The following is a 54,166-nucleotide window of genomic DNA, read 5'->3' as shown; positions in this document are numbered from 1 at the left end:
TGTGTATGTTACATTCGTAATCATCGCCGGTGATCTCTAGACTTGATCCTCGTGCACTAAAGTGTATGCTTGTGAGGTACTCCTCGCACTCAAAAGGGATATCGTTGTTATTCTTCTGACTTACGAAGATATTTTGTTACTGCAGATGTGTCATTTTTTGAGTCCACTCCTTTTTCTACTGAATCTCATAGTTTAACTGACCTAAATGATGATCTATGTATTCTTCAAAGTGTGTTTCCACAAGGTACAATTCCTTCACCTCCACCTCCGCCAGACATCACCAAAGTGTACACACGTCATCCAAAACCACCGGCTCCCCCCTTTGCACCTACGGTCTCTACCTCTGTGCCGACTTCGTTTGCTGATCTTGCGGACGTCCCTACCAAATCTAACCTTGATATTCCCATTGCTCTTCGAAAAGGTACTCGTTCTTGTGTTCAGTATCCCATCTCTAACTTTATTTCATATTCTACTTTATCATCTGGGTTCTCTACTGCTTTATCTACTATAGAGACTTATCCTATTCCTAAGAATGTTCTTGAAGCCTTGTCTAGTCCTGGGTGGGCCAGTGCAATGAACGAAGAATTACAAGCCTTAAAAGACAATCAGACTTGGGATCTTGTGCCTTTACCCTCGGGAAAGACAGCTATTGGTTGTAGGTGGATATTCATTGTGAAAGTAATCTCTCTTGCCGCTACCTACCGGTGGTCCTTGTTTCAGTTGGATGTGAAGAATGCCTTCCTTCATGGAGATCTGCATGAGGAAGTGTATATGGAGCAACCACTTGGGTTTGTTGCTCAGGGGGAGAAGAATAAGGTTTGTCGCCTCCGCAAATCATTATATGGTCTCAAGCAGTCACCTCGAGCATGGTTTGGACGATTCACTACTGTTGTAATAGAATTTGGGATGACTTATTGTGAAAGTGATCACTCTGTATTCTTTAAAAACTCTGGTGCAGGCAAAATCTTTCTTGTAGTTTATGTTGATGATATTGTCATTACAGGAGATGACACTTCAAGAATTGATAGGTTAAAGACCTATTTACAAGAGAAATTTCAGACCAAAGACTTGGACAAGTTAAAGTATTTTCTAGGAGTTGAAGTTGCCCAATCAACAAAGGGCATCTTCTTATCTCAACTGAAGTATGTACTGGATTTGAAATCTGAAACAGGAATGTTGGGATCAAAACCCATAGACACTCCAATGGATTGTAACTTAAAGTTAATGCCAGAAGATGGAACCATTCTTGATTATCCAGAGAAGTACAGAAGGCTTGTTGGGAAGCTGAATTATCTGACTGTGACTAGACCAGACATTGCCTTTCCTGTCAGTGTTGTGAGTCAATTTTTGTTTGCCCCACGAACATCACACTGGGATGCAGTTATACGAATTCTGAGGTATCTTAAGAAAGCACCAGGACGCGGACTTCTTTACACTAATCATGGACATAGAACTGTTGAAGGATTCTCTGATGCTGATTGGGCTGGATCACCTATTGATAAAAGATGGACTACAGGCTACTGCACATTCGTTGGAGGAAATCTTGTATCATGGAAGAGTAAGAAACAAACTGTGGTAGCAAGATCAAGCGCAGAATCTGTGTATCGTGCTATGGCACAGGTAACATGCAAGATGGTATGGATAAAACAATTACTCCAGGAATTAGGAATTATTGATGACACACCAATGAAGTTATGGTGTGATAATCAAGTTGCGGTTCATATAGCATCAAATCCTGTTTTTCATGAATGTACCAAGCATATTGAAGTTGATTGCCACTTTGTTCGTGAGAAGTTACTACAAGGCATAATATCCCCCAAGCATGTGAGGACTGGAGAACAACTCGCAGATTTGTTCACCAAAGTTCTAGCTAATACAAGGGTTACCCATACTTGTAACAAGTTGGGCATGAGTAATATATATGCTCCAGCTTGAGGGGGAGTTTTAGGAAAGGGCAATTTGGGAAAGGACAGATCCATCGAGAGTTAGTGCCTTGCGCTAACTCTCGATAGGAAAAAGAGGCGGTAATTAAGTGTTTTATACCAATCGAAATTGGTTGATGCTTTCCTATATAGAATAGACTTGTAAATTAGCCTATATATAGTGAAGTTATTTTGAGGTGTGCTTATGAGTTCAATACGAGCCTCCACAACAAAGTCACTACTTCCATCTTCTCCTCTCTCTCATTATTCACCTTATTCTTTCTCAAACTAACACTTCTTAAGTGACTACAGTAGGTTGAACCCAATTCGGCCTCCACCTCTCTCGCCACTTTAGCCCATACAGGTAATGCTGCTCTTACCACATCTACATCCACTCCATGGTTCCTTGATTCTGGTGCTTCCTACCATATGACCGGTAAGTCTCATTCATTTTCGTCGTTGACCAAGTTTACTACTTCCTCTCCTGTTTTTTTGGTTGATGGCTCCTCCACTAATGTACTTGGATGTGGAGCAGTCTCTCCTAGAACCTCCATGCATTTAGCTTTTATCCTATTTGTACCTAAAATGCCTTCAAATTTTCTTTCCATTAGCCAACTCAACAAGACCCTTAATTTCTCTATCGCTTTTTTTCCCTCTTCTTATTGTGTTTTTCAAGATCTAGAGACGAGGAGGATGACTGGTGGAGAGCTTGAATGGAACGATCTGTACTACTTTACACTACAGGACCTTCTACTGTTGCTGCTGCCTCAATACATATCACTCCACTTCAGTGGCATTTCCATTTTGGTCATCCCTCATCCAAATTAAAACTTCTGATTCCGGTTGTCAGTCTACTTGTTCTCTTCAATGTGAAGCATGCAAATTAGGAAAGTGAGGGCACCTCTAGTGCTCCCAAATCCTTGAATACTCCCTTTAGTAGTACACCTTGTGGCTCATCTTTATTTTCCTTAGAACATTTTGATATTTGGGGTCCTTGTGGAGTAAAAAACAGGCTAGGTGTTGTTACTTCGTGAGTTTTGCAGGTGATCATTCTCATTTGACATGGGTGTATTTATTAAATGATCGATCAGAGTTTGTTAATGTTTTTCATAGCTTTTATAATTGAATAAGAACCCAATTTAATGCTTCTATTAAAATCTTCTGATCTGATAATGCCCTAGAATATGTTCAAGCTGATATGTTCAATTTTTGTTCATCTAAGGGCATGATACATCAAACTAGCTATTCTTACACCCCCCCCCGCCCCAACAAAATGGGTAGCTGAACATAAGAACAGACAACTTCGGACATTGCTCATTGTCTTATGTTTCATATGAAAGCAAAGAATTATTAGTGTGATGCAATTCTTACTGCATGTTTTTTGATTAATCACATGCCTTCATTTGTGTTGAGTAATAGAATACCATTTTCTATTTTGCATCCTAACACCCCCTTTTTTTCCCTTCCACCACATGTTTTTAGGTGTGTTTGTTTTGTACATATTTTGCAATTTGGGTTTGATAAACTTTCTCCTCGTGCAACAAAGTTTATATTTCTTGGATATTCTCACACACAAAAAGTTTACCGCTGCTTTGACCCAATTTTAAATCATCATTTTTTGAGTGTTGATGTTACCTTCTTTGAGTATACTCCTTTTTATTCCTCTCCCGGATGATTTGTCTATGGTTCTCCACGATGGAGTGCCTCAAAACTCCTGTGCTTCCTATTGTGCCTACTACTGAAGATAGGCCAGTGTGATTGTGTATCAACAGCGGCAGCAAACTACAAGATCCTCCAATGCCACCAACTACTCTTGTACCATCTCAAGCTCTTCCTGATCTGTACTTTACTTCTACAGATCCTACTGACTTACCAGTCGCTCTTCATGAAGGTAAATGCTCTTGTACTTTGACAACATCCCTTGTTTATCCCATTGTGTTGAGAAACACGAAATTGGTAGAATGGCTTATGGATCAATGATCTCAAGCCCCCTATTTATAATTAAGTGGAAAATACACTATTATAAGGAATAGAATTTTACATGAATAGAAACTCTAATTTAACTCCTATACAAACTCTAATTTAACTCCTAGTAGAATCCAACACTCCCCCTCAAGTTGAGGCATAGATATTAGTCATGCCCAACTTGCTTACAATAGGAAGGAAATTTCTTTCTTTCAAACCCTTAGTGAAAACATCTTCTACTTGGTCTCCAGATCTTACAGAAGGCATGCAGATAAGCCCTTGTTCCAACTTTCCTTTGACAAAAAACCTGTCAATTTCAATGTGCTTAGTTCGATCATGTTGCACCGGATTATTAACAATACTAATAGCAGCCTTGTTGTCACAATATAACATCATAGGGTTTGGAACTTGGACTCCAATATCTTGCAGCAAGCCTTTCAACCATAGTAGCTCACAAACTCCACAAACCATAGCTCTATATTCAGCTTCGGTACTAGATAAAGCTACCACATTCTGTTTCTTACTTCTCCAAGTAACTAGATTACCTCCAACAAAGGTACAGTAACCTGAAATTTACTTCCTCCCTGGAGATCTAGCCCAATCTGCATCAGTGTATGCTTCTACTTTTAGATTATCGGTGGGTGATGAAGTATTCCTTTTCCATGAGTTCCCTTCAAATATTGTAGTAATTCAGTAACGACCTTCATATGAGCTAAATATGGATCATGCATGAATTGGCTCACTATCCCTACAGTATAAGCGATGTCTGGCCTGGTGTGGGACAAGTAAATAAGCTTCCCTACCAGCCTTTGGTATCTTCCTTTGTCCACTGGTTCTCCCTTTTTTTCTTTAAGTTTAGCTCCAGCTTCAATAGGGGTATCAACTGCTTTACACCCCCAACATTCCCACTTCTGATAATAGATCTAGGACATACTTTCTTTGGGATAGAAATATACCTTTCTTTGATCGAGCCACCTCAATCCCTAAGAAATACTGTAACTTCCCTAAATCTTTAATTTCAAATTCTTTGCCAAGAAAGTCCTTCAACTTTTGAATTTCTTCACCATCGTTCCCTATGATGACAATATCATCTACATAGACAATGAGAAGTGTGATGTTAGTACCTGACTTCTTGACAAATAGTGTATGATCAGCATTGCTTTGCTTGTACCCAATAAAAGTCATTGCCTTTAGAAGGCGTCCAAACCAGCATCTAAAGGATTGTTTTAACCCATAAATTGACCTCTTCAATTGACAAACTTTCCCTGCAATATTGTCATTGGAGAAACCATATGGGATTTCCATATAGACTTCTTCTGCTAACTCCCCATGCATGAAGGCATTCTTTACGTCTAGTTGGTGCAAGTTCCAGTCTTTGTTCATAGCTATAGACAACAAGACTCTGACAATGTTTAGTTTTGCAATAGGGGCAAAGGTCTCATGATAATCAATCCCATAGGTCTGGGTAAACCCCTTTGCAACTAGTCTAGCTTTCAACTTCTTGACTGATCCATCCATATTTTGTTTAACCACAAATACCCATTTGCAGCCCACTGGTTTTTTTCCTGGAGGAAGTGTAACCAGCTCCCAAGTGTCATTTTTCTTCATTGCCTGCATTTCTTCTACCATAGTTGCCTTCCATCTCTTATCAGCATAGGCTTCCTGCCAACTTTTAGGAACATATACAGATGACAGAGAGGATATAAAAGCACGGTAGGAGTCAAACAAAGAGTTATAAGAAACATATTTAGCTATGGGATGTTGAGTACAAGATCTGACCCCTTTTCTAACAGCAATAGGAAGATCAGAAAAAGATACCTTAAGGGGAACAACAGAATCTGATTCTGGAGCAGGAGACTGAAGTGCTAACGTATCACCTTTCTCCACTTGCTTTAGCCAGTTGTAATTCTTCCTCTGATAAGTCTGCACCTCCTTATTCTGGTCAATCTGGTTTTGAAAGACCCCAACAGTGTGTCTCACAGGAGTGGTCTCTCCCTGGCTAGGTTCTTCACATGGTTCAAAAAACAAAGGGGGAGGATTAGAGTCCTCAGGTATACTGGCCGAAGTCTCCCCCTGGTCAAGAAACTCTTTTGGGACTCTTAAGTTGTGTTGGTGTGTGATAGGAAGATCTAGAGTCAGAAAAAACACCTCTCCTTTAGGACTCTCCCCCTGGAGAGGTGTATAGTAAGGGCAAGACTCATTAAAAATTACATCCATTGATACAATGGTTTTCCTGGAAGAAGGATGATAAAATTTGTACTCTTTCTAAGTAGCAAAATACCCCAAAAATATGCAACGTAGGCTGTAGGGAGCCAGCTTACTCTAGTGGGCTATGATTCTAGCATAACACACACATCCAAAAACCTTTGGGGGAATAACAAAAGAAGAGGCTCCCTGAAGAACCTCATTAGGACATTTAAAACTAAGTATCCTACTGGGCATCATATTCATAAGGTAAGAAGCAGTGAGTATAGCATCACTCTAGTATTGGTCAGGTACATTCATAACAATCATAATGGAACGGGCTATTTCTAAGAGATGTCGATTCTTCCTTTCGGCAACCCCATTTTGGGCAGCCGTATCAACGCAACTGGTTTGGTGTATTATGCCAGAGTCAAAGAAATATCTCACGAAATTCACCATCAATATACTCTGTGCCATTGTCACCGCGAAGGATCTTCATAATGGCATTGAACTGAGTTTTAATCATATTATGAAAATCATGAAACATCGGAAAACCTCATTTTTGTGTTTTAAAAGATAAATCCATGTTGAACGATAGGTGCAGAAAATTTCAGAGAATTGAAATTTCTGCGCAGAAAATTCCTGCGATGGATTTGAGGAAGAAAAAAAAATAGAAGAAGATTCTAATCGAACTTAGGCTCTAATATCATGTTGAGAAACACGATATTGGTAGAATGGCTTATGGATCAGTGATCTCAAGCCCTATATTTATAATTAAGTGGAAAGTACACTATTACAAGGAATAGAATTTTACATGAATACAAACTCTAATTTATCTCCTATACAAACTCTAATTTAACTCCTAGTAGAATCCAACACATTGCTAACTTTGCTTCTATTGACCATCTCCGTCCTTTGCACCAGTCTTTTGTGTTCTCATTGTCTGCTACCATTGTCCCCAAATCCCATCATGAGGCTCTTCCCCACGATGGGTGGAAAGCTGCTACAAACGCCAAAATGCATGCTTTATTATCAAGAAAACTTTGGTCTTTTGTGGATTTGCCACCTAATAAAGAGGCTGTTCATCGTTGATGGGTATACACAATTAAGTATCTTCTAGATGGATCCATTGAGTGCCTCAAAACACAGTTAGTTGCCAAAGGCTATACCTAGACATTTGGTGTAGATTATTTTGTGTGTGTTGGTTCAGTTCTATTATTGGGTTTGGTTTAGTTATTTAGGTTGTTATTTCTTGTTGCCCAAGTAAGGGTATTTATGTAATATTGTACTTTCCACTTCATTATAAATAAAGGGGCTTGGGATCACATTGATCAATCAAGCCTTTCTACCACATTTGACTTTCTCAACATGGCATCAGAGCCAAAACATCAATTAGGGAAGAAAAGAGAAAAAGCTCTCAATTCTCTCTCTCTCTCTCGCTCTCTCTCTCTCTCCCTCGCTGAGGCTGCCCTCACCATCCTTCTGCCATTGCTGTGACCTCTGCAACTCTGCCACTCTAGCAACCATCGCCTGCAACCATACGTTTCCTCCATTGCAACCTGCAACACCATTCCAAAGAACCATACCACTTCCGAGTTCCGCCACCCTAAAACCATTGCAAAAGCTCATTGCTGCTACCCGAACCCGAACCTCACCATTCCAAAGCAACCATTGCCTGCAACCATACCTCTTCCACCACCTAAAACCATTGCAAAAGCCCATCGCTGCAACATGAACCATCATCCCTTCTTCCATTGCTGCAACCTGAACCTGAACCTCATAATCGCTACCTTTTTTTTTTTTTGTTTTCCATTCCCCGAAACCCGAACTTCATGACCTCCTCTTCTTCTTCAACCTCGCAACCCGGAACTAACCTAAAACACCGGAATATAACCCCATTGCCTCACCCGCATTTTCCATCCTTGTTTTTCCCCTGTCAAAGGAAGAAGAAAGGGAAAATAACCCTTCTCGTAAGACCCTTCACTCCCTACTACTTCAATACCACCTATGCCTAAGTTTCACGATAGAGTTAAAGCAGTTGAGGAGATCCTTGATGAGAGAGTTACAGCTACAAGAGAGGGAGGTTATAGAAAATTCCTAGTTCAGTGCCGGGGACATCTGGAGATCGAAAGCACTTGGATCACGATGGAGGAGCTGCAACGACTTGACCCAGACATGCTTGAGTACTACCGGAGCCTTTATTCACCGGAGGTGAATTTTTCAAAGTCGGGGAGAGTTGATGAGGACATCAGTGGACAATTCAGAGTTTACCAGCAACACCGGTATAGAGATCATCTCACTACAACATCTATATGGATGGATGACGAGTTCGGAGGCTATCGGATTCCAAGGGTCCTATGGTTCGATGAGGTGCACTGCCCATAGGCAGTTTGTTATTTTATTTTCTTGAGTCTTAGTGGTTTGGGTATTAGTTTGCTATTGATTTTTTTATTTTGTTATGTTTGAGTCCTTGTGAGCTAGGCTTAAGGGTATTTTTGGCCCAATTTTGGATTATTTTGGGTTTGGGTTAGATTTGCTACTTTACTTGGGGTTATTTTGGGAATTCAGCGTGTAGGGTTGGGAGGGATTAGCTTCTATTATTTAAATCTTGTATGAGAATTGACGGTCGCATGAATGAATGAAAAGAAGAAGAAGAAAAAACCTCTCTCTTTCGCAAATCTACCTTGTTGTGACTTTCTTCCTCTCTCAGGTAAGTTCTCTTCTCTTCTCCTACTTTCTCTCTTGCATAAGTCAAGTTTCTCTCTTCTTTTTTTCTTCTTTGTCCAGCAAATTTGCTATCTTCTCTCTTCTTTCTTTATATCAATTCTTTCTATTCTTCTCTCAGTTTTCTTTTCTTTCTTTCTTTCTTTTTCTTTCTACCTCTTTCCCTGCTATTCTGTCCGTCAGAATTCTCTTCTTTCTCTACCGTACCATTTCTTTACTTCTTTTCTTTTTCTCCTTCTCTATTCTCACTTCTTGTACAGCAGCCTTCCTTTATGTCTCCTTTCTAACCCTATTGTCCATTCTTGTGTTTCATCATTGCCCAGAAATTCTTTATTTCTACTATTTTAGTTCCTTGGTATTTTTTAACCCCTGTTTGCGCTAGTAACCAGCAGGTAACTTTATTAAATCTCTCCTTAATATTTCTCGTTTTATATCTCTTCCTTTTTGCAGTAGTTTCTGTAAAACAAAACTTCCAAGGTTTCCTTTGCTTGTTAATTGCTGAATTCTTTGTTAGAAATCTGATATTGACTAGTACAACTTTATTTTTCTTTAGGTTTCTTGATACTCTTGCATTCAGTTTAGTGTTACGGTGTCAAGATCCCCATCCCCTTGTTTCCCTGTTGATTCTTGTTTAGTTGTGTTCATTAGCTAGGACTAATTGTTTTTCTTTCTCTACTTTAATTGTCTTTATTTACATGCTTAATCAAATTTCAGTTGCTACAATTTTTTTTTTTTCTAAGAGTCTAGTAGCCCACTTTGTAGGTCCCCTATTTTCTAGGGTTTCCACTACATCTATTATGGTATCAAAGCATGGTTTAAAGTGTTACTACTGATGGACTTTTAGGTTTTCAGTTGTTAGAATTGTTGGTTTTAGTTTTGGTGGAGGAAGAATTACAATTGGCTAAAGCAGGTGGAGATAGTTGACATGTTACCACATCAATCTCTACTCCAGAATCATATTCTACTGTTCTCCCTGACGTATCTTTTTTCTGATCTTCCTATTGCTGTTAGAAAAGGAGTTACATCTTGTACTTAGCATCCCATAGCTAAGTGTGTTTCCTATGACTCTTTGTCTAACTCCTACCATACTTTTATATCCTCTCTATCATTTGTTTCTATTCTTAAGAGTTGGCAGGAAGCCTATGCTAATAAAAGATGGAAGGTAGCCATAGTAGAGGAAATGCAAGCAATGAAAAAAAATGGTTCTTGGAAGCTGGTTACACTTCCTCCCGGTAAAAAAACCCATGGGCTATATGTACTAGTGGGTGTTTGGGGTTAAATAGAATATAGATGGATCGGTCAATCAGTTGAAGGCTAGACTAGTTGCGAAGGAGTTTACCCAAACCTATAGGATTGATTATCAGGAGACCTTTGCCCCTGTTACGAAACTAAATTCTATTAGAGTTTTGTTGTCTGTAGATGTGAATAAAGACTAGAACTTGCACCAACTAGATGTGAAGAATGCCTTTTAACAAAAGAAGTTGGAGGAAGAAGTTTATATAGAGATCCCACATGGCTTCTCTATGACAATGCTGCAGGGAAAGTTTGTTGATTAAAGAGGTTTATTTATGGATTGAAACGATCTCCTATATGTTGGTTTGGACACCTCCAGAAGGCAGTAACCTCTATAGGATACAAGCAAAGTAATGTTGATTATACATTGTTTATTAAGAAGTCAGGTACCAAGTCTCCTTGTTTATGTGGACGATATTGTCATTACAAAGAATGATGGTAAGGAAAAATAGAGGCTAAAGGATTTTCTTGGCAAAGAGCTTGAAATTAAAGACCTAGGGAAGCTACAGTACTTCATAGGAATTGAGGTGGCCCGATCAAAGAAGGGTATATACCTATCTCAGAGGAAGTATGTTTTAGATTTATTATCTGAAGTGGGAATGCTGGGGTGTAAAGCAGTTGATAGGTATATACCATTGGACCAAGGAAGTTATCAAAGGCTAGTATGTCGTGGGACTAGTGAGCCAGTTCATCCATGATCCGTCTCATATGAAGGCCATTACCGAGCAATTGTAGTGTTTAGGGACCTCCTGGAAGAGGGATACTTTAGTCTCCCACAAATAATCTAAAGGTAGACATATACTGATATAGAATGGATTGGGTCTCTTGACAAGAAGTCTATTTTAAGTTATTGTACCTTCGTTGGAGGTAGCCTAGTTACTTAGAGGAGTAAGAAACAAAATGTGGTAGCCTTATCCAGTACAAAAGCTGAATATGGAGATATAGTTCATGGAGTTTGTGAGTTGTTGTGGCTGAAGGGTCTACTAGAAGACATTGGAGTTCAAACCCCAAGCCCCATGATGTTGTATTGTGAAAACAAGGTTGCAATTAATATTGTTAATAATCCTTTGCAACATGATCGACTAAGCACATTGAGATTGACAGATTTTTTGTCAAAGGAAAGCTGGAACAAGGGCTAGTCTGCATGCCTTTTGTGAGATCTAGAGATCAAGTTGTTGATATTTTCACCAAGGGTTTGAAGAAAGGAGACTTCCTCCCTATTGTAGGCAAATTGGGCATGACTAACATCTATACCTCAACTTGAGGGGGACTGTTGGTTAGTTTGGTTCCATTAGTGGGTTGGTCTATTTATTTAGGTTGTTATTTCTTGTTGCCCAAGTAAGGGTTTTGTGTAATATTGTACTTTCCACTTTATTATAAATAAAGGGGCTTGGGAGCACATTGATCAATAAAGCCTTTCTACTACAATCGACTTTCTCAACATTTTGAGACATTTTCCCTAGTCGCTAGACTCAATTCTATCTGCACCATTATCTCTTTAGTTGCAAATCTTGATAGGCCCCTATACCAATTCAATGTGAAGAATGCCTTTCTTTATAGTGATCTTGAAGAATAAGTGTCTATGGAGCAATCTCCTAGATATGTTGCTCAAGGGGGAGGTGTCAAGGAAAGTTTGCAAGCTTCACAAAGCCATATATAGGCTTAAACAATATCCATGGCTGTAGTTTGACAAGTTTGGCTCCATTGTTACTCATTATGGTTTTTCACAATGTTACTTTGACCACTCTATCTTTGTTCGACATGAGGCTTTAAGGTGATAATTTTGGTCGCATATGTGGATGATATAATCATATCTGGCAATGATTCTACTGGTATAGTTGAAGTTAAAACCTATCTGTATCAGCACTTCCGAATGAAGGATTTGGGTTTACTTTGCTATTTTTTGGGAATCGAAGTATTCCAAATCGAGAAAGGTATTAATTTGTCCCATAGGAAACATGTCATTGATTTTCTGGCTGATACAGGGTTTCTTCCAGCTAAACCTATAGATACTTCAGTGGATCCTCATCAGAAATTTGGCTCTACTGATATGAAGATTTTGACAAACCAAATCAGTATAGACAACTTGTGGGCAAGCTTATATATCTTACTGTTACTAGACTAGACATATCCTTTGTTGTGGGAGTTATGAGTCAGTTTATGCATTCTCCCAAGAAGATCCATTGGGAAGCTGTATGTCGCATCTTGTGATATCTTAGATACTCTAGGAAAGGGGCTCATTTATCGTCCTCATCATCATATTGACATCATTAGGTATTTTGATGCTAATTGGGCAGGAGCAGATGGTGATCGACAATCTACTACTGGCTATTGTTCGTGTTGGATTCTATTAGGAGTCTAATAAGAGTTTGTATAGGAGTTAAATTAGAGTTTGCATTCATGTAAACTTCTATTCCTTGTAATAGTCTACTTTCCACTTTATTATAAATAAAGGGCTTGAGATCATGGATCAATAAGCCATTCTACTACAATCGTTTCTTTCAACATGGCATCAGAGCCTAAGTTCAATTGAAGAATTTTTTTCCTTCTGCAAAACCCATCGCAGATTTTTTGCAGATTTTCTCTTTCTTCTGCTACAGTAAAACCATCGCAGGAATTTTCTGCAACTGTAATACCATCGTAGAGCTCTTTCTTCTGCAACAATTGCAGAACTTTTTCTACAACCATCGCAGGATTTTTCTGCAACTATCACAGACATTCAAATTCCTCTTTTTTCTCGCAACTATCGCATATATTCAAATTCAGAAATTTTCTGCACCTATCGATTCTTCAGTTTTGGACAGAAATCTGCCACTGCAAGAACAAGAAAAAGGAGGGAAAGAAGAAGAGAAGAGGAACCCTGCTTATACCATCACCGCTGCATCTCTTATCGAGCCAGAAGCCATCGAAATTCCCTGAATTTTTTTTTCACCCATCGTTTTTTTCTAGCATACCTTCACCGCTGCATCTGCACCCATCGCAAACCCTCGCAACCCATCTCCTTTTTTTCTCTGTTCTTGAGTACCCACTGCACTACAGTAAGTTCGATTAGGGAAGACCTGGAAGAAAAGGAAAGAAGAAGAGAAGAAAGAGAAGAAACACCATCGCTGCTGCTACTTGCTTCATCTCTCCAGCTTTTGGGACTTCAAGAAGAAGAAGAGAAAACGAATAAGACTGAACCAGGTAAACAATAAATCTTGGTCGAACCATATTTTGGTTCTCTCCAACTTTAGACCATATTTTGGTTCTCTATGAATTTAGACCAAACCAGACCATTGCATATTTGGCCAAACCATATTGTTATTTTGTTTATTATAATCTGCTATTCTGAAAAAAAGAAGAAATTTTTTGGCTATTGCATTCTGCGACGTTTTAGTTTTTTTTAAAAGGTGAAGACTGAAGAACTGCAGATAATTTTGTCAACATGACAACTATTGATGATACTACTGCTCACACTGGATCCGAATATTTTTCCACTTTTCATTCTCTTTCGGTAAGATTTGACGGCACAAATTACTTGATCTAGTCTCGATCTGCTTACCTGACTATTGCTGGAAGAGGACTAGTTGGATACATTACGGGCACTACTATCAAACCCACTACCGCAGGTGTTTTACAGGATAAATGGATATCAAACGACTCTCTTATTATGTCATTCCTTTTGAATTCCATGCATCCAAATATTGCCCGGGGTTACCTATTACTTGATAATACAGCCCAAATCTGGAAGGCTACTACTGAAACATATAGACAGTTGGGGAATGATGCACAGGTTTATGAGCTACGAAAGAAGCTTCATGAGACTACCCAAAATGAACTAAGCGTGGCCCACTATTATCTTTGAGTTGCGATCTCTTTGGCAAGAGTTGGATCATTATGGGGATTATCACCCCACTAATCCAGATGATGTGGCGACATATAAGAAGTACATTGATAAGATTCAAGTATATGACTTCTTGGCAGGTTTGAACGTGGAGTACGATCAAATCAAAGTGCAAGTCTTAAGTCGATCTACCTTTCCTACACTAGAACAGTCTTATACTCCTGTTCAGTGTGAGGAAAGTCGTCGATTAGTCATGCTTCATACCCCTATTATGGAGAAATCAGCTTTACAGTCTGTTCGCACTAAATCTGATCCGGCTAAGGAGATTGTCAAGTGTGAGCATTGTCACAAACCATATCATACCAAGGAAAATTGTTGGAAACTGCATGCGAAGCCTGCTGATTTTGAGCAAAAACGAGCACAAAGACAGGGAAAACCAAAGACTAATCTTTCTGAGATAGTTTCCACCACACCCTCTGCAGACGTTGGTTTTTCACAGGAGGAGTTCGCTACTCTGTGACGTATTCTGCAGTCTTCTCTGCCCGGTACAGCCTCGACCATCTGCTTCCTCTACTACCCCTACCAACTCCTACCTAGCTACTTCAGGATCTGGGGAAGGAGATTGGTCGTGGTAAATGGACTTTATTTGCTTGAGCCGATTGGAGGATCTACTTCTGCTTTGACTACATCTTCTAATCCGGTCCATTCGGTAATATCAGACCTTCATTAGTGGTACCGTAGGCTCGGTCAACCCCTTTTCAAATTTTGTCATTTTCTCTAGATTTGTTTTCCTGATACTTTTATCTTACCATTACAATTTCTTCCTTTTCAAGTTTCCCCATTGGAATTTCCTTTGTTATTATCTTCCCACGTGTAACACTACACGTGAGGGGGAGATTGAAGATGTCTACAATTCAAAGCCTTTCATGTAGACTTCCCTATGTAGAATTTGATCTTTGTTACCTTTGAAAGTTTGTCCCTTACCTTCGCAATCTTCCACTTTGGAGATCTAACATTGCTATAGAGCTATCTTTTTGATGTGCGAGAACTTGATCTCTGTTAACCCGGAGATTTGCCCCTTAACTTGACATCTTCCCTTCGGAGATCTAACCTTGCAAAAGACTTGTCGTTTGACCTTTGCAGAACTTGATCTCTATTACCTTTGGAGATTGTCACTTATCTTGACAAATTTTCCCCTACCTTTGGAGATTGTCCCTTGGCAAACTTTCCCTTTAAAGATCTAACATTGCTACAAATCAAAACTTTCACTTTGGCTGTTTTACCCTAGCTATTGTTACCCCAAAAATATTTTTTCCCTCGGATTTGTGCAGAAATTTAGTCTTCTCAACATTTGAAGATTCTACTTTTTTACTTGGGCGTTCTTCCTTGGAGACATAAAGTTGCAGTAAAGATGAGTACAAATCAAATGGAAGTCTATAAGGCAGACGTAATCTATAAGTTTGAAGATCAAATTGCAGATGTTTACCTGGACAGATGTTTTATATACTTTTTTGGTCAAGTTGGACATGTGTGATATCCATGCCTCAACTTGAGGGTTCGTGTTGGATTCTATTAGGAGTCTAATAAGAGTTTGTATAGGAGTTAAATTAGAGTTTGCATTCATGTAAACTTCTATTCCTTGTAATAATCTACTTTCCACTTTATTATAAATAAAGGGCTTGAGATCATGGATCAATAAGCCATTCTACTACAATCGTTTCTTTCAACAGTTCGTTTGTGGATGCGCTAACCCTGTCACTTGGTGAAGCAAAAAGCAAACTAATATCGCACGATCAAGTGCGGAAGCTGAATATAGAGCCATGGCTCAAACTGCTGCTGAATTGTTATGGATCCAATCCTTCCTTCTTGAGTTGGGGCTGCCAATCACTTAACCCATGAATATGTTTTGTGATAATCAAGCTGCAATCTATATTGCTAGCAATCCTATCGAAGTTGATTACCATTTTGTTCGAGATTCTGTTCTCAAAAAGAAGATTGCTACTCCCTTTGTTCATATAAGTGAGCAACTAGGTGACATCTTACCAAGTCATTCTTTGAACCTACATTCAAGAACGGGTGTTGCAAGTTGGGCATGGGTGATTTATATGCTCCAGCTTAAGGGGGAGTGTTAGAAGTTGGGGGTTATTGGATTGGCAAAGATTTCTGCTATTACTTTCCTTTTATAGATTCCCTCTTTTTTCTTTTTTTTCCTTTTTTCTTGGTTAACAAGTAAATCATATGTAGGATAGTTTTCTAATTGAGAACTCTCTATTTTTCATAATATTGTATTTCTATTTTCTGTATTTTAGTTTAGGAAAGATATCCTAAACTAATCCTAAGTATTAATCTATAAAGTAAGCAGGAGAGGAGGAGCCTTGCATACACAAGTCATCTCTTCCCCTTCTCCTCTTTCCTGCCTCTTTTGTATAATCTCTCTTGTTCTCCTCTGGTTCTAACTTCTAAGCTACAGCTTACGTCTGATTTTGATTTCTAAAACTATTGGATTGCTATAGTTTCAACCCTTGGTTTTGGGGCTTGAATGGCCTCCATTTCATCTAATTTCTTGCCTCCTACCTATTTAAAGCATAATAAACACAATAGAACTGGTAGTTTGCCTAAAGACCACTGAAAAGTTATCATTCAAGTATACTAACAAATGACTAGTTTCAAGAAGTACAAATTGAATTACGTACAAGCATAGAATCATATCAGCATACATGAATTGTTTGATAGAATGATTATCATTCAAGTATAGACTAGTTTCGAGAAGTAAAAATTGTATTATGCACAAGCATAGAATCATATCAGCATACATGAATTGTTTGATAGAATGATTATATATACAAGAAGTCAACAAAATGCAATGACCAACTAGATCAAATGACAGCTCATCGAAGGCATGAACAAAACAAAAATAAAAAACTGGGAAGTTTGGAACTGTTAGGTATGGCTCATGCTTCACATTCTATTGCCAACAAACACGAGGGTGTGGGGGTAGGCAGGCATTGCCCCCGGGCCTATGGAGGCCTTAATATTACTTTAGACCTCAGAGTTTCCTTTGTAGCTTGGGCTTAGGCCATGAATAATTGTTGTGGCTTAGTAGATGTTTGAAGGCAAAGGAGAGCAAAAGAGTTGTTTGGACTTTGAAGGCAAAGGAGTTGTGATAATGGGGTGAAATGGGGTTGATATCAACAAATACAAGAGAAATCAGCAAATATAGGTCAACACCTAAACTACAAAACCAGAGCATAAAGGTCGAAACTTGTGATACTTTTGACCGAGATAGAGGATTTTATTAGGAGTAATCGACTGAAACTGGTCCGAAATTTTGATCTATTTTGACCGAAACATTGCAAAGAAATGAAATATTGTAGGTTTGATTTTGGAAAATGCAGATATTTTGGTCGAAATTTTGACCATTTCGGTCTAAATTTGTACCACAATCTCAGCATAGCTTCTTTCTTGTTGCTAGTTTTGGTGATTTCGCCGGATTTTTCACCGGAAAAACTTGGTCGGATCTCTACTTATGTTGCAACAACAATGTATTTAGCTCATCTACAATCTATTGATCTTGAATCAAATCTTGAAGCAAGATGAGTGTTCTTCCCAAACTTACCGCATTGATTTTACTCTTGTAATCTCATGGTGTAAATTATAAGTACACTGATGTTGTGGTGTGAAATTTTGAACAATTGAATATGTTTGATGCATTATTTGACTTTAACCTTTATTTTCATTTATATCAAGTAATGTATGTGTATTTCATGTTTTATAAGTCTGCATGTTCACTCCTTCAGCGTATTGTGGTTTGAAAGCTAGGGTCAAGTTGGAACTCTTAAGTACAATTGTTTGCCACAAACCTAACCACTATGTTCAGAAGGCCTAAAATCGGTAAAATACCTAGTCCCAGCCAAACTGAGCCCTATTACCCACTGCGATGGGCCCGAGTTGGCTCAAGTTGAGGTTGGATTTTTTACCAGATCTCGACCGAGACCTCACGAGATCTCGATTTAAGGGATCGAGATCCCTGTCGAGATCAATATCTCAAACCATGGAAGGGGAAATTGAACTAGACCTCAAAGAAACCAAGGATGGGTACAACACTGCCAAGAACAAGGCAGGGGAGAAATAGAGAATGCCAAGGAAACCATCCTTTCAGATTTCAATACAGAAAAGCAGAAATCGCAGAAGCAAATCAGCTAATCACGGGATAACCACTGTTTAAAACCAGAAAACCAGTAGAATGTGAAGAAACCAGAAGCTAATACCCTATTAAGAGAACTTTCTCATTCGGTCCCCAAGCAACCAGACATTTAGATGGACAATCGCAACCCAGTATCCTCTTGAATGTAAAAGACAATCAGCAGAATCAGCAAAGTAAGGTTGAAAAAGAAAACCCTGAAAGAAGAAGATATGTGGGGCAGATCGGGAACTCAAATAGTCACATCTTCAGTCCTTGACCGATACAGAAACCAGTAGCAGATAAAAAAAGAAAAAAGAAAAGAGTAACTCGATATCAGACATGATTCAATATATAACTCCAACTTTCACCAAAACCCTAGTTCTTCTTATTTGAACTAGGGTTTCACCACAAACAAGAGGACTTTGAGATGACTCTTAAACCAGAAGGTGAAAAATAGCAACTAGTAGTCAACTTATGATTAGAGATCAAATTAGAATTCTAAAACCAAGCAACAGTAGGAAGATCAAAGAAGAAAAAGAAAAAGAGAAGAGAAGTAAGAGAGTCACAGGTTTTTCCAGGAAAAGGAGATCCAGAAATTGTGTATATCTCCCAATCACAGGGATAGCCAATGGCATATTGAAAGAGAAAAAGCTTTTCATATTGGCCAACATTGAAACTTACAAGTATTTGTCTATGTGACTGAAGTTTTCTAATCACCGTAGGGTTTTTCCTCCTTTCTTAAGTCAATGCTCTTGTTTTTATTGACTAATGCAGATATGACAGATCAAATAAGAAGGGTATGTTAAATGGATATTTCCTTTGGGCAACAATTGGCTATGCATTTGGTACGTCTCCTACATCAAATTTTCTTTCTTTATTGTGTCCATTTTGTCGTTGGCATAGCTATTATTCTTCCATGTCATAAAAATTATGGTTGTGCTGGATTTGGTTAAAGGAAGTAGGATTATGATATTACCTTGCATTGTGTATGTCCATTTTTGTTGAAATAACATGGCATGTTCACCTGGCTGAGGTTGTTTTATTTTTGGATGAATAGGCTGAGGTTGTTGTTCCATGCAGTACTTAATACAAGCTTCAACATACTGACGTGCTTTACTTGAGCAGTTAAACCCTGTGAAAAAGCATCTGTAGAATCCAATTTCAAGATGATGTACTGATAATCATATTAGTAGCTTCAACTCATACACAAGAAAACTTGAGAATCCATTTGCAGAAAACTAGAGTCACATCTTGATGGGCCTAGAGCGCACAATCTGGAATACATATGGAACTCACCATATGGACTATGTTGTGCCGTGTGTTCTTCGTTTTCAGGAAGCTTCATTCAAATTTTTTTGGTCACGGCATCTGTTGTGAATAGTATTCAAAGTCTATAACTTGTATCTGGGTTCAGGTTGTATGGTTCCTTTTTGAATTGTTTCAGGAGCTACCAACCTCTATTTCTATCCTTGCTTTCTAAATTGATCACTCATAGGGTTGGTTGAATCCAGAATAATGAGTTGAATATGAGTTTCCATTTGTGAATAATAGAACACAAAGAAGAGAAGAAGGAGAAGGCTGCAACTCTGGAGTCAACCATATGGTTAGAACCATGGTTGTCAAGGGCGACGAGGCGAAGCAAGGCAAGAGAGGGCAACGCCCGGTCACCTTAACCCAAAAATGGGCCTAGGTGCCTAGGTGGATGCTCTAACAACCATGATTAGAACTACCCTATATCTTCAGTAATATAGTAAGACAAAGGAGGCAAACCAAAAAGAAATAAAATGTAATGACAAGATGCCCTGCCAAAGGAGGTCTCGGCATTTCCACTTGACGGTAATTATAGATCTTATATTTCGAACACTCCCCCTCAAGTTGGAGCATAGATATTAATCATGCCCAACTTGTTAGAAATATACTCATTCCTCCCACTTCCCTGGTGAAAATATCTACAAGTTGCTCTCTAGTGTGACGATGCTGCGGAGAAACAAGCCATTGTTGCATCTTCTCTTGAACACAGTGGCAATTAATTGTAATGTGTTTAGTCCTCTCATGGAACACAGGATTAGAGGCCATATAGACAGCTGATTGATTATCACAACACAATCACATCGAAACAATCCCAACAAAACAAAGCTCACTTAAGAGCTGCTTCAGCCATGTTTGCAAAATAAAATAACCGCAAGCGCACAGTATCATGTAGCTAACGGGTCGATCTCAAGGAGATATGCCACCTAGAATTCAACTTCTTAATGGTAATGCGAGAGTGCAATGATTCAAATTTTGTTAACTAATTAATTAAACTAACCAACAATCCTAATCCATACATCTAATGCAATCGAATTGAAACGAAAAATAAAGCAAACATAACCAATGTATAAATAAAAGACAGGAAAAAAAAATGCGAACAATAAAAATAAATAAAGCAATAAAAGGAAAATGGAAACCTTAGCCAAAGAGAGGCACGACTGTAGGCATCATTGATCAAGGACCCAAGGGGAAGGGAGAACAGTAAGTAAATGCTGAAATTTAAATCCTAAATTAAGAATCTGGAGGGGTAGATAGAAGCGGGAATGGAGGGGGGAGAGAAGATTATTGAAGAATCTTACTTACTTGCATCTTCCAAACAAAACTTGAATAAACGATTCGAATCTCAACCAACCCTAACAACCAGATCTAGAATAAACTAGATCTGCAATTGCTAGACCCAAAGAGAAAGCGAATCCTCAAACTTGAAACTTGAATTTGAACTTGAACTTGACATTGATAAAACTAAAGGAATTACACTTGCATAAAAGAAAAATTACACAACTTCAATCTTCCTAAACATTCAATCTAAAAAACTAGAACCCACAAATTAATCAAATAACTAGAGAAAACCTAGAGCAAACTAAAGAGAATAGAAAGTGCAAGACTAAAGTAAACTAAAGAGAAAATCAAGTGTGTCCTAGACCTAAGAGGGAGGTAATAATTTACAAACAAAGAAATAAAATAATAATACCTAATAATAATACTAATAATAATAATAATAACAAAAGAGTAAAATAGAAAAAGAAAACAAATAAAGAAAGAGAAAAATTCGTTAGAAATAAAGAGAGAGAGAGAGAGAGAGAGAGAATGTGGGGAGAAATAAAATAAAATAAAAAAATAGAAATACGTTAAGAGGGGAAGTGGAGAAAAAGAATAAATTAAAAAAATAAAACTTAAGATTGAGTTACATGTAGAGAAGGTGGAGAAGAAAGAGAAAGAGTGGAAGAAGGAATGAAGGAAAAAACATATATACTTTTACAAAAACGATTTTGGGTTAATTAAGGAAAAAGAATAAAATAAAATAGTGAAAATAATAGAAAGTGGGAAGAGAGAGAAAAAACTAATTAGAGAAATAAATAAAATCTAACAAAATAAAATCTTCTAAAAATAATAGAAAATCCTAGTCTTTGACTACTTGTGGGCCCCATACAATTCTCAATTACAATAAAGAAAAATAAAATAAAAATCCTAATCTAATTTTACAAGATATTTTGGAGTTGGCCCATAATTGTATCTCTAGCCCATCATGCTCCAAATCAGGCCCACTTTCGCACTTCAGAATTTGAACGGATCTCTTGACGTGTAAAATTTGCATGTTTAATACCCAAAACTCCAGATATTCGCTCAAGTCCTAAAAATTCATAAAATCTGCAAAAACAACATAAAACCCAAGGTAGCTCCACTCTAAGTGTGTAAAATGCATGCTTTATGCCCTAAGATTTCACACATAAATGTGCTCATCAAGCCACAAGAATTCACAGGTAACATGAGCCATCGCTTGATACTCAAATTCAGCACTCAACCTGGCCACCTCTGTCTGTTCTTGCTTTTCCAATATATAAGATCCCCCTAATGGAAATACTGTAACCAATGATAGACCTCTTGTCAATTGAAGACCAGCCCAATCTACATCAGGAAAAAACATGAGTATGTCCATGGTCAGCCATCAGAATACAAAAGACCGTGCCTTAGAGCATTCTTTTATACTGCAAAGTTCTAATAAGTAATAACAGCATTCCAGTGTGGTGCCCTTGGAGAGGACAAAAGCTGACTCTCTATCCTAGTGGGAAAGGCAACATCTTGTTGCTTAACTGTTAGATTATTCAGCTTACCCACCAACTTCTCAGGATCACTCAATAAATCATCATCAGCCACCAATCTCACAGTTCAATTTGGATTAGACGCATTCAATGGTTTAAAACCCATCCTACCAGTTTCTGTAAGTAAATCGAAAATGTACTTCTTCTGAGAAGGACAAATACCGTCGCTTGACCAAGCAACTTCAATCCCCAAAGTGTATTTCAACTTTCCACGGTCTTTGGTTTCAAATTGCTGTTGCAAATGTTTATTCAACTGTCTTAACACCAACACCATCTCTTGTAACAACTATATCATCTATATACACCACCAAAATATTTCTACCCTTCTTTATAGAAAACAGAATGAACATTTTCACAATATAACAGCCTAAATTTTAGAACTGCTAGTAAACTCACCAACCAAAACCTAGACAGTAGTTGTATACCATACAACCTTCAAGCTAATCCACATTCCCCCTGAGCAACCAGCCTAGGAGGTTGTTCCATATACACCACTTTATTCAGGGTCACCATAAAGAGAAGCATTCTTCACATCCAGCTCATAAACCTGCAAATGATGTGAACTAGCCAATGGTATCAAAACCTGAATAGAAGCAAGCTTCCCAGCATGAGAAGAATTGTCCAGTTGGTCAACCCTATAGACTTGAGCAATGTTCGAAGTATCACGTATCAGTTATGTATCGGTCAGGTGATTGTAAGACGTTTTGGTTTGTAATGTATCATATCTCAGATACGCGATGGGTGCAGAATGGAATGGAAATTATCAAATTACATATGGAAATAGTCTAATCTAAAAAAAAAGCTACAGAAATAGCTAATAAATAATCATTTTATCATACGCCTATTACTTAAACATGTGTATTTTGTAAACACCAAGGAGACATAATACCTCTTAGGATCAGATTTTATTCATGAAACGAATCTTTTGCTGTGATCTAACTCTATAATCTTCTGAGAGATTCAGAGGAACAGTTTGAGAAAGCGGTGTACTTTCCAAGCAAATATGCTATGTGTGCAAGTAGGAGCAACTGCTTGTGTGTAAGCCACAAATACCCTGCTACTCATTACATGATTAAGAGCAGCTTTTGTTGATAAAAACAGCACCAGAAAAGGGGAATTCCAAGATCAACATGGCCATGAGATACCCATATTCTTCCAAGAAACCCATGTCCAATTTGCAGAGATTGAACTTTAGTCTGTAAGGCTTGATAGTGAACTACTGAGCTTAATTAGTAGGCACACTTTTTTTTTTTGGGTACATAAACGGCTCCATAGACCCAAAGGAAAAAAAAAACTACACTATATCAACTGAACATCCAGTAAACTCTGCCCGCAAGACCTCCTCCAACTCCCGAAGGGGGTCCAGGGTAGAAGATCAAAGTGTTACCCACTATTGCAGGTGTCTTTGACATCCAATTAGCAGCAATATTGGCTTTCCTCTGCACTGGCTAAACTGAATTAACCCACCAGCACCTTAGCTTTCCTTGCTGAAATGGACTTCAGCCTTCTTTGAACTGTAGGTTCTATCTCCCAGTTGAAGTCTTCTGCCCATCAACCATACTTTGCTTCCTAAATTTTCTCTTTTTTCACTTTAAGGAACCTTTCAAGCTTCAGTTTTAATTCCAATCCTCTTACTTATTCTTAAGCCCCCAAATCCCAGCTTAACAGCAGAGTACTCTACCGACCACACACACCACACTTGATTCAATTTTACCACTCACAAACTCCAGAACAGAGCAATAGCAGTCATAGAAAAGAGAGAATGGCTTCATTAATGTTCACTCTGTATCAAATCGCAAAGGAACAACAAAGAGCAAAGGAAGAGGATCAGACCTGGGCTTGACCTTGAGATAGATATGAGCCAGAGACTGGATACAGAGGTTTAAATGCAAAAACAGTGGAAGAGGATTGAGCAAAAAATGTGAAACGAGAAACCCTTCTTTGCCCTCTTGCAACTCATGCCTGAAGAAACCCTTTCTTTCCCCTCTTTAGATGTAGTTAGATACATACTGATTGTATCGACATGTATCACTTTGATACATGCAATATTGTCGATACGTATCTTTAAATAAATTTAATCTTTTAAGGAAAATAATAACGGTACGTCTTGCAGTGTCGTATCGTTTCAAACCATATTGTCTGGTACCATATCAACATATATCACTTTATTTGCATTTATATTAAGTTGATTTCTTTAAAAAGAGATGTCCTAATTGTCTCATATCGTCTCTCAGTGTAGCAGCAAACACATTGAGAGACGTAGGAAACACTTAGGAAAAATAAATTTCTAGAGACTTATCGGCCTGTATCATATTGCAAGCCTGCAATGCCGATATGTATTGGCCGATACTTTAAACTCTAGACTTGGGTATACCCCTTTTCAACCAAGCTAGGGAGCCATCAAGGTTCAACTTCACAACAAGCACCCAGTGACAGCCAAAAGCAATCTTACCTTACAGTAAAAACACAAGATCCCAAGTCTAATTATTATCTAAGGCCTTCCTCCTTAACTGTCCTCTAGCCAAGATTAGATAAGGCCTCAATAATGGATTTAGGAACAGAATGAGATGCCATTGGTAACACAACAACAAAAAGAGTTGGACAGTGCAACATATGAAATAAAATTACCTATTGGGTGTTAGGTACAACCATACTACCATAGTATAAAATTTCGCAAAATTTTGAAATTTCACTATCTCAGTGTAGACCGAAACAAAATTGAACCAACATGAGAAGTCTAAATTTCAACCAGCTTTACTTTTTTTAAGACGGAGAGAGGCAACGAGCAAAATTTTGACCCATCTCCTCAGAGTGAGAAATCTCATTCCAACTCTGGTTTTTGCCTGTTTGAGTTGATCTTCATCATCTTTTGTGTGTCTTGCATGGTTCTTGCCGACAAACGCATGCATTGCTTGGATCTAGCGGCATTTTTAGTCAAATCTTGCAGTTTTTCATCTCAGAGGTAACCATTCTTCTTCAAACATGATTTTTTCAAAATGCATGTTAGAACAGATGGGTATAGAAATAAAATATGTCGAACGCCATAAGCCAATCTACAAACTCATGCTATCGAAAAGCTTTTCGCAAAGTGGATTATTTATTTGCGGATGTGAAAAAATGTATTTTCCTATGCATGAAATTTAAAAATTTTACATGATATATGCCTTGTATGGTGATGGAATAAATTTAACATACAAGACATATATCATGTATATTTTTAGAGAATCATACCTATTTTCAAATAACCATACACATACAGGTTGGCGAAGGGATTTTTTTGTCAATCTTCTTCTTCCTTCACCCTGCCAGAAATCACCCACCACCGCCCCACTGTCGAAAACCACCTACAACAACCTACCAACTAAAAAAAAAGGGGGAAAAAATCCATTGGCTCTGCTGGAAAACCTCTGAACAACACAACCTAACCACCTTTCCTATGAACTACCTCGCCCTATTTGTTGAGCTAAAAACTTTGCTGGACTCTTAACCCTTAACTAGGGTTTTTGCTTTCAAGTGATTTGAAAATTCGGAGCATTTTCTCTTGGATCCAAGTTCTGCTTGAGTCCTCTAGAATAGTAGAATCTTAAAATCTTAGGTTTTTGCTTCTAATGTATTTGTATGTATCAGCTTCTGATAACCAAGTGTTTTTGCTTGTCTAAAAGGGGTTGAACTAGTTCACTGAATCAGATTTCCTCAGGGGACAATGCCACTCCCCCTTCTTCTTCCTAACTCCCGATTCATGCTCTATAGATTTGTTTTTGAATGAGCCTCTTCAGCACAATCAAGATGAGAAATTTTCCTTAACCCACAATCAAGAGAGATTAGTCGAGGTTTCAGATAGTTTGCAACGCTATGGTGGAAAAACCTTTTGATTTCCTAGGTAATTGGTGGGTCACGGCGTCGTCATGGCTCCCTCTAGTAAATGAGGTCTCTAACCACAAAAAGGTGGAAGGATACCCTGCCGGTGATGGCATGAATCAAACACAGCTTCAATCTAAGGAGAAGAAGAAGAAAGATTACCAATAGGTGAGATGGCATGAATGCAAAGAGAATGAGAGAGATGAAAAATATTCTAGAAAATCCATAAAGTTTCATAGCGGCTGGGGGTGGGGATTCACAGCAGTCCTTGCCAGTGATGGGAGAATGACTGTTGAAGGGTGAGGGAAGAAGGAAGATTGATTGAGGAAGAAGGGGTAGCATGTAGTTTTTCCTTTCTTCTTCTTCTTCTTCCCCTTTTTTTTTTTTTTTTTTTTTGGGGTGGGAGGTTTCTTGCAGTGGGGTGGTGGTGGGTGATTTCCTTCCCCCTTCACTCACTTGGATGGTTCTCTAAGAATAGGGTATGGGGTTAGAATTGTAATTTCAATGGTACAAGTAAGGGTATACTAGTAATTTCATTTCTTTTTATTTTAGTAGAGGGTATTATGGTCATTCCCCTTCAATGTTAACACCCTTGGAATGGTGTTAGTTTGAGCAGACCCAACTGTAATTTATGGGCTAAAAGGGACCACACACTAGTTTAGCCTCAATCTAAGGGACTGAAAGGTAAAATTCTCTTTCTAAAAAGTTGATTAACTATTTGATGTAGCTTCACTAGGACTGAGACCAGAAAACAATATCTATTTGTTGTTGTTATTGTAGGGAGATGGCAGGGTAACAAGTATTAGCAGTTGGGAGATATTTCCATACTCAAGTTTAGTACTCATGTTTAAGGCCCATAGAATATGCCCATTATCAAATAAACTGTAGGGAGAAAAGGCCCAACACCTATATCTATCAACAATAGATTGATTCACTTGATTCCAATGGAAAGTAATTCAATTCGGTGCTGGATATGTATCAATATGTTTTTGTTTTTGGAGTGACAATCAATTTATCAAACCATTAGAAAAACAACATGCATGGCAGGATAGGAGCCAAATTAGTGAGAAACTGAAGAAACACCACAAAACATTGGTCAAGACAAAAACGGAAATTTGACACAAAGTCCAAATGGTGAGCCACAAGTTAAATTTTCTTCCCTTTGAATGAAGATGGTAAGAATGAAAATCTTATATGGCGACTCAACAAATATAAATGCCGTGGCCACCAAATCATCATTTAAGCATGCCTTTGAATGAAGATAGTAAGAATGAAAATCTTATATAGTGACTCAACAGGTATAAATGCCATGGCCGTCAAATTATCATTTAAGCGTGCTTCAAAAAGGGGGTCATTCAGAAGAGAGGCTGAGGTAGGTTGCCAATCAGGAAGTTGAAGGAAAGGCGATTTCAAAAATTAGATCCCTGATGGTGTCATGTAGCATAGGTTCTGAAGAAGCAACAGATGAACTATCAGCCTCAAAATTCAGTTTACACCAAGGGGCCACTCTAAATTGAAGTTATAGGTTCACATCAAAGCAACAATATTAAGGACCGAAGAAGAGACAGATAATGTGAAAGATGGACTTTCAGCAGCATAAAGTGGAATGAAATCCAAAATAGTGTTGGTTCTAATAGCATCATTCATTTTCCCTACATGCCCAACTTAATAAAAGAATGGAAAGTCTAGGAAATTTTTCAGTTTCTTGATTATATAGATTATAATGTGCCCCACACGATCCACGTGACAAGTTGCCAAGTGAGCAACCATGCAGTTATTTCACTAAAATAACAAATATACCTAAAATGGGAAACTTTGGTGACTGATGAGAGTATCTGGGGAAAAAGAAAAAAATGGTCTCCATCATTGATAAGTTGTATTTTCTTCCCTATTGTTTTAGCTGAGGCAGTCTCATTTTGTGGCCATTGTTGCCATCACTACACTTTTGAATAAAATGTTCATGCATCCAGAGTGTCTATCGTAGACAAGAAATTAAACTTTCCCTATTGCAGGTCTTTTCCTCACATATCTTGGTTTATATTTAATGGATGGGAAAGGTCAACCGGCACTTCTCTACCTCGTCCCATGTACACTAGGTAATGGAATATATGGTTCTGAAGACTTGCATAATAAAGTCTGCTCATGAGAAGATGCACAGCTACTAACGCTACTAACTGTTTTTAATGAGTTCATCATTCAGGGACTGTTGTGACACTGGGCTTGTTGAGGCATGAGATGAAACATATATGGAGCTATGACAGCCCAATGTTTGGTGAATCTTCTGCAGCAGTTTAAAGCATAATGTCAGTTCTATTCAGTGCAAGACAAGAAACACCCCCTTTGATGTCATGAAGCTTCCAGTGTGCCAGAAATTGCATTAGCAGACAAATTATTTCGTAACAAGGCCAACTCTTTGAGACATAAAATACAGGTTGATGAAAATGAAGAAGAATTTTCAGGTTGAAGGTAAGCAGTTAGGTGTCATGTGTTAAGTTTCATTGTTCCTGAAAGCAAGCCGTCCTTCGAAATTGGATTAATGTCTTGTAATTATCTCTGGTAGTTTTAATTGTAAAAAAAAAAAAAATTTAATAATAATAACAATCTATCAATATTTATCAGAATCCTGGGAAGTATAAGTACTGTAAAACCATATCTGTCTTCAGGCAGAACTTGATTACTCTCACACATCCTAATGCAGCAATTTTGAAATTACAGTTCTGTTTATTTGTTGTTCTTGAATGTGAATGACTGGGAACCTCTTTGGCAAAAGAATATAACAGAAAAAAGTTTCTGATAACCACCGCCCAGCCTGACTAGGCTTCTGCCCTCATGATCTCATCACTCATCAATCAAGGAGAGGGAAGATTTCACAAGCTGGAACTTTCTAGTTGGTACTGCAATGTACAAGCAGTAAGAGAAACCTGAAAATTTCCTTTCTTTTGACATGATACTCACTAAACTTATCAGCCCCCCCCCCCCCCATACATGGCTTATTTCTTGCTTCTTCATTGATTGAACAGCTTCATGGTCTTCTCATCCCATAGCTTCTCCGATGATGACTGTTTACTTTGCCTTCATATCATTCTTTTTAACTGCTTTAAACTTGAGGTAGAGTCTCTATAAGCTGGAAGTAGGAGGAAAGAAATTTCAATATGCCCTTCTAATCACATTATAAAAATGAGTTTCTTCTCTCTTTAAATGATATAATCCAGACTGAACGAGTTAGAAGACTTAGAAAACTTTAAAAGAAGTAGTGAAAAAAGATATGCATAGCTTAAGCCTTGTATCTAACATGGCTTTAAAGAAATATAATTGAAGGCAATATTCTATATAGCCAACCCATTTAATTGAACAAAGCTTGATGATGATGATGGCAATGGAGTCTTTTTGCTTTCATTCCTTCAAATAGGAATCACCCATGGTTGTTGGAGTTGGCTGCTTGCCTCTTTTATAATTAATTTCTGTTGACCAAAAAAAATCATTAATTTCGATCCCTTCTATACTTTTCTCTCATATTCTACATGTCAAACATTTCATGATTTTTTTTACTATAGTAGATTTTAAGGCTGTCTTTTTGAACTCCTTGGTATAATTTAACACAAATTACACATAAACTCCTTGAATTTGTAAATAAATTATATCTACTGTCCCTAAAAAGAAATCAATTATAAATACCCTCTCATTGTTGCTATCATAATTTTGCTTTACTACTTAACAATAAGCAAGTATTTTTAATTGATTTTTTTTAGTGATAATAAATATAATTGATTATAGATCTCCAAAGTTTGTATGTAATTTGCCCTAAACTTTATGATAAGTAAATAAAATGCATCAAATAAAGTTGTTTTGTCTCATTAGTTACTGGGTTGGTGTTTTACCTTAAGAATAGTTATGGGGATGAATGTTATGCTTGTGTGATAGAAGTTCTCTTTATTGACGATAAAAGATGTGAATATGAATCGCACAATATGAGGTTAAGGGTCTGAATCTCCTTGGGATCAATGGCCGAATTCTACTGTATATTTAAATTATATAAGGGCTTTTGATTGGAAAGAAAGAAAGAAAGAAAAAAAAACCTTATATGCAAAAATTATACGGCGCCCCCCCCCCCCCCCCCCATGGCATAACTCAGTATTCCAAGTTAACGTTAAGCTTAACCGTCAAATAACGATTGGAAAATACGAATATACCCTCTTGTGTGCATAAAGACAAAAATATCTGTATGTAAAATTGCTCTAACCACCCTAGCCCATCTTCTTCCCTTACTGTTCTGAAACCCACCTTGCCGGCAATCACTACAGCCCCTCCCCGGCGACCAACGCCCTCTCTCTCTCTCTCTCTCCAGCTACCATAAAATCTACTTCCTGGAGAAACACTCTCATGTCATCTAGACTCCAGACCCTTTTCACAGCCAATGGTTGTTCATTTCAGACATACATAAGCGATGCATTCGCCTTAACATCACCCCTAATGGCTGCTTGGCCTAGCCAATATTAAATTCATAACACATACAACCACAACAACGCAAACACCATACAATGGTAAGAGCTACACAAGATTTGGTATTCCTTTCAACTGGGGAAAAATAACAAAGCTAAAACCAAAGAACGGAATATAGGGTGAAGAAAAGTTAAGATTACTTATTTTCTAACCTCATGAAGCTATTGGAAGCCAAAAGAACCACAAAAACGAAATATGAGAAGCAACTCCTCCCCTAGATTCTCCTGGTTGTTTTGTTGCAATATCAAGGTATTTTCATCTCCATGTACACAAGAGGGTATATTTGCCTTTTCCAACCCTCACTTGACTGTCAAGCCGAATATGGGTTATGCCTTGGTGGGGCGTCATGTAATATTTGCATATAAGGGGCATTCAAGAATTTAGCTCCCACTTAAGGGGGCGCCATGAAAAAAATTCAAAAAAAAATTATATATAAAAAACTACCCTAAGAATGTAGTCTAGGTGCCCGTAAACTGAGCCAAATAAACTTCAATTCCAAGGAAGAAAGAAAAAAATCTCTTTTTTTTATTTTCTTTTGGATATGAGGTCCATCCTCTCTACAAAAATGGAAAAGCCAAGGATTGGTTACATGCCAAATAGATCGTTAGCTCAACCGAGGAGGACTAACTGGGAAGAAGAATCAGTCACGAGATTGGAGTTTCTTGAAAAATCAACAAATATCACCAATCAAAAAAGAGTTTAAGTATGAGGATATCCTCACAAATGGTTTCAATATCCATGGAAGGTCTTGAAGAGCCATTGATTTGATTGATCAAATCAAGACTCAACAATTAGATTTTTAATTCCAATTTTTGCTGCTTGCAAGAGACCTACCCTAAGAGCATAAGCTTCCAACACCAAAACAGAAGCACCAAGAATACCACTAGAATACGCTTAAACTGGTTGCCTTGATTATCTCTCATAATCACTCCCAAACCGCCCCTATTAGTCTCGTCATTCCACATTGCATCACAATTGAGTTTGAAGAAATCTTTTGGAGGTGGGTTCCAATAATAGTTGATAAATCTGAAAGGCATGTAAAAATTATAAAAAGTTGAGTGTTACCAAAAAAATATTGGAGGCAGAATTCTTCAAAAGCCCTCATAGCTAACCTTTTCACTTCCATAGTTCCATAGGTGGCAAAGAGCTATTTCTAGAAGAAAAAATTCAATCTTTGCTTTTCCAATGTACCATAAAATAAAGAGTGTTTTTTTCCTTTCTTGTTCCTGCAAAAATTACATGCTGCCCACACTAGCGCTTTTGATAGAGTTATTTTCTGTTAACTTTAAAATTGGAAAACCATTTTACCTATTGAGTGAAGGGAATTATAAATTTTTTTTATTTTGCAAAACCTGAAGAGAGTTGGAGACAAAGAGGAGCAAAATCGAAGTTGAAGAAGGCTGAGACTCAAATTCGAAGAGTGGCGGAAGCGTGTTAAATTTATCATAAACATTCACACACATGAATCCAATAATTAACGTGGTTCGACATTCATTATGAAGCCTACATCCACGAAAAGAAAACCCCAATCAACTGACTTCTGGGGTGACGTTTCATTATCTTTAAATAAAAAGGAGTAAGAGTTCCACAAGAAGTTAAATTCTAATATAACTCCGCCTCTCTACTAGTCTCCTTATAGAGTTGGGAGACTAACAAGTTACATTCATAACCCACATAAGACAGTGGTGGCCGCTGGTTGAGACTAGGAGGTAACCTATGTATCACCTGGATCTCAAAAGCCACTCCATTATGGCACTGTGAGCCATCGAATGCATCGGAGAAGTAGAAATTAGAACCTTCTTAGTCAATAGCACCACCTCTGTCAACAAATTCGCCGACGTATTTCCACCGTCATACTCAAACGCTTCTTCGTCTGGTGCATCATCAAAATCACAGGCTTGGTAGACTGCCTAATAATACGTCTAGATCACCGTTTCATTTCCATTCGTGTTGAAAACTAGAGAGTCATAAGTACCCGAACCTGAAGGTGAAGAAACGTCAATATGTGGTGAAGTAGCAAGCCCAAGGGAAATGATAAAATGGAAGTTTTGTCTCTAAGATGTGCTTATTCCCATCTCCAATTGGCATTTACACATCCGAGTTTCAAGTCCAATGAAACTTTAGAAACTTAGTCGATGAGGCAATGGAGTGAGGAGATACGTACAGAGAAGAAATGCCACAACCTCATTTCTGATGTCTGAGCGTAACCCTGACACAAAGCAATTGACGAGGAATCAGGTAGGTAGCGAGTGGACTCAGTTTGCCAACCTTTCGAACCTTGTTTGGTAATTGGCCACTGTAGTGGATTGAGTCAGCTTGGATAACACTGCCTCCAGATCATCTGTCACACCCCACTCGTCGGTATCGCACTCGCCCAATAACCCGTGGGTGTGATCCATAGTCACAAGATCCACGATTTAGCCATTAATTAGTAATAATAAATGCACACAATATCAAATCATGGGCAAAGAACAATTCAATAATTAAATAAAAAGAATACAAGTGTCCAAAATCCAATAAAAGGTAAGGAATATAATCCAAAGAATGAATAAAAGAAATGTGTCCAAAAAGAGTATTCCAACGGAAGCAGAGAGAATGTCAAAGTTTAATTATTATTTAGGTCTTTCTCAGGGCTGGCACTTTTCTCTTCTAATCTCTCGATAAAAGGAGTCATGAGACCCTCACTCATATATCTATCTAAATGACGAACCACTTGGATCCTCTTGCAATCAGCAGGTTCTATAAGCGCACTCCATGCACCCGCAGGAGGCTTTGTGTTGTACAACACCACTTCCCATGGACGTCTCCAGAGTCTCTTCATGGGGGTTCTCTCAGACATACAAAACTTCTCCCACATCAGTATAGTCATCTAAAGAAAATACAAATAATCCACAAAGGATGAGTTCTGATGAACTCAATAAGGCAACAATCTCATATACATATCAACATCAGAATATGATGAATACAATAAAGAAAAAAATGATGTGCAATAGTATGGATGCATCTAGCAGCTAACCATGCAAGTCTCTAATAAGACAGACATGCTTTAAGATGTAACACCTGTCACATCCACCCAGCCGATACCCCATTTGGAATACCCGGGAATGTGATCCACAGTCCAAGGATCAAGATTCGTAGGTCCATGCCTCCCACATACACAGTGACATAATCATGAACAAAGATAATCAAAGTAAAAACATTTAATACTAAGTATCATGAATAAGATAAGATTAAATAAATCAGAGTGCGGAAGACAATAACAGTAAAGTGTGAACATAATCATAAAGGTGAGAAAAGGTATGATAACCACTCTCTCAGAGCAGCGGAAAAGAAGTGTGATAACGTTAATTACATGTCCAAGTATTAAAGATAATCCCAAAAAGTTAATTAATTACAGGTCCAAGTACTCCAAAAATACACCAGGGGAATGGGGCACTAAGCTAGGGTTTCCTCTACTCTAATAACAGTCTCCTCAATGGTACGGATGAAGTAAACCCAGCTTTGCCGCTCCCTCACAACCGTAGGGCTAACCCTGGTGCGGATAGTAATCCTCCTCGGCACCAACACTCGGATCTTCATAGATGCCACTACCCGAAGGGTAGTATGCAGAATCATAGTCCGTCTCGAAGGGGGTGCCATCGTAGTCTTCGGTACCTATAGGGCCTGTTTGGTTACATGAATCCAGAGATTTCAAATCTCTGAATTCACAAATGGGAGATTTTTACCCGTTTGGTTGTGTGAATCTCTAGAATCATGAAATCTAGAGATTCACCTTTTTACACTAAAAACGTGAATCTATAGATTTATGGGTATGAGGTGAAATCCAGAGATTTCACCCCTATTATAAAATCATTAAACATTTGAACCTTAACTCAATAAATATTTTTTTAGGATAAATCTACAAATTTTATTCCAAAGATTCAGCTAACCAAACAGTTAATTTTTTGAACCATGACTCCAGAGATTTGAAGTCTATAGATTTGAAATCTTTAGATTTTTGAAATCTACAGACTCAAGTAACCAAACAGGCCCTAAAAACATTTGTACAAAAGGAATGAGTTCGAAGAACTCAGCAAGGTAGTTATTCCATATTGAGAAATCATACACATACAGAACATACATAATGCAATGTGATATGGAACATATGATGCAGTATGATTCTAACTCTATAAATGCTAGTCTCTAGGGTAGACATGCTTTAAGTCATAGCACCATACTTCTTTGGGTGGTCAGTCACTCCCCCTCAATCATACAAGATATCTTGGGTCTGCCAGGGAAGTTTGATAAAGTCATCTCAAAAACCATGGTAAGGGAATAGGTCACCACTCTCTCACATCACCATTTGGTATAAGTACTGGTGCATGTCACAGTAAAGCCTAGCCCAATGCAAGTCATCTACTCAGTCGGTCAAGTCAGATCCAGATATGTTCATTCCTCACCCCCGACGATCCTTTCCGGTATCCTTCACACTAGAGTCAGTGAAATCCCGAATTTCGGACTCATCAACCCTATTGGTCATCCACAAATAGTAAACGGGAAGCTCTCACGTCCTCTCATTGATTGGTTACCGGTCTTGAGCACCCGTGAGCTCAAGTCTAGCCATTTGCAACCCTACCAATAAATGGCCCCTTTCGGGTATCCGTAGCATGGTTTATGTCCCCTACCAAATTGGTTACCGGCCTAGAGCGTCCATCCAACCATACACTACCACAGGTTGTTCGGTCTCAATGCCCTTCCGATTCGGGTCTGACACAACAAGGATAAACCTAGCCAACCAACTAGACAGTCCTATGTATGTCCTCCAATAACCCGGGAGAGTGTCGATAGGCACCATCGGAGAACATCCCATACTATTCCCTCCGATGCCTAAGGACAGAAGTGTCAATAGAACACTCCCCAATCCCAAGTCAATACGTAAGCAATCACATATTCAAATTCATCATCTTTCATGCATCCAATGCATCTTATCATAAAATTTAAATCATGATATTGAAATGAATCATCATAGACATAAGTAAACAAGAATAGTAAGGTAACATGACAAAAGTATGAAGATGTCAATACTACTGTTCTAACACATATATAACAGTCTTATAAAGATTTAAAAGAAATCAAAAGGTCCTATTCATAAACAAGAACATAAATCATAAGTTGGTGATCTATATATTTATGGAGATAACCATCCTTACCTTGGGTTGAATTGATGATGAATTGAGAGTACCAAGAAATAGTCCAAAATAATTGTTAAGGCCCTAAACAAACATCAATAATAAGTTAGAGAATAAATTAGGAAGATTGGATATCAATTGGATCAAAACTGGCCAAGGTTGCTGTCAGCAACAACTTTGGTCGATGGTATCGACCAAAAGGATCGACCAAAATTTCCTTCAGGACAGAATGATGGATTTTGGGTGTTTTCATCCTAAATTGGTTTTCCGGTGTTCAGATCAATCTGAAACTTGGAGGAACACTTAACAACAGTAGTAGGACACTATAGGTTAAGAAATTTACCCAATCCAATGGTCCAAACAAAAAGCCCAAATTGAGCTAACAAGTTCAAGTGACAAACATCATGGCATGAGTTGGGATTGATTGCATTGTCATGGAAATGGCATGTAATAGCTAGGGGAACTAATAGAATTTCGATTGGAATCATATAAAAGTGATAAACATGAACATAGCATGCCCTACAACTCAGTTTAGTACAAAATGACCTGATGTTAGTGGAAAAATTAGAGGAATACATATACTAGGCATGAGGTGGAGGCATAGCATCAATGGATGGCTAAGAAACTCATAGGTTAATCATGTGTAGACACTTGGAGTAGTGGTTGCAAGGTTGCAGCACCATCTCCAATGTCTCACCAGCAAGAAAGGAAAAGAAAAGAATAGAAAATGGTAGGATAGAGAGTGGAATGGTGATTCATACCTTAGTGTGGAAGATGTAGACAAGAATCAATAGTAAACAATGAGTTTTTGATGAGATGCCCTTCACATTAGCCAAGGAGGTGCCTTGGGAAGCTCTCCCCCACAATTTCAGGTGAAAAAAATGATTGCACAAGGCTCAAGGCTCGAGGTCATAATAAATAGAATAGGAATATTCCATGGAATCTTTAACTTGGAGGACTGGGAAACTTTGGTCAATGGTTTTGGTCGATGCCATCAACCAAAAGGGTCGACCAAAATGTTTCTCAGCAGAAAAACAGGTTTAGTTCAGCAACTTCAAGTAGGGATTTGAAAGGCTATACAAGGTCAATTTGAGTGAGGTTTTCTTCCACAATTCAATCAAGAAGTCTAGTTTCGGGGAATACCTTCAGATTGTGCACAGGAGGTCATTAGGTATATCAACGAGATTAATCTTCTCCGATGCGCAGACTTTCCTTAAACACTGATAATGCATTTAAGCAAGGGGTATCATCATCAATGTCCATAGGCTCAGTCTCCGAATCATGATCATCAATCAGAATGGTCCATAGGTCTCTTCTACCACTGCTTCGGGTCTTTGGACCTGAATACAACAGTGGATCCGGGTTAGGGTCAGGGTTAGAATAGGGCTGGATATTACAACACCAGTCCTCCTCTAGGTAGGTCTCGTCACTCTGATCCCTCACAAACTAGCTACCTCTATTGGGATCCCAGGCAAGGGGTACGGTCATCGTCAATCAACCATGGCTATGGTTTAGGTCCACACTCTCACCACAACAGTACTGGCGCATGTCGGGGATTCTAATCAAATGCAAGGTCTTACCGTAACATACTACATGTGGTCCAAATACCTCCCCTATGGCACCAACCAACTCGGTTTAGCATCTTTCCCCACCTAGAAATGGGAATCGTCACAGACTGATTACCTCTATTGGACTCCATTCCCTAACCCTATGGTCATCCACATATTGTTGGGGTGGATGCTCTCATGTCCCATCACGACTCCCAAACAGCTTATTGAACGCCCATGAGCCAAACCCTAACATATGCAACCCTACCATTGCATGATCAATAGTGGACCATTGAGTCTCCGCATAAAGTGGCTACCCCTATAGGATGAAACAGAGTCACGTCACTATTATCATGGGTCATTCAGCTTCAATACCCCTACCGAAAGGGTAGTAGCATGTAAGAGTATCTAACCATGCAATCTAAACCTCCTAGGTATGTAATCTAGCAACCATGATAGTGCTAGGGGCATCAAAGAACAGTGTCCCATACCACAATCTCTCATATCCCAAGCTAGGAATATCCAGCAAGGATAACCCTCAAACATAGTCGCACCAACACATCATTCAATATCAAATAATAAATCAAGTACATCTAATCATCATCCACAACATGTCATCATCAAGTAATCAATTTAAACTACTGTTACAGCAAGTTATAAGACTACTTACACTATCAAAGTAATGGACAGTTTATCATATCACATGTCAAATCATATATGTAATTGTAACCTTACCTGACTTAGCGGAAAAACTACTGAGAAAAGTATTTAACCTCACAAGTAACTACTCCAACAAACCTCAAAGATCACCTAGATTAAGGTTAAGAAGTTTCATTAAAGTATGAGATCAAACTGGAGCAAAAATCAAATTGACAAGGCTACTGTCACCAGCCGGTTGCTCAAGGCAGTTGGTTGGGCCAATTGACTGCCCCCCCTTCTTGGGCAGAATCTCAAGTTTGAAAATCAGACTCTTGATCACCCATCCTCGATCTGATTTTTGGATGATTCAAATCCGAATTTCGTCGTTAGTACTCTAGAGAGGTCATCACATTCCATATTATAGAAGAGGAAGATCTAGAATCCACTTCATCTTATTCGACAAAATCAGACATTGATCCAAATATAGAAATTCATCATCGGGCGTGATCTAGTCGAGATCATTGATGGGAAGGATTCTAAACACTCCAATTCACCATTAAAAATTTTAGAGGGAGGCAGCAACACTCTAATAATAAAGAATTCAAGTAAGGAGAGAGTTTTCTTAACTAACCTCTAAGAGATCTGAAAGTCCGAGCGAGATCCAAGCCTTCTCCGTAATTCAAGAGTTCTTCACCACCAACCACATGTACACTATCTCCCAATCGTCCACAATAGCTTCCACAAATAGAAATTAGGTTGTGGATGACTATTTATAAAGGGTTGGGGGCAAAACAGGGTTTAAAACTCGTAAAAAGACCGATCGATCACTTAGGGCGATTGGTTGGGTCAATCAACTGCCTTAAGCAACCACCCCCTAGTATTTTTCAGTACTTGGTTGCTTTGTTCATCTGGTTGATCCTCGACACCAATCTAACTTGTTGGGAAATGCCATGTCAGCATTTGCCACATCAGCCTCTATTGGTTTTGATGATAATAAGCATGAATTACTAATGGCTATATTGAGTTATGATGTTTTAGTTCAAGATGAGAACAAGTGGACCAACTCCAAGTCAAAGCCATATGCAAGTCAAAGCCAAGATCATGCCAAGACAGACATGAAAATGGACATGAAGTCTAAGTCAAGATGACCATGCCAAGATGGACATGAAGACCGTTGCACAAAATCAAGTCGAAGACCAAGTCAAAGATCAAGACTTAGGCTAAATCAGGGCTTGGGACACCTTTGCATACACACACATGTAAATGCATCCATAATATGTAATCCATGTTACTAGAGTGACCTAGGACATGTTATTAAGGTGTACAACGCTTAGGATTGTCAAAACGATCCAAAAATCCAAGCCATATCCCAGTCCAAAGTTGTTTAGAAAAACAGAGCCCAGACGGATGTCCGTCTGAGCAGACGGACGTCCGTCTGTTTTGATAACTCTGTTTCTCGAGAAAACAACGAAGGCCGGACGGAATTTCCGTCGCGGCGACGGATGTCCGTCCGAGCCAGTCCAGGCCAGATGGATGACCGTCTGGGCAGACGGATGTCCGTCTGAGCCAGTCCAGAAGGATGTCCGTCTGAGCCAGTCCAGGCCAGACGGATGTCCGTCTGGCCCAGATTTGACTATAACGGCTAGTTTAAAGAGAATATCCTCTACAGCTGTTTGCAACGGATACTTTTGAGACGGATGACCGTTTGACTAGACGGACGTCCGTCTGGGCTGAAAAACAGGACAAAAAATGTGTCCGTTTTCTATCTGTTGGGGATTGGGTTTTGGCACTCAAAGGTGCTCTATATAAACCCAATTCACCTCATTTGAGAGGCACAACACTCACACTTGATCACCCACTCCCCAAGTGATCCTAAAGCTCTCAAATTGCAAGAAAGCCTTGTGCTTTGCCTTTCACCTTCTCCCCAACCTTGAAGAACATACCAAGGTGGTAAAGTAAGCTTGTGGAAGTCAAGCTTGAGGTGATTGAAGGCTTTGGTGGTGCATGCATTTCATATCTTGAGCATACAACTCTTATTGCATCACACACACACAAGAGGTAAAGTGTCACACCTCTTGTTAAGGTAACATCCTTCTCTTATAACTGTTTTCAATTCTAGTCTAGGTAGATTAGAATTGGTTTTGGGTACTCTTGCCCGTGAACAATGATTGGTTGGGTGCTCTTGCCCATGAACAAAGATTGAAGAGGGTGCTCTTGCCCTAAGATAAACAAAGATTGTAAAGGGTGCTCTTGCCCCGTAACAAAGATTGTAAAGGGTTTGATCTCTACCCATTGTATTGAAAGAGAATCACTAGTGGAATACTCTCTTGAGGCCAAGAGAGGAGTGGACGTAGACTTGCAAAGTCGAACCACTATAAAATACTTGTCTTGTGGTTGATTGTATTGTTTAATTTCATTTGAATTTTCAATTTAGTTTTGTATTTCCGCACAAACCGAAAAATTGGGACAATCCACTAGTTGCAACCTAATCACCCCCCCTCTAGGTTGCACCAACATAACTTAAACCAACACATGGGGGGCCCTCACCTTGATCTCGGACATCTTCAAACTCAACTTGTCTCAAGCTAGAGATCCACCTTCCCACTTCATCAGGGTTACCAATGGACCTTCTTCGGGTTCCTAGTAAGGTAGGTTCTTCATCAGTAGAATCCAAATTGGCTCAGGGTGTGGATCATGGGCTTTAATCCAGAAGCCTACAACTTCTTACAACTGGAACTTTGGGTACTCGGACTTGCAATACAGATCCCGGGTTAGAATAACGGGGGTTATTACATCATCAAACTCGGTAGGGCCAAATATCACCGCCAATGCCCTTGAAAACTCTAGCCAAGTAGTGAACGCCGATGTCTTGTGCATCCATTGGTACCACTGAAGCACAGGCTAGTCCATTTGGACAGAAGAAATGAGGAGGCGTTGTTCTTCCACTGTATTATGGTACTCAAAAAATTGGTTGGCCTTAAAGAGCCACCTATATGGTCTTCGCCTTCAAATCACGGAAAATCAAGGCAAAGCATTCGAGTTTGAATGGGGTTTGGTGGCGGTGGTGTGGGAAGGTGCACACTACTGCCCACTGGCATGTTGAGCTGCACATTGGAAATGTCGGATACTTGCCAAGACTCCGCAGCATTGTTGAGGAGGTAGTGCATCAGTTCCAGTAGCCCATCCATCGCCATGAAGCTAACCGACATCTCAATAATGGAGTTCTGTTGTCCCCTCACAACCGTTTGGAGATTATGTTGTTCCTTGACAACATTTTGGTGCTCGATGGTCACATTTGCAGAGAGTTGAGACGTCCATCGTGGTCATTCAATGCTTCTTTCAACAGTCTCACCGTTTCATCCAATTGTTAGAGTTTTGTATTCTCATCCATTGGGGAGGGGAGTACTCTTAACAAAAACACTGTTAATGTTCAAAGAGAAGATAGCCGACTTTGAGGGTGGCACCTCCAAGGAAGAAGAAAATAGAGAAGAAAGTATTTCATTCATGCTGATTCTTTCACACTTACAACTTATATAGTGCTCCCTTCAAAACCCTACAATGCTTCCAATGCTAACCCTACAATTAATCCCTTACACCCACTCCTATCGCATGATCACAAAACCCCTTCCTACTGTTATCGGTCCATTTACCCCTTTTAGACATAATAATTCAAATTCGTCGATGGTTTCCTCTCACAGTGTGGTCTTGCTGCCATTGCGGTGGTGCTTTGCTCCTGCTCCTGTTCGTCGCCCAACATGGCATTTTGTGGTCCTGGGTGTGGTCCCTTGAATGTCCTTGTCACTTGCTCACGTATCCCCTACACCAGCTGAAGGCACATGCTTCATAAAAGATACGTATAAAGAAGAAGGGGTCCCCTGCAGTCCCTCGCTCCTTCACATTCTTCACCCACTAATTCCTCACTTGATCAACCAATCGCCTAGCCACCTCCGACGACTCTATCACCTTCCCATTCGCGAGTGACTCGTCTCCCTTACACTTATGAAATGCCTTAAGTATAACGTCAAAGAGTGCTTTATCCTCATCACTTAGCCTTAAACTTCTCTGCCACATATTCCTTCACTAAAACCCCTTTACCAACTCCTCCAAAACCTTCACCTTCTTTATGCTTCTTCCTTGCCCCTGTTCCTAGAATCTTTGACACCATTGCAATTTTTGCTCCTGCAACTTTCTCAAACACAGGGGTCACCACTGCACTTCTAGCTTCTGCAACCTTCCTATACACATAAGCTAACTTCTTTGTAATAGTAGCAACAACCTTACGCCCATATTCACCCAATGTGCCTTATTTATTCACTTCTTCACCTTCTCCCCTGTTTTAGGTGACTAGAGTGAACCTAAATGTGAAATCCCCCAAAACCCTAACCCTAAAATCCATATTGTAGGTCCAAAAACCTGGAGTGTGGGTAGAAGGCAACTGTGGGTCATCCAAGTAGAGACCATTGATTTGGTTTCTGAACCAATGGAAGTAGATGGAGATGACGCTGAGTCAAGAGTTTTGTCAGAATGTGGAAGGATATCTAACTTAAACATTGAAGGACTTGGTAGATGGATCAAGAATGCGATGATGACACATGTAAAAGGTCTCGAAAATCAGGTAAGACTCTTCTATAGCATAGAAAAGGACCAAAGGAAGAGATAGGGCATTCAAGGCCTTAAATTCACTCCTGGAACAAAAGTACCAAGGGTGGGTTGCCAACCCTGGTCGCCCCGAAGCAACCCACCCAGCTTTGGGGGAAAAAGTGTTTTTTTGGAAAAGTGATTTTTGAAACCTATTTAATGATTTTTCATTCTAAAACATATCATTATGTTCTAAATCCATCAAAGAACGTCAAAGCTCCTCAAGAGAACATTCCCCAAGGTGAAGGAAGGTGTGGAGAGCATCCATCAAAGTTTTTGAACGCTGGTTCGCTTTCTTAAAGGTTAGTATTCATCTTCATTCTAGTTTTCTTTTTTTGATTGATTCCTCCTACTGCCAAGACCTAGATGAAGGTTTCTACTTGTTGCAACTACCTAATTCTTCTATCATCTTTACTCTAGAGTGAATCCCCATTCACTCTACCTCATTTGTGAATCTTTGGTTCAATTTCGGAGAAAACCTAATATAGGATTCGTCAGATTTTCATTCTGTTAGTTTGTTTGATCTCTAAACTGTGTTAGATCATGTTCTAGTATGATTTCAAAATTTTCTAAATAATTTCGAAGTATTTCATAACCCAAAGGGAAGTTTTCTATCGATCTGAGCCAAATATGTTCGTACACAGAAGGCTAGTTGATTGCTTTGGTTGCCCCGGGCGATCCATCCAAGCTCTGGCAGTTTTCATGGCCGGGTTGACTGCCCGCCACCCACTCCCAAGTTGGTCATTTGTTTCTCTTTACAACACCATACCTTTAGGGTTGTTTTTGACTTTAAACCAACATGTTAATAGGACTTTTTGGGAATTGTGAACATACTCTTTAACCTTATTTACAAGGTCACGAATCGATAGCAAGGTGAGGACGTTCACTTACATATAACCATTGTTACATTTTTTTATTTTATTTTTTGTTTTGTTATGGAACTTGCTTATATTGATAACATGTAGCTGTTTTAGGGTTTAGAAATGATTATTATGACTAAAATTTTAGTATACATGTGATTAATAATGTTCATGATATATGGATCAACAAGTGACTGTATGGTCTTAGATCGAATTGTGACATGAGAGTGTTATTGAATCCATCTTGTAATGTGAATGTAAGTTGTAATCGGGAATTGGGGAATGCCATTCGAGTGTTTCTGTCTTGGGACATTATTGGGGGTGGTATGAGACACAATCCTATGATGCCTCTTGGCGCTTTTCACAGTTACCGGATGACATAACTATGAAGTCTAGTTGAGTTTGGTTAGGAACCCCGTCATATCATCACCCTATCGATGGGGTATTGATGTCGAGTGACCCATAGCAGGGGTATTTGGTTGGTGGGTCCTCAAGAATGCGAGAAGCATGAAGGGACACGAGAGTTTCCCGCCCATTATATGTGAATGACCTATAGTGTCACATCGACCCAGCTGGTACCCAATCTGGCATACCCGAGAATGTGATCCACAGTCCAAGGATCAAGCATCGAGGGACCATGCCTCCCACATACGTGATAACACAATTATGAACAATAATAATCAAGGTAAAAGCAACAGATAATAGATATCATGAATAAGATGAGGTCAACTAATCAGAGTGCGGAAATAGATAATACCAAATGTATAAGTGTAATCAAAAGGGTGAGAGAGTAAGTGAAAGTCACTCTCTCAAGGCAACGGAAAAGTAGTAAAATCAAGTTAGTTACAATCCCATGTTTAAAAAGTAATCCAAAGAAAGCTAATTACATATCCATATGTTCCACAATAAACCAGGGAAATGGGGCACTAGACAAGGGTTTCTTCTATCCTAATGATCGTCTCCTCATGGGTGTGGATGAAGAAAGCCCAACACGGTCGATCCCTCACCAAGGTGGGGCTAACCCTAGAACGCAGAATAATCCTCTTCGGCACCATAACTTTGATCTTCACCGTAGCTACCACCCGGAGGGTAGTATGAGGAATCAAAGTCCGTCTCATAAAGTGTGCCATCAGAGTCTTCAATACCTGCAGGATAATCTAAAAACATTTGCGCAAAAGGAATGAGTTCAAAGAACTCAGCAAGGCAGTTATTCCATAATTTAAAATCATACAAATACAGGTCATAACATAATGCAATGTGATATGAGACATATGATGCAAATATGATTCTAACTCTAGGAATGCTAGTCTCTATGGTAGACATGCTTTAAGCCATAGCACCATACTTCTTTAGGTAAGTCTCAATCACTCAATACCGGGGGGAATTGGGTCCTGCATCCCTCTCGGACAAATCCATGGTTGGGGTTTCGATCACCACTCTCTCACATCTCCATTTGGTCTAAGTATTGGTGCATGTCAAGGTAAAGCCTAGCCCAATGCAAGTCATCTACTTAGTCATATCAAGTCAGATCCGGATACTTCCATTCCTCCCATCCCGAGATCCTTTCCGGTATCCCTCACACTAGAGTCACGGATATTACCCACCGGACTCATCAACCCTATTGGTCATCCACAAATAATAGACGGGAAGCTCTCACGTCCTCTCATGGATATGACCCACCGATCTTCGAGTGCCCATGAGCCCAAGTCTAGCTATTTGCAACCCTACCAATAAATGGCCCCTCTCGGGTATCCATAACATGGTTTATGTCCTCTCCCGGATTGGTTACCGGTCTTGAGCGCCCATCAAACCATACACTACCACGGGTCGTTTGGTCTCAATGCCCTTCCGATTTGGGTCTGACACGACAAGGACAATCCTAGCCACACAACTAGACAATCCTATGTATGTCATCCAATAACCCGGGAAAGTATCGATAGGCACCTTCGGAGAACATCCCATACTATTCCCTTAGATGCCCAAGGACAGAAGCGTCAATAGGACACTTCCCAATCCCAAGTTATACTTAAGCAATCACATACTCAAGTCCATCATATCTCATACATTTGATACATCATCATGATAAAAGTTAAATCATAACATCGAAATGATCCATCATAAATACAAGTAACAAGAATAATAAATCATTATGACAAAAGTATATGAAATCACAATACTATTGTTCTAAAACATGTGTAGCAGTCGTATGATATTCAAAAGCAATTAAGAGGCTATGTTCACTAAGTATAAGCACCAAAACATAAGTACATTGCCTATGTGTTTATGGAGATAACCATCCTTACCTTATGTTGAGTTGATGACGAATCAAGAGTTACCAAGGAATGATCCAAGAGTAGTGTTAAGACCCTAAACAAACATAAATAAGATATTAGAAAAGAAATCGGGAAGATTGAATGTTGAACGGGTCAAAACTGGTTGAAGTTGTTGTCAGCAACAAGTTTGGTCAATGCTCTTGGTCGATGGCATCGACGAAGGATGATCGACCAAAATAGTCTCGGGACTGCATAATGGGTTTTGGGGATTTTGGTCCGAAATTGGTCTTCCAGGGCTTGGATCGATCCGGAACTTAGAGGGATGCTTAAGAACAGTATGAGAACACTACAAATCAAGGAATTAACATAACCTAATGGTCTAAATAGAAAGCCCCAAATTGAGCTACTAAGTTCAATAGACAAGAATCATAGCATGGATTGAAATCAATTGCATTTGCACTGGAAATGCATGCATTAGCTAGGGGAACTTATAGGAATTGAATTAGGGTCATATGCTAGCCTTAAATATAGACATGGCACACTATATACCTCAGTTTATGATAAGAAAGCATGAAGTTAAGAAGAAAATCAAGGAATGCATATGCAAGGCTTGAAATGATTGCATGGCATCAATGGACAAGGGAGAGAATCATAGTTTAAGCAAGAGTGAACACTTAGAGTGATGGTTGCAAGGTTGCAGCACCATCTCCAAGGTTTCAACAGCAATAGAAGGAGTAGAAAAGAATAGAATAGAGAATGAGAGTGATGAATCATACCTTGTAGTTGTTGATGGAGGCAAGGAACAATGATTGACAATGATTTGGGTGGAATCTTCCTCACTAATGCCTAGGAGGTGCTTTGGGAAGCTCTACCCACATTCTCAGGAGTGATAATGATTAGAATAGGGCTCAAAACATGAGGCTAGTATAAATAGAATAGGGAATATTCCAAAGAATCATTAACTTCGAGTCTGGGAAACTTTGGTCGATGGTCTTGGTCGATGTCATCGACCAAAGAGGATCGACCAAAATAGGTTTCAACAGAAAATCCAGAATTAGTTCAGCAACTTCGGGCAGGGATTTGGAGGGCTATACAGAGTCAAATTGAGTGGGGTTTTCTTCTACAAGTCAATCATGAAGTCTAGTTTTGGGAAATACCTTTGGATCGTGCACGGGAGTCCATTAGGTACTTCAACTAATTCACTCTTCCTCGATGCGCAGATTCTCACTAAACACTGACAATGTACTCAAGTAAGGGGTATCATCGTCAATGTCCATGGGCTCGGACTCCGACTCAAAATTATCAATCAAAAGGGTCCACAAGTCTCTTCTACCACTGCTTCGGGTCTTCGGACCTATAAACAACAATGGATCTGGGTCAGGGTCAGGGTTAGGATAGGGCTGGATTTTACAGTAATAGTCCGAGAATTATGCATTTACCCCTTACCCAGGATCTCAAGACCGGTAACCAACCGGTAAGAGATCAGAGTGACGAGAACTACCTAGAGGAGGTTGTTGTTCTATCTTAATGCGTGTCTGCCATTAGAGACTAGTATCTGTTAGAGTATAGTTGCATACTTGCATTGTGCCTCATGTCATATTGCACCATGTGATGTATTGATTTGGATTGAAATATTGGTTATCTTTTTGAGAATTACTCGTTGAGTTCCTCGAAGCTCACCCTCGTAGATATATGTTTTAGATTTTGTTGCAGATCCATATGCCACAACAATTCAAGAATATAAGACGTCAGTGACCAATCCGTACTGTGCACCGGATTACGGGTATGACGACATGCACGATGACACGTGTGCATACTACAACGGTGCACACTAAGATTAGCCCCACACTTTGGAAAACAGAGACCATTCGAGAGACTGAATATTTTGAATTTTATATATACTTTTTAATTAAAGATACTACTTGATATAATTCCTTAGGAGTTTTGTTTATACTTTTCCTTTCTAATAGTTTGATTACTTTAGATTTAACATCACTTCCGCACTCTGATTTTGTTTGAGATTCTTAACACTTGATTAAATTCATTAATAATATTATTACATTGATTTATTCTTGTTCATGATTGTACTATTCAACGGTTGGTGATTGTCTGAGATCTAATATTTGGGGATGTAATTCGGGAAGTGGGTATCGACTGGGTGGATGTGACACTAGGAATTTGTTTGTAAATTTGAAAAAATTAAGTGAGGTTTGATCAAATAAAAAACTTAAGCTATAATTTTATTGGATGAGGGTATTTTTGTCTTAAAATATTTTAAATTTGAAAAATTAACAATCAAAATATAACAATAGATAACTTGCAATTTTTTAAAAAGGCCAGTGTGGGAAGCATGTAATTTTTATCACTTAAATGGACCGTCAATAGTTTTGATCCAACTTAAGCGGACAACATGAAAATAAAGGAGGCATGTTACTGTGTTAGAGTCCAAAATGGGCTTGTTTTTATCTTTATTGGACAACATGAAAATAAAATTTTCTAAAATAAAGGAGGCCTGCTAGAGTTCGGACTGGCTTGTTTTTTTTTTTTTTTTTTTGAAATGAGGTTCATCCAAGCCAGCTTGCGCGCACTACGACTACATCCTCAAGGCGCATTTTATATAATTAATATAGATGGGGCTTAGCCCTTGGCCCTGAGGGGATTCAAACTCTGACCTCCTATGAGGAAGAGTTGATCAAAGTTGGGCTTTGCCAACTGAGCCACCCCTCGGGTTGACTGGCTTGTCTTTATTTGTATTGAAGAGCAGATCCCAATTCATAAACCATTGAATTAGATTAAGAGCTTCATCTAGAAGCAAACAAAAGGAAATTTGAGATTCAAATCAGACAGCTTTTGCAAAAGGACAGTTAAGGAGAATATGCTCCACTGATCAGAATCACAGCCACATCTCTTGCAAGCCTTAACAATTGGAATCTTCCTTTTGTATAGCTCTTCACTAACCGCGATTCCATTCCAAAAACTTTTTCATAAAAAGACCTTGATTTTAGGAAGTGTTTTTGTATTCCATAATCTCTTCCAATGCTCATCTTCCAAAAACGTTCCCAAATGAGATTTATTCAGAAAATAATATATCGATATCACTTAGAAAATCCCAGATTTATTTCCTCCCCAAATCATCTTTTATCTTCCATTGGTTTAAAGATTGAGATTCAGATGAATTTTCAAAATTTTATCCTTATCTGATGGGAGGAAAAATTCATGTAACAAATCAATCTTCCAAGATCTTATAGCTGAACCTCAAGGGGTGGCTTAGTTGACAAAAGACCAAATATTTCCACATAGGAGGTCAGAATTTGAATCCCCTCAAGGTCAAGGGCGAATCTCCGCCCGTATAGCTCCCCTGAGGATGTAGTTGTGCACGCAAGCTGGCCCGATCTACATTATTTTTTTTATTTTTTCTTGGAACTGATAGCTTTATATAAGGGGATAGGGATTGTTACATATACTAAACAGACTATCGAACTCATGACCTCTTTACCAAGAGATACCTATATAGATTTTACTTATAAAATATAGATTCGCCCCCTTTGTTGAGTACCCAATGAATGATATGTTTTAGACGTGTGTAAGAATTATAATCTAAGGACATTCATTGGATTTATCCTAACCCTTAGATTAAAATATTTCATATGATTGAATTGTCACTTATTGGACATTTATTGGAAAATATCTCTAAGAAGACCAGCCAATTCTAGGGTTCAATCCTTTACAATTCTCACCTCCGCAATTCCCGGTAACTTATCTAGGAGTGTAGCACATAGTAATTAATTATCCAACTATCACAATTAAAACCCAATTAATAATTGAATAATAAATTCCTAAAAATTTTATTAATTTCATCTCTCTTCTTTTGATGAAGTTTAATTTTAGGAATTTATGAGATTCAATTCTTAATTTAATTAAATTGTAATTCAGACATTAAATAATTAACTAGCACGTGTCAAACATAGATTCCAATCTAATGGCTAAGGTACACATGGGATCTCATCCACCGCAATTCACCATTAATTAGGATATTTATATACTTAATTAGTTAAAATTAACAAAATTTAATTGTTCTTACCGAGAAAAATAATAATAATAATCTAATAGTAATACCACCGTCCTCTAAAGTCCAACTTACCTTCCATTGTTTTCTCTTTGGTCTGAATTTGGTCAGAGTTTCTCTGTTGGAGACAAGGAACAGGAATCAAAGATCTACGGAAGAAATCGCTCAAATCTGCAAAGTATCTACTACAATTAGTTGTTTCCAAACTGAAAAAACTGCGTATTTTCTTCCTGTAAATAGACATTGTTCAATCTTGATTAACCCAGTTTCAGAATCCCACGCCTGTTACCAAAGCATCAATGGCTTCTTCATTTTTTTCTGGGTTTCTTTCGATTTTAGGGTTTCTTTCAGTTCTGTTTCTGCAAATCCATCTTTCACATTCTCTCACCTGTTCGTCTCAAAAGCTTTCTGGCAACAGACTTTTCGACCAGTGCAATGATCTTCCACAATTAAGCTCTTATCTTCACTGGACCTACAATTCAAGTAAGTCATATCTGAAGATAGCCTTCTTGGCTCCTGCTAAAACAGATGGATGGGTTGCTTGGGCTATCAACCCTAGTAAACTTTCGATGGTTGGGTCTCAGGCTTTGATCGCTTACAAGGTTGATGATAAAATGACCGTGAAGACTTTCAATGTGAAATCGTACCAGTCGATCGAACCTTCCGCGATTGCTTATGATATTTGGTACAAACAAGCTGAGTATTCGGATGGGATGATGAAGATATATGCGACCGTATCTTTGCCTACTAACATGAAAACGATTAATCAGGTGTGGCAGGTTGGAAGTTCTGTGTCGAACGGGATTCCGACTGCCCATGATATGCTAGCAGCCAATTTGAACTCTATGGGAACCCTCGATTTGTTGAAAGGAGAGACCGGTTCTTCGAATGGAGGGGATGATAAGCTTAAAAAGAGAAACGTCAGTTCAATTTTCTCTTCTTTTATCTTTTTCTGTTTTTGTGGTCTTGGGTTGGGATTTTCTAATGGACCCTTGATTTGGGATTTAGGAGCCAATTTTGAATTCATTTTTTTTCCTTCTCATTAACTTTGGTTCACCTGCTTTGTCGTATGTTTCTCTTGCTTTCCTGTTTGTCTGATAAATTTGTGCTGTTTTAGAAGAGATTATTGGATGGGTTTTTTATTTCATGGAAATTTAATCTGGTCTTCGTTTGGAATTTTTGATGGGGACAATTATTTTTGTCTGGGCCCTGTTGAAAATGCGTTTGGAGAGACGACAAAAAGTTTTCCTGTAGCTCTAGGATTAGTAATTCAAAATTTTGTTTCTTCGTTCCTGGCCGCATTTCACTTTCTTATCTTTTGGAACTGTTGCAACTGTCCGAATGTCAACTTCTCTGTAATAATTATAGTTTCAAAGTTGCAAGGATTGTTGAATATGAGTAGGTCGTGAGAAGAAACCCAATTCTTGCTTTACTTGAAACCTTCAAGTTATTTATCTAAGTATTCTTTGAGATTGACTAAGTTCTTGGTTGTGGTTCCTATCAGATTCATGGAATATTGAATGCTGTCAGCTGGGGATTTTTGTTTCCCTTAGGAGTCGTTTTTGCAAGGTACCTAAGGATGTTTCAGTCTGCAGATCCTGCCTGGTTTTATCTTCATGTATCCTGCCAGTGCTCTGCTTATGCTATTGGTGTTGCTGGCTGGGCAACTGGTCTTAAGCTTGGGAGTGATTCACAAGGAGTGGAGTATTCCACCCACAGGAATATTGGGATTGCCCTCTTCTGTTTTGCTACTTTGCAGGTAACAATTCTGGTTTTTGGGTTTAGCTGATTTTGAGTAATTTCTTTCCTCCTGTTTGTTAATGTGGTGTTGGGTATGATATCTTTGATGGGTTACAATTGTCTGCTTTCATCCTAATGCTTACCTAGAAAACAGAATCAAACCGAGTCATTCCTGTTGCCTGGCCAGTATCTTTCTTTCTTTCAATCAAAGTAATTTGTTGATTTCGTGGTTTATTCTGGGAAACATTATAAAACATAAATCTTTCTGGTTTGTAGTGTATCTAGTAAGCTAGGCAATGAAAATTGTAAGCTTACCATGTCAAAACTTTGCTCAATTGGTCTTTGCATTAATGCTGAGTTTTCAGCATCTGATTGCATCCAATCTACAGTTACTTAACTTTATCTGAGAAGAGTAGTAGATTTAACTATAATATGTTTGCTAGATGTGGTACCGGAAGTCAGTTCTTTCATATATCTCCGCAAATTGATTTAGTGTCACAAATTTTTCAACTTAACATCTAAGCCAATACAACATATCTAATTTTTCCTTGCTGTCTGGTTGTGTAGATTTTTGCATTGTTTCTGAGACCTAATAAGGATCACAAGTACCGTATCTACTGGAATGTCTACCACCATGGAATCGGCTACCTTGTTGTCATCCTTGGAATCTTCAATGTGTTTAAAGGTCTGGAGATATTGGACCCTGCACAGGTGTGGAAGAGAGCTTATGTAATTGTGCTCATTGTATTGGGTGCAAGTGCTTTACTCCTGGAGGCCATTACATGGACGGTAGCATTGAATAGAAAATCAAAAAAATCTGCTAAATCTGCTAAGTCTTCTAATGGATAAGATGCAATGGTAATAGTAGCCTATCATGATGGCTTGAGTTGGTTCTTTCATCATTCTTCTCTTATCTTCCTTTACTGTATTAGTTCAAAGAAAAAGGTAATGCTGCTAGCAGGAGTTTATTCTTTTCTTTCCTCCTCTTTGTTCATCTTGTGTATACTGGCTTAGTTGCATACTTACAGTTTGAGTGTCCTTCAGGTTTCTTAGAATGTATCGGTAGGCTTCCATAATGTTATTTTAGTCTCCATGTCCATATGGTTGGTTTTGGTTTTTTTTTTTTTTTTGTGGGGAGGGGGGGGGGGGTTACAGAGTTTTGCAAACATCTCTGATTTTGTCTATTACAATATCCGGATTTCTGCTTTCTGGATTGCTTCTTAAGGACATTGAACTATTCTAAGAATCTGTAAAATGAAAGAGGCATTGATGAGTTCTCTGACTTTCTGATGCTCACTGACCATATTAGTTGCTCAAAGAAGAAGAACATTTATTCATTCTTGTTAATTTGGTTTATGATAATAGAAGGGGTTCCCATTAATCAGTCCTGATTGCAAGTCTAGGCATTGCTTCATTGGGATGATAATCGCGCATCAGCTTGTGGGAAGAAGATACAATTCTTCCCTTTTTTTGGGTTGTGGAACTGATCAGCTTACATATACTCGACTGTCCTCAGGCACTGAAGATGTCTTTGTTTCTTGTGGTAAACAAGCATCTCCATTCTCCAGGGATTGATGTTTAACTTTGGAATCCAATATAAAAGTGCAGGTAATGTAGATTTTGGGTTTCCTTACTCAAGAACCAGTGGAAAATACTGTTGTCCCCGTGCAATCTTACTAAAATGCAAACACAAATCTAAGAATTGGTCTTACCATTATATCTTCAGTTTTCAATCCAAGAAGCCTTTGCCAGCCAAATGTGTTAGCCCAAAAGCAAGCAAAGGAGAGGTGCCAAGAGGATTCATTTTGCAAATTACAAAGGGGGCACATGTAACCAGAGATATGCCATCATGCTAAAAGAAAATGCTTTAATAGGAGACCATTGATAAGTGACCTTGACAACAAAGTATCCCAACCATTAGAACCTATGAATTCAATAAACAAAAGAATATCTAATGTTGAGTTAAGCAAGAATGGTTATGGAGTTTAGAATACCATGCAGCCAAGGATCATGCGCTAAAAAAGTACTCCTGCCTTTCCCAATAACTTGAAAGACACAGGCTCTAAAACCAGTCAGAGTTTGTTACAAACCTATTGAGGGGGAGAGCAAAGGTGGTGAAATAAAAAGTTGGAATAGAATAAGAACAAAGTTAACCGGGATCCTCCTCTCCTCTCTACAACTAAGCCAATTAGATTCGATACTTCTAACCTAGAAGCCACCTTGTCTACAATAAACCAGAAATCTTTAACCAGGGATGTTAGCGAATCTGAATCAGTTACATAGCTCTTCCTGAAAATGTAGATGCAATTGGAAGTCCACTTTTCGACAAGTTAACTTCCTGTCTCGAAAAAGTTGAAAATAGCTCAATAGTTGCACAGACATTTTTTTTTCGGTAAACAACAATCTTATTCAAGGCTGGTGGCGGGTGGCAGGTGGGGGGTGGGGCTGAACATAATGCTACCAACCACTCAATGAAAATCAGTCATTCTTTCGGGCCCGAAATTGAAAGGGCCTTCCTGGCTAAGAGATCTGCTATTACATTAGAACTCCTATGAATAAAGGCAAGAATACAATGTAGAAAGTTATCCATTAAATAATGGATATCTTGGATCAAGGGTTCCACTGTCATCGGGGGATGAATCTCACCTTCTAG

General features: G+C 38.7%; 1 protein-coding gene and 1 long non-coding RNA gene across 2 annotated transcripts; both read left to right on the top strand.

Moving 5' to 3' along the window:
* The first annotated feature begins 18,865 nt into the window (after positions 1-18,865).
* On the top strand, positions 18,866-28,794 carry LOC149019142 (uncharacterized). Its single transcript, XR_016173204.1, has 3 exons — positions 18,866-18,939; positions 28,095-28,178; positions 28,283-28,794. It is a non-coding gene; the product is annotated as an uncharacterized LOC149019142 (long non-coding RNA).
* A 21,139-nt stretch (positions 28,795-49,933) lies between these two features.
* LOC149019141 (cytochrome b561 and DOMON domain-containing protein At3g25290-like) lies at positions 49,934-52,600 on the top strand. Its single transcript, XM_089154485.1, has 3 exons — positions 49,934-50,693; positions 51,278-51,532; positions 52,081-52,600. Exons 1-3 carry the CDS (start codon positions 50,073-50,075, stop codon positions 52,360-52,362), a joined length of 1,158 nt encoding a protein of 385 aa, XP_089010611.1. The 5' UTR covers positions 49,934-50,072; the 3' UTR covers positions 52,363-52,600.
* The last annotated feature ends 1,566 nt before the right edge of the window (positions 52,601-54,166 follow it).

The sequence above is a fragment of the Hakea prostrata genome, chromosome 4 (genome assembly GCF_041222555.1).
Source record: "Hakea prostrata isolate BN-2017 chromosome 4, UWA_Hpros_2, whole genome shotgun sequence".
Taxonomy (NCBI): Eukaryota; Viridiplantae; Streptophyta; class Magnoliopsida; order Proteales; family Proteaceae; genus Hakea; species Hakea prostrata.
Note: the sequence above shows the minus strand (reverse complement) of the source record. Positions and strands in the feature narration are given on the sequence as shown.

What these genes read in the sequence shown, in the direction of transcription:
- LOC149019141 (XM_089154485.1), top strand. Translation starts at nt 50,073, where the DNA reads ATGGCTTCTTCATTTTTTTCTGGGTTTCTTTCGATTTTAGGGTTTCTT. An exon ending in ATAAGCTTAAAAAGAGAAAC is followed by an intron (nt 50,694 to 51,277) that starts GTCAGTTCAATT and finishes GGTTCCTATCAG; the next exon opens with ATTCATGGAATATTGAATGC. An exon ending in TCTGTTTTGCTACTTTGCAG is followed by an intron (nt 51,533 to 52,080) that starts GTAACAATTCTG and finishes CTGGTTGTGTAG; the next exon opens with ATTTTTGCATTGTTTCTGAG.